Raw genomic sequence first — 72,089 nt, 5'->3', positions numbered from 1 at the left:
TGAGCACAACAAGGTGCTAATACCACCATTGAGAAAAAAAAAGAAACTAATCAAGATGTGCCAAAATACAAGTTACATATTAATTTACATGGTATCTCTTATAAATTTCATAAATCCTTCAAGGTCCGGAGGAATTTCCGTTGGTGGTGGCGAAAATGAAGCTTGCTCATCACCGCTTCCAGGCGAAGCATCATCCTCCACAAGTTCAGCTAGCATTTCTTCGTAAACTTCGTCTACCTCTGGTTGTGATTCAGCAAGTCCAAAATTTCTTCTTTCCGAACGGATCCAATCTCTGAAAAGTACTGATTTTTCCAAGCTCTCCCTCATAGACGCTCTATAATCACCGAGTTGAAGTCTTGCTTGACTGAAAGTGCTCTCTGATGCCACTGTTGAAGCTTGAATAGTTAAAATATCTCGGGCTATCCTTGAAAGAATCGGAAAGTATTTTTCTTTGTCCTTCCACCATTTCAAAATATTAAAGGAGCCGTCGGGATTCACTTCCTCATATCCCTGTAAAAAATAAACTTCAAGCTCATTTAGTTGTGAAAAATCACTAGTACTAGAACCTTGAGAACCCCTGAACCCTGCCCAAGTACTAAGTGCTCTTACTCCCGCAGTTCTTTTAGATGATTGAGAACTAGAAGAAGAAGGAGTTGGAATATTTGGTCTAGCATGATCTAATGCAACTTGATAAGCATTATAAATAGTTTGAACATTTATTTTAATTGAGGCTATTGCATTCGGAAGTTTAGACAACTCCTCATCTTCAAGTGCTAAACCATTATAAACAGTTTCATACCAAAATTGAGGACCTCCTAATTTCATAGTAGGATTTAACAATGCAGCAATACCATAAATAGGGGGAATAGGGAAAAAATATTTTTTAAACTTTTTTCTCATGGAATCAATAGCAAGTTGATAAATTTTTCCACCCTCTGAAAAATGATCAAACAAATTTGCAAGTTCTGCAATATAAACTAAACAGTTAGAAATAGTAGGATAATATTGCCCAGAAAATTTATTTGTAGCAATATAGAATTTTTCTAAAAAATCTACAAGCATTTTAACATTAGCCCAATCCGCATTTGTAAGGTGTTCATCATCATCACTTACATGAGCATTAAACGTTGAGTTTATGGGGTTTCTATATTCATATGCAACAACTAAACTTTCATACATGTAATTCCATCTAGTTGGACAAGGTTTAGGAACCTTTCTTTCTCTTAAGCCAAATTCATCGCATCTTTTAAAATATTCTCTAAGTCTACTTCTACAGTTTGAATAAAAAAGCCAATTAAGAGCCATTTTAACCTTTTCAATTTCAACATTTAAAATTCGCATAACATCACCCACAATTAAATGGTAAATATGATAAATACATCTAACGTGAAAAATGTTACTAAATACAGGACTTAGTATAGTGGTAAGCAAGGCTACAGCATTTGTGTTACTAGTAGCATTATCCATTGAAACTGACATTATTTTATCACTAATGTAAAAATATCTATAAATATCCGCAATCGTGCTAGAAATAAACTGCCCTGTGTGACGTGAATTAATTATTCTATAAGCAATAATGCACTTTTGCATTATCCAATACTCATCAATCCAATGACTGGTAACAGTAAGGTAATCACAGTCATTACCACTTCTACCAATATCAGTTGTAATAGCAAGACGACAATTTATATGAGTAAATAAATAGCGCAAATATTGTTCATATTCATGTTTATATTTATAAATATCACTCTTTACGGTTGTGCGAGGAAAACCTTTATAAGTAGGATTATAATTTTTTCTAATATAATGCACAAAGTGGGGGTTAGAAGAAAAATTATAGGGTAAGCACATAACAGTGACCATTTTTGCCAATTCTTCCCGATCTTTTTTGGATCATGATATAAAATACCACCGGTAACAATGTTAATTCCCGGTTGAAATTGATTTGACCCGGTACTAAGGTCAGCCTGACTAGGTGCACTTGTCCCCTCAACCAAAGCTTTCATACGAAAATATCTAGCTTTATCTTGAGGGTGTAGCAATATGTGTCTAATCAAACTTCCCGTCCTCCCCCCCTCCCCCGACTTCCAACATATTGAAAAACTAACTCTTTGCCACAAGTTTTACACTTAGCCCTATTTTTTTCTCTTAGTTGAGTAAAAAAATTGCCAAACAAGAGATGTTTCTACCCGTTTAGGAGGTTGTCTAGAAATAGTAGGGGCACTAATAGGAGGGTCAGACGGGGGATCATCTAGATTATTATTAGTTGGGTTAACTTCAGGAGCAGGACTAGTAGGTGTATCATCATCCGATTTTGTTTCATCAAAATCTATTTCTTCATCATCATTTTCATCAATAGTTGGATTATCATAAAGAGCATTCATATATTCATGGTTTAATTGTTCACCGGATGTAATATTATAGCAAAATTGACTCTCGGTAAATTATAATAAACTATTATCGCTATCAAGAATAGGAGGTGTAGGACGGGTAACATGTTTGGGTCGGGGAGTCGGGGGAAGTGGAGGAGGAATATATTGGCCACTAGATTCACCACTCTTCGATTTTCCCTTATTTTTACTAAACATATTTTTTAAGGAATAAGTCATCTTAATTAATCAAGCAAAGTAAATAAAACAAACAAAATTATAATATTAAAACTTAAGAGTTGGAACGAGTTTACCGAATTGACGAACAACTTGTTGGAAATTGATTATCGTTGAAGATTTCAATTCACCAACTTCACAATTGTTTCACAAATTGTAACAATAAAGTAAGCAATAGTAGCAATTATAGAAGTAAATTAGAGAGAGATTGTGATAGATTGATAATTTTGTAAGAAAAAATAAAATAATGATGGGGTATTTATAGTTGAAAATAGGGAAAAAGTGTAATTATAAAAAGTTTGGGATTAAAACAAAGTTGAGGGGTTAAATGGCTATTTCATAAATAGCCAACGGCTATTTTTGACAACCCAATGGCTATTTTTTTTTAAAAATAGCCGTTGGGCCCGCTAGGCTCGTTAAGGGTCCGGGCCGGTCCCGGGCCCTGGTGGGCCAAACGGATCCGGGCCTGACAGGCCCAAATCATAGGACCGGCCCACGAGACCGGACCAGGCCCGCTAAAACCGGACCAAACGGTCCTGGTCCGTTTAACCGTTTGGCCCGCGGTCCCGGGCCGGTCCCGGACCTGGACCGGCCCACTTGCCAGCATTAGTCTCTTCCCAGCAATTGGGAACTTTTAAAGGTTAATGTAATCCCTAATGATAACATCAAAATCTTTGTTGATATATTGTCCGCCTAGTGGAGCTTGAAAATGAACGGCTTGGTGTTGCTAAAGCTATATTTAGTGTCTACGTGACAAGCATATGGTAAAAAGATTTCAAGCTTCAAGCATAATAAAAAAAATCGGGAAAAGGGCCGAAAGGGCAAGGAGGCGGAAGATGAATCCTCCAAGAAAAGTTACATGCCAAATTCCAAGAGGGAAAATGGCATAACAAGAAAAACTTTAAAAGTGAGATGAAGTGCTTCTACAATTAGCACTAGTTCTTCTTGTATAAGATTTCTTTTCAGTGGCAATATTGTGAAAATTAATCTAGATATTTTTTTATGGTTCTGGACACCTTTAGGATGGTTTATTTGTGTTATAGTAATCATTCCACTTATGCACTGTTATATAAACTAATGCATCATGACATACTAGATCTGGTCACATATGGCAAGATTTAATGAAAAGATTGGCTAAAGAGAGATAATTTAGTTTCTTCTCCGGAACAGGCATGCCAACCTATGAAGATTTTCTTGTCGGAAAGAGTATACATAAACCATCCGGGAAGTCTAAGTGAATTGTCTTCCCGTTGCAATTAATCCATTTAGATGGTTGTGATCCAATGAATAAGAAGGCTAGGTTTGTTGTATTGTTTTTTCATTATGTTTGTCAATGATTTCACGCACCTTGGTTATGTCTATTTGATTTCTCATAAATCTGAAGCACTTGAATGCTTTAGAAGATACATGAATACATTTGAGAATTAATTAGAAGGCGTGAATATCTCTCAAGACAATTTGAAGAATTGTGTAATGAAAAAGACATCACTAGATAATTATCTATTCCTTACACACCTTAAAAACGGTGTAGTAGAAATGAGGAATATAACACTACTGGGTGTGATAAGGTGATGGCGTAGACAAATTTACCTATCTCCTTTTAGGAAGATGCGTTATTGACTACAGTCTACATATTGAACAAAATGTCTTCTAAATCAGTTTCTTCCACTCCTTATGAGCTATGGACTGGTCATAAATCAAACTGAAATGATTTACGACTTTGAGGTTGTGCTTCATATGTAAAAGATTCTTTTAGCAAATTTGATTAATTAGGTCCAAAAGGTAAGAAATGTATCTTTATAAGATATTCAGAACACTCCAACGGGTATGTGTGTATTAGTGAATTAGAGGATGGAAGTGTTAAAGAGATTGAATCACGAGATGTCACATTTCTGGAAAATGATTTTCCAAAGAAGGGTGAGATAAAGAATGGAGAGCCTATTTATGAAATGTTGAACTCAAATAGTCAACAAGTGACTTCTGAAAAAGATGATAATCAAATTTATCAAGATCTTATTCTTGATCCGAGTGGGAGTGGGAATTCTCAATCCCAAAATCCTTCTGATGAACCTGAATTTCAACTACGAAAGAGTGCCAGAAAAAATATACCCAAACGTACTTATGAGATTGGAAATTATATTTTTCTGGTATCTCCCACATAAATGGATTAGCCAAAGTCTGTGACTGGGGCTTTATAAAATCCTGTAAAAGATGAGTGGATGAAAGCAATGAAAGAAGAATTAGAGTCCATGAAAACCAATAAAGTATGGTATCTAGTTGACTTTCCGCCTGGGCATAGATCCATTAGGAACAAATGGGTTCTCAAAGTTAAACGCAAAGCGGATGGGTCAATAGAAAGATACAAGACACGATTGGTGGGAAAAGGCTTTACTCAAGAAGTTGGAATAGATTATGAGGAAATATTTTCACCAGTTATGAAGTTTACCTCAATTCGCTTACTTTTGACTATTGTTGCACGTTTGGATTTGGAATTACATCAAATGGAGGTGAAGACAACTTTTCTCAATAGAGAACTAAATGAAGAAATCTACATGGAACAATCTATAGGTTTCATCGTTAAAGGCCAAGAAAAGAAGGTCTGTAAATTGAAAAGATCTATTTATGGCCTGAAGCAATCTTCAAGACAATAGTATTTGAGATTTCACAAGGAATGATCTCGTATGATTTCACCATGATCAATGAAGACCATTGCATTTATGTGAAGAAGTCCAATGGGATGTTTGTGATTCTTTCTCTTTATGTGGACGATATTTTATTGGCCGAAAATAATTTGGAGTATTTAAAAATTATCAAGTCATGAATTTCAAAGTCATTTGACATGAAAAATATGGGTGAGGCAGACTATATCATTGGAGTAAAGATCCAAAGAGACCATTCCAAAAGTTATTGAGTCTATCTCATGAAACTTATATAAAGAAAATTTTGGAGCATTTTCGCATCAATATTAGCAAACTCATGGATACTCCTATAGTGAGAGGTGAAACTTAAAGCCTTGAAATGTGTGAAAAGACTGAAAATAAAAAAAAATACATGTCTCGAATTCTATATTCAAGTGTTGTCGGGAGCTTGATGTACGCTATGATGTATACCGAACATTTGTCATGCCATAGGTTTATTAGAAGGTATCAATCCAATCATGGAATAGGTCATAAGTGAAAAATGATGAGGATCTTCCGATACCTAAAGGAAATTGCAGATTATTCACTATATTATAGTGGAAATGATTTTCTCTTGAGAGAGTATACAAATGTGAGAGACACCATGACAAGTGAATAAATAATATTACAATACATACATGCACAAAAATGATAGATGATTTTCTTACAAAATCAATATCTAGAGATATATTTGAGAAATATGTTATGGCTCTAGGTTTTGTGAAAGATATGATAATGTTTATGTATTCTAAAATATTTTGATTAAAATAGTATTCTCATCAATGTAATATTATTGATATTATGTTCATATTTTGTATGCATGTGATGATATCCTTGTGAAGGATGTAAGTGTGTCGAACAAGTCGTAAGATCGGCTCTCTCACGCGGGCAATCACCTCTAACGTCAAGGAATATGCAGAGATGAGACCTATTAGAATCTTGATAAGTACAAGGTCATATATATTATTTGAATATAATGGTCGGTCTTGACTAAAATTCAGACTTATGGATTCCATGATCCTCAATGACTTGTTTTGTAAAGCCAGATGCGAGTTTCTCTAAAAAGAATTGAATTTAAGGATTATTAAAATGAGAAAATCGGGTTGGACTTCTAGAGATGTCTAGACTAAGATATGTACGGTGTTGAATGAGTAAAGGAGTAAGACATGCGCACCAATATAAGGAGGGAACACCATAACATGTGCTTCATACCACGTGTGCTAGCGACCAGTGGGATAATAGAAGAATGAATCATTGCTTCTTTATTGTGTGAGATCCCAAAAAGTTATATTAACTTTTATTGATGTGCCCTTTGACCTTTTACTGTTTCTTGAAGTGTCAATCAATGTTGCTACTTTAGCACGTCACTAATAGCCACGAGTGATTCGGCAATGCAGTGTATGTCTAGGAAAGCAGTTGTTTTGAAATAGATAGATTAGAGTAGAAAGGGAAGATAACTAAAATTAGTAATTTAACTTGTATTCACAAGGTCGACCATTATTATTACCATGAGGATATTAAGTATAATTGTGAATGCAATGTTATACATGAACTCGACTTCACTTCTTTCGAGGATGAGAGATTAGATAAGTAGCTATTGAAATAGCAAATGATGTATGGGATATTGCGAATAATAAGATCCTCATATTAGTAACAAATTCTTTCCGCATGTGATTGAATTTATACATAGAGTTTTTGTACAACTTTAGGAATAGCTCTTGATGATGCTCGCAAGTCGCACGCACTATTTGCTTGTATGAACTATGTGTGTAATTTACATGGTATCATTTTTTTTTGTTCAGTCCACCATGTGCGAAGGAGGAGATGTTGGTAATTCGGACTCGAGTCGTGGGTCACCATGTGGACTGACCCGATCCGTTTAGAAAGGGGATAAGATTGGAAGGTTACAGGGAAGTTACCCTGGCAGTTTAAACCAATACAACCACTATTAGTAGTGGGGTAATTAACGTATAGAAAGGGATGAAAAATCTGAAAAGTGCTCTCTCAATCTGCCCAAGAAGTAACGTACTTCTTCTCCTTCTTGAAGGAACTTCTCTTCTTCTTTCTTCTCCGGAAAAAAAAATACGCACACAGATAAAGAGGCATTTAGTTTGCGGAATACACTTTGTTTCCTAGTGATTCAAAGGTTGATTTGGGGCAATTCTTTTGGTGGTGAGTTCAACGGTTTCCGCTGCATCAATAAGGTACACAACTCGTTGTTCCCGCCCCTTATTTTTTATCTAACACATGAAAATGCATTTCTCCACCTGACTCTTTATTATAATTGCTCCATTATAAATTTCATTTTTTGCCATGTTAATAAAAAAGGATGCATTAAAAATGCCTTAAATTAGTTTGCAGTTAGATATTAACGTTATGAAAAGACATACATGGAAAATGATAGGTCTCAAAATTTTCAATGAAAGTGATGTATGATGTTGAATTGCATGTGATATTTTTGGTACTAAAATGATTATGGTTAGCATAGCAGGATTTAACCCTTTTTGGGGTTTGGGCGTTGCATCTTAGTAATTATATACGACGGACGTAGCTAGAATTTAAGGTACGAATTCGGTCAAATTCAGTAATTTTGATTTTAACTTTGTATTTGTGTAAAATATTAGTTTAATATCATAATATATATAATTTATTAATTTAAAATTTAATAACTTAAAAAAGTTAAGACTTTTGAACTCATAAACTTTAAATTACTATTATCGCTAATATGATATTCCACCCAAAAAAGGCAAAAAGGAAAAGAAAAGTTGCAAAAAGCTAAAAGGAAATTAATGAGAAAAAAAAAGAATGGGAAAAAAGGTATGATTTTTTTTTTTGGGTTCTTCGTTTCGATGCCCGCGTTAGGGTCTCGATTAATTTAAATTGCGTAATGTTCATTAAAAGAAAAGTGTTCCGGGACTAGAATCCGAGATAAGGATGAAGAGACCTTATCAATAATATATTTACTTTGTATGATGTGGTCCTATATATAAAGGCAATAATTAATAATATAATATTGACCGAAACCATTATCATTTACGTACGTAGCCATGCAAATAGCACTAACTTCCAAATACTAATTTTGGATACGATTTGTTCATAATTCAGAATTCTGAAACTATTTTATGTATATTAATTCTTTGACATTTCAGATAAGAAAAATGAGAAAAGTTATAATTTAGATTAATTAATTATATTATCTTATTCAAAGTTTAACGTTTCAATCGCGTCTAAACCAACAGCAACAGGTAATTAAATGTTAAATATACCTTTTAGTATTAAAACATGAAAGTAATTACATAAAATTACAACTTTAAATTTTGTCTCGATTTAAATTTTTAGAATTTAATTAAGAAGTGCCAACCAATACTTGACTATGAAAAAAATACTATGGTCAAAAGTGGACAACTCATTTATGTTACCTTTAGTAATCTAACAATTTGATAAGTGGGTCCCACAAGAAAAAAAAGGAAGAAGAAAAAGAGAAAAAGAAAACTAGATTGCTAGGTAATACCTTACTTTTACTTTTTCTTTTCTTTTTTAATTTTATTAAAAGAAAGAAGTGGCCTACAAACATTGTTTGTTGGTTGGGGAATGGTTTTCCAAACAGGAGACCTTAGATCGATTCCTCTCGTTAGCAGCCTCCTCATGCAGAGCTCGTCGTATCGAGTTTGCCTAATGCAGTTTACACTCATGTATAATTTGCGAGTTATTTCACAATGAGCAAGTTACTTAGTGCGCATACGAAAGATAGCGACGGTAAATTTACATGAGAATCTTTCCAAAAAAAAAAAAAAGAAGAGAAGTTTAGAGAGCTTACTTCCATTTTAATTAGTCGACAAATTAGTTGTTGATCAATCTGGACTAATTTGAGGTAAATTAATGAACCTTAAGTTCTTAAAATACAATAAAAGTGTATATTACAATATTTTTAATTCAAGTTGCTATTGCAGTTAATTAATACAACATTGTTCTTGATATAAAAGAATATAGTACAAAGACAACCTTTATTTAACTAATAAAAAGACAGGATTGTATAGGGAGGAGGTCGGCAATGACCGACAATACATTTATGAGTATTTCAGTATCTCCACATAATACTTACTGCTACTTATAATTAATGATCTAACGAGATAACACGAATCTAGAATTTAAAGTTTATAAATTTTTATAATGGATTCTAGTTAACACAAGAATAATAACTGCGTTCATAGTTAAATTAATAAATATTTGATAAATTTTTTAATATATACGAAGAAAGAGTTAACTAATATATATTTTTATGTTAATTTATTACTTAACCGTGTATATAAGTATATTTTGATATAAATATCTCTACAAGTAAATATTTATACCATCTGTTTATGTGACTTTGTGCTTATCATTTTCCTTTTTCTTTGTTTAGACTTAGGGAATAAATCTTTTTCCTGTAATGGCGATAAGACAGCTGCCAAAATTTAAAGAATCTACATAGAATTCAAGAAGTTTTCTGAAAAAGATCCAAAGAGACTTTCCCTTTTGATGATAGCTGTTATGAGTATGACAAATAGACAAAGCAAAGTATAATATAAAGTAAGAAACCAAATGACACAGATTTGTCGGTGCTCATATTTCCATTTTTGTGTTTTCTAAATCCTTTACTTTAAATATAGTGACTATATTATTCACTTAATTAACTTATCTAAAGATTAGAATAAACCATTAATAAATTAAAGAATATGATATTGTGGGTGTACGTCTTTCTTCATTGTCGTGTATAACCGTATTCTACGGTGGGATAAATAAAAGCTAGCGTTTGGCCATAGATTCCCAAATTTAGTCTGAAAAATCTTATTTGGGTGAAGTTTGGTTTGAAGATGAAAATGTGTTTGGACATCTGTTTTGGGTGAAATTTAGTTTGAAAAAACATGAAACATGACTTATACCCACAAGTTCTAAAAACAATCACAAATACCCAACAGTATCATTATCAATAACATTCATTATATTATCGTAAACTATAATCCTGAACATAAATAAATTTGATACAAAATTATCATTTTTATAATGAACTACATGATACACTATCAGATGACCGAGAAGACGAAGCAACATCGTTACAAAATAATAAATGGTGGACTCTTTTATAAAATACAAAAGTTTGGGGTAATTTTTAAAAAATATAATAGTGATATTTTGGCCCAAAACCAACTATTGAGCTGGTTTTGGGGTTTGGAATTTGGCCAAAATGTAGGCAAAATTTATGACCAAACATGTATTTGTCAAATAAAACTCAAGTTTATTTTGATAAAATTTATGACCAAACGGATCCTAAATTACTCAAAATTCTAGTTTAGGTTTCGGACATCGGGTAAGATACTAAAAAAAACTCTAATAATATTTTTTGAAGTTGGACTAATTAGTAAACAAGCATTCGAATTCATATAATGTCGAATGACACCTTGGTCTAAGGTGCTTCATTTTTGTGCCTAGTCATCTTCTCCCCATAGGCGAAAATATGTCAATGGACTGAGTCAATTTATTATATATGAGATAATCAAATACTAGAAAATAATTTTATTAAGGATGTATTTTGCTGTAAATTAAATTAATTAAGAATATATTTTGTCGGAAATAAAAGGAAAAACATTTTGCAGTATACCATACACACATATACTTAATTATATTGTCATTTTAAACAGAATTAAGTCCATGACATGTGGAAAACAATTATCTTTATCACGGGCAAGATTCAGATTGGATTCCCTTTTAAGGATATAAAAAACAAAAATAATGACAACTCCAAAAAGAAGTAAAGAAATGTACTGATTTGACTGTAATCCTTTTTCTATTTACAGAATAATCAATTAGAAATAGTTTTCCGTTAATTATCCATTTAACATTTACAGTATTTAACTTTTTTAGATATAAAGAAAATTTCTTGGCACCGACTTAGCTAAGTAGGAAAGTTCAGGAATAAAGAAAGCAACCCGCGTTACTGACCAAACTACTACTACTATATAAAATGCCCCAACTAAAAAAGTCAAAAATCATGTGCATATGTTTTTCGAATAAAATAAAAGATAATGAATCTTGAAAACTTCAAATAAACCATGAAAAATTGGGGAAAATTTTGTTCTCACTTCAACTACATTATAACAACAACAATAACAACAACAACAAACTCGGTTGTTTCCCACGAATGGGTCTGGAGAGGGTAAGATGTACGCAGTCTTACCCCTACCCCTGGAATGGCAGAGAGGTTGTTTCCGATAGACCCTCGGCTAGAGAACGACTGAAAAAGAAAAGGTAATTGCAACAAGTAGAAATAATATCAAGATGAAATAAGATCGAATCCAAGAATGCAGTAAAACTCTAGGTAGTAATAGCCATCTATGAATAAAAGATAACACACTAATACTAATGCTAGTGAACGGAGTAAGACAAAGAGAAACGCTCAACTACCTACTAACCTTCTACCCTAATCTTTGACCTCCACACCCTCCTGTGGTCCATGTCCTCAGTCAGCTCCAACTGCGTCATGTCCCGCCTAATAACCTCTCCCCAAGACTTCTTAGGCCTAACTCTACCCCTCTTGCTTCCCACTGAGGCTAACTACTGACACCTTCTAACTGGGGCTTCTATATTTCTCCTCTTAACATGCCCGAACCATCTCAACCTTGCCTCCCGCATCTTATCCTCCACAGGGGCCACTCCCACCTATTCCCGAATAACTTCATTCATAATCTTATCCAGCCGGGTATGCCCACACATCTACCTCAAAATCCTCATCACAGCTACTTTTAGCTTCTGGGTATGAGAGTTCTTTACCGGCCAACACTCTGCTCCATACACCATAGTCGGTCTAACTACAACCTTGTAGAACTTACCTTTAAGTCTCAGCGGCACATTCTTATCACACAAGACACTAGAAGCGAGCCTCCACTTCATCCATCCTGCTCTGATACTGTAACGACCCGACTTGTCGTTTTAAGAATTAACATCGTGTTCAGTGATTTAAGGTCTCGAGAAGTTTCACAATATATATTATGACCTGCGGGTGTGGTCGAGTTTGATTTTCGAAAGATTCGAAATTAAATTAAAAGAACAATTCTTATTTAGAAGCTTAAATGGAAAGAGTTGACTGGAGAGTTGACTTTTGAGAAAACAACCCCGGAATGAAATTTTGATGATATCAATAGCTTTGTATGGTGATTTCGGACTTGGTCGTATGTTCGGATTTGGATTTGGAAGTCCGTAGGACAATTCGACGCATTTTGGCGAAAGTTAGAAAATAGAAGATTTTTGAAAAGTACGACCGAAGGTTGAATTTTTGATAATGAGGACAAATTTCGATTCCGAAAATTGTAATAGCTCCATTACATCATTTATGACTTGTGTGCAAAATTTGAAGTCATTCCGGATTGATTTGATACGTTTCGGCGCAAAATATAGAAGTTGAAAGATTTGACAACTCATTATTCGATTCAATGCGCGATTAGTAATTTCGGTGTTGTTTGATGTAATTTGAAACCAGGAGTAGGTCCGTGTTGTGTTACGAGACTTATTGGTAAATTCAGACGAGGTCCCCAGTAGCTCGGATGAGTTTCGGACGAGGTTCAGATTGAATTTGGACTTGTTGAAAATGCTGGGATTTCTGCTATTTCTGGACAGCAGCTGTTGGAATCACACCTACGGAATTTTGGGCACAGGTGAGACCACACATAAGCGAGGGAGCCATCGCAAAAGCGACATGGACAAGGCTGGTGTTTGGTCGCAGAAGTGGAAGAAAATGCGCACATGCGATTGCGCAGAAGCGGGAATGAATCCGCATGTGCGAGGGGGGCAGCTGGCCAGTGCATTCGCAGAAGCGAGTTTTGGGTTGCAAAAGCAGCTCCGCAGATGCGACGACTCGTCCGCAGGTCCGAAACTGGGCAGAATGTTAAGGACCAAAAATAGTCATTTCACCATTTTCATTTTGGAGTTTTTTGGAGCTCGGATTTGGGTGATTCTAGAGGGATTTTTCACAAGCTTGGTTGGGATAAGTGTTATATATCCTAAAATAATTATATTTCATGAATCTATGGTTATATTCATCATTTAATTCGAGTTTAATGGAGGAAATTGGGATTTTTGTAAAAACTTTTCAAAAATGGGAATTTAAGATTTGGAGGTCGAGTTGTTATCGGAATTGGATAAAATTGGTATGGTTGAACTCGTATCGGAATGGATGTTCGGATTTCATGAAAATTATATCGGATTCCGAGAGGTGAGTCTCGCGTTGACTTTGGTTGACTTTTTAGAATAAAATTTTAAGTTGACGTTTTATTATCCGAAATTATTTTCGATGAGTTTTAATGAAGTTGTACAATTAATTTGGATAGATTTGAGCGGTCCGGAGGTCAATTCAATAAAGAAGGCAATTTTGGAATATCGGCATAACTTCATAAAGGTAAATGTCTTGCCTAACCTTGAGTGGGGCAATTACCCCTTATGCATCGAGTCTTAAGTGCCTATTGTGAAATGTAAAAAGTCGTGTACGCGAGGTGGCGAGTACGTACTCGGGCTATATGTGCAAAATTTATTGAGTTAAAGTCTTGGGCATATTGTGTAGTAAATTGAATAATTGTTGGCATTTATTTAATCATATGTTTTCCATGCCTCAATTCGCATTTATTGAATTTGTTTTTATATGACGATTTGATGTGAATGTTACATGTATATTTATGTGAATTCCGTGAGTTTGATGGTTTGATATTCTTGGAATTTAATTTCATTATGGATTTTCTCTCTGCAAATAATTAATTAAATGAGCTTAAGAAGAGGTGTTTATATAATTATTGAGAATTTGGATTAATGAAGGTGTTGCCCTATGCTGAGTAATTTCTATCTCTGTTGATTGTTTTTGAGGTCTTATACACATTGTGTGGAGCCTTCGGCTATTCGTTGTGAAATTAATTGATTTGTTATTGTAATGACCCGACCGTTCGTTTCGAGAGTTATAGCCCCGATTTCCCCATTTCTACTTCTTTCTGTGTTATTCAGCTATATTATGTTATATCGGGTTAGTTGGTTCGGGATCGGGGTGGTTTCAGAGTGAATTGAGACACTTAGTCTCTTAAGTAAAAGCTTAAGTTGAAAAAGTCAACCGGATGTTGACCTATGTGTAAACGATCTCGGATTTGAATTCCGATGGTTTTGTTAGCTTCGTTAGGTTATTTTGGACTTAGAAGTGCGTCCGAAATGTGATTTGGAGGTCCGTGGTAGAATTAGGCTTGAATTGGCGAAATTGGAAATTTGGTGATTTCAGTCGGCAGTGGAAAATTTGATATCGGGGTCGGAATGGAATTCCGAAAGTTGGAGTAGATTTGAAGTGTCATTTGTGACGTGTGTGCAAAATTTAAGGTCATTCGGACGTGGTTTGGTTGGTTTCGGCATCGGTTGCCGAATTTGAAAATTTAGGAGTTCTTAGGCTTGAATCCGAGGGTAATTTGGTGTTTGGATGTTATTTTGAGTGATTCGAAGGTTCGACTAAGTTTGTATGTTGATATAGGACTTGTTGGTATTTTTGATTGAGGTCCCGAGGGCCTCGAGATAATTTCGGAAGGTTAACGGGAAGTTTGAAGTTGGAAATAATGCAGCTGGTGCTGCTGTTCTGGTGTGGCCGCACCTGCGGGTTGGGAACCGCAGGTGCGGAATTTAGTCGCAGGTGCGGGGTTTGGAAGCCTGGGGTTTTATCGTAGAAGCGGATGAGGGGTCGCACCTGCGAGACCGCAGGTGCGTAGAGGTGATTACAGTTACGGGTTTTAGGACCTTACGTGACTTCCGTATATGCAGGCTTTTGGGCGCATAATCAGAGGCCGCAGGTGCGCTATCTGGACCGCAGATGCGGTTTTGCTGGGCAGAAAGGCATAAATTGAACCCTTCACGAATTTTTGGTCATTCTTCACAATTTCAACTCGGTTTTTAGAGCTTTTGGAGGGTTTTGAAGAGGGAATCAAGGGGATTTCATTCAGGTAAGTTACTTGAGTCTAATACTCGTATATATGGTAATTTTTTCGTTGTTTAATCATTGTAATTAGTAAAAATGAGGAGTTAGGGCTTGGAATCTTTGGAGAGTAGTTTAAGGATTTGAAAGACCAAACGATGTCAGATTTTGATGAATTTGGTATGGTTAGAATCGTGAGTGAATGAGCTTTCTAGTTTTGTGAATTTTTTCAGATTTCGAGACGTGGGCCCGGGTCGGGTTTGAGCCAATTTCGGATTTTGGTCTAATTTTGAAGCTTTTCTTGTGGAATTCACTCCATTAGCGTATATTGATGGTATTGTACTGATTGTGAATAAATTTGGAGCATTTGGAGGCGGAGTCCAGAGGCAAGAGCATTGCGGGGTAGAGATTTGACCGGTTTTGAGGTACGTAACGATTATAAATCTAGTCCTGAGGGTATGAAACCCCGGATTTTGTATCATTCTTCTATTTTGAGGTGACGCACATACTAGGTGACGGGTATGTGAACGTGCACCGTTGGGGATTTTTGATTGGTTCGTCCTGTAGTAACTGTAAAGTTGCATATTTTGTTGAAACCATATGATACTTATATGTTTTAGAAAGAATTTTTGTAAATTGGGCTGAATGCCACGTTTGGGCCTTGCGCCAACACTGTTTGAACCCTTAGGGGCTGTTTCTTACCATCCTCTCATTGTTTTCGATTGAAAATCTATACTCAGTCATGTTTATACTTGTTTACCACATAACTCAGTTTTATGACTATATTTTGATGCATATAAATGTTTTGGGTCGAATGCCCTGTTTTACTGAAATGCCCGAGTGGCTTAAGAGGTTTATGACTGAGTGAGGCCGAGGGCATGATTTGTGAGGATGAGTGTGGATCTGGGCTGCCCTCCTGTAGCATACTTTATTATTATGGCACGTGAGTTGTCCGTGCAACACGTGAGTTCTCCGTGCATATTATAGCGCTTGGGCTGAAGGAGCCCCTCCGGAGTCTGTACACCCCCCCAGTGAGTGCAGGTACCTACTGAGTGCGAGTGCCGAGTGCTACTAGGAGGCATGAGTGATTGTGAGGTATGCCCGAGTGGCAAGAGTGATTGTGAGGTATTCCTGAGTGGCACGAGTGACTGTGAGGTTTGCTCGAGGGGCTATATATGAGTGATATTTTCCCCGAGGGGCTATTTATGATTTTATCATTTTTGCTCACCTTTGCATTGAGCCTTTGTTTGAAAAACTGTTGGAAAAATATCTTGAAATGATTTTTACTGGAACCGGTTTAAACGAGATGATTTGATACAAACACTGATTTTTAAAGCATGTTGTACTTTACTGAGAGTTCATGATATGAACGTTATATGCTTTATCGCTTGTCACTACTGCTCAGTCTTTATTTATTATTGTTACTTACTGAGTTGGCATACTCACGTTACTCCCTGTACTTTGTGTGCAGATTCAGGTGTAGCTGGACACGGTAGCGGTTATTGAGTGTTCTGGTTGCAGATTTTTCTTGGGGATAGCAAGGTAGTTGTTTGGCGATCGCAGCCCCTACTCTTCTCCCTCTTATCTTCCTCTAGTCGTATTTAACTATTTTCCAGGCTGAGTTAGCCTTGATGTTGTTAGACAGATTGTAGTAGATGCTCATGACTAGTGATACCTCGATGTCGGGCTTTTCCTTCCGCACTTTTATTTTGATTTGAACTGCTTAAATGAAGGTTTTATGTTAAATAGTATTGAAATTATCTTTGAAATGAAAATATCGGTTGGTTTGGAAATGAGTTGGCTTGCCTAGTTCCACGATAGGCACCATCACGACAGATCAGGTTTTTGGGTCGTGACAGATTGGTATCAGAGCCTAGGTTACATAGGTCTCACGAGTCATGAGCGGGTTTAGTAGAGTCTTGCGGATCGATACAGAGACGTCTGTACTTATCTTCGAGAGGCTGCAAAACCTATAGGAAACTCCACATTCTTGAATTCTTGTCGTGCGAATCTGTTGATTCTAGTAACTAAACATTTGTTGTTTCATTCTCTCACAGATGGTGAGGACTCGTACTACCGGTCAGGAGGGCCAGCCACCAGTACCACTAACCAGGGCCGCGAGAGACCCAGGCCGCGGTAGAGGCCGTGGTAGGGGCAGAGGTGTAACCCGTACAGCAGTTGGGGCAGTACCTGCAGATCCACCGGTTGTCCCAGATCAGGACCAGGTTCCAGTTGTTGATGCACCAGCTCAGGCACCACCTGTGCCTATTGTGATTCCTGGACTTCAAGAGGCCCTAGCTCAGATTCTGACAACATGTACCGTCCTTGATTAGGCGGTCTCTATTTCGACGGCCGCAACCACTTCTCAGGCCAGGAGAGGCACTCAGACTCCCGTCGCTCGCACACCCGAGCAGGTTATTCAAGGACTTCAGACACCGGAGGCACCACCAGCCCAGCCGGTTACAGTTGCTCAGGATTATGTGGTTCCTGCTATGCTTGAGGATAATCAACGTAGGTTAGAGAGGTTTGGGAGACTCCAGCCACCACCTTTTAGTAGTACAGAGAGAGAGGATGCTCAGGACTTTTTGAATAGGTGTCAGAGGATACTCCGTACTGCTGATATTCTGGAGACTTGTGGGGTCTTACTCACTACCTTTCAGTTTTCTGGGGCTGCACTCAGATGATGTGAGACTTACGAGAGGCGTAGGCCTATTGGCGCATCACCCCTTACTTGGCAGCAGTTCTCCGTGGTCTTTTTGGAAAAGTTCGTGCCTCGATCCCGTAGAGAGGAGTTGCGCAGACAGTTTGAGCGGCTTCGCCAGGGTGATATGTCTATGACACAGTATGATATGTGATTCTCTGAGTTGGCCCGTCATGCGATCTGGTTGGTTCCCATGGACAGGGAAAGGATCATGAGGTTTATTGATGGTCTCACTTATCAGCTACAATTGCTCATGACCAGATAGAGGGTTTCGGGTGCTACTTTTGATGAGTTTGTCGACATTGCTCGGCAGATTGAGATGGTTCGCGGTCAGGAGAGGGCTGAAAAGGAGGCCAAGAGGCCTCGTGGTCAGGGTGGATTCAGTGGTGCTCCTTTTGGGGGTCAGTTCCAGCACGGTAGAGGTCGTCATTTCAGGCATGCTCAGTCAGCTCGGCCATTTCATCGGGGTGCATCATCTGGCCATGGTTCTCACAGTTCTTATCAGGGCCACTCATCAATTAGTGCCCTTCCAGTTCAGAGTTCATCCCGTGCCCCACCTGTTCAGGGCTATTCCATGCCAGGTTCTTCTACCAGTCATCCCGGTGCTAGGGGTTCCCTTCCGTTTCCGCCACCAGCACCAGGGAGTTGTTTTGAGTGTAGGGAGCTTGGGCATATGTAGAGGCAGTGTCCTCATCGTCATGGAGGTCTATCTCAGCAGAGGATTCAGCCTCCGACTACAGCACCAGTTACCTCACCACCCGCCCAGTCAGCTCGGGGTGGAGGTCAATCAGCTAGGGGTCGCCCTAGAGGGGGAGGCAGATCAAGGGGTGGTCAGGCCCGTTTCTATGCTCTCCCTGCTAGACTAGATGCTATAGCTTCAGATGCTGTGATTACAGGTATTGTCTCAGTTTGTCACAGAGATGCCTCAGTATTATTTGACCCTGGTTCCACGTATTCATATGTTTCCTCGTATTTCGCCCATTTTCTAGATATGCCCCGTGAGTCCTTAGTTTTATCTGTGCATGTATCTACTCCTATGGGCGATAATATTATTGTGGACCGCGTATGTCGGTCATGTGTGGTGACTATTGGGGGTCTGGAGACCCGAGTGGATCTATTGTTGCTCAGCATGGTTGTCTTTGATGTGATATTGGGTATGGATTGGTTATCTCCATATCATGCTGTTCTAGATTGTCACGCTAAGACGGTGACATTGACCATGCCGGGAATTTCGAGGGTTGAGTGGAGCGGTTCTGTAGATTATGTACCAAGTAGGGTGATTTCATGTTTGAAAGGCTCAGCGCATGGTTGAGAAGGGTTGCCTATCTTATTTGGCTTTTGTGAGGGATGTTAGTGCAGAGACTCCTGTCATTGATTCTGTTCCGGTGGTACGTGATTTTTCGGATGTATTTCCTGCAGACTTGCTGGTCATGCCACCTGACAGGGATATTGACTTTGGTATTGATTTGGTGCCGGGCACTCAACCCATTTCTATTCCACCATATCGTATGGCACCGGAGGAGTTGAAGGAATTGAAAGAACAACTTCAGGAACTCCTTGATAAGGGGTTTATTCGGCCTAGTGTGTCACCTTGGGGTGCATCGGCTCTATTTGTGAAAAAAAAGGATGGTTCCATGAGAATGTGTATTGATTACAGGCAGTTGAATAAGGTCACAGTCAAGAACAAGTATCCTTTGCCTCGTATTGATGATTTATTCGACCATCTTCAGGGAGCGAGGGTGTTCTCTAAGATTGATTTGAGGTCCGGTTATCATCAGCTGAAGATTCGGGATTCAGATATTCTTAAGACAGCTTTCAGGACCCGATATGGCCATTATGAGTTCTTGGTGATGTCTTTTGGGCTGACCAATGCCCCAGCAGCGTTCATGCATTTGATGAACAGTGTATTTCAGCCCTATTTGGACTCATTCGTTGTTATATTCATTGATGACATCCCGGTGTACTCTCGTAGCTAGGAGGAGCACGCTCAATATTTGAGGATTGTATTACAGAGATTGAGGAAGGAGAAACTTTATGCAAAGTTCTCCAAATGTGAGTTTTGGCTCAGTTCAGTAGCATTCTTGGGGCACGTGGTGTCCAGTGAGGGTATTCAGGTGGATTCAAAGAAGATAGAGGCGGTGCAGAGTTGGCCTAGACCGTCCTCAGCCACGAATATTAGGAGCTTTCTTGGTTTGGCGGGTTACTACTGTCTCTTTGTGGAGGGATTTTCATCTATTGCATCGCCCTTGACCAAATTGACCCAAAAGGGTGCTCCATTCAGGTGGTCGGATGAATGTGAGGAGAGCTTTCAGAAGCTCAAGACTGCTCTGACCACAACTCCAGTGTTAGTTCTGCCATCAGCTTCAGGTTCTTACACCGTGTATTGTGATGCATCGAGGATAGGCATTGGTTGTGTTTTGATGCAGGAGGGTAGGGTGATTGGCTATGCCTCGTGTCAGTTGAAGACCCATGAGAAGAACTATCCTATCCATGATCTTGAGTTAGTAGCCATAGGAAAATGGTACACATTTAGGTAGTTGTTGACCAACATCACTCCTAACATATATGAGGAATCAATACGAAGGGTTTAAAGGTGGGATTAGGAATAACGAAACCTTGGTGTGATCTTAGTGAGCGGTAAACTAGTGCCAGCTAGCATAGTTCAGAAGAATACATCTAGTAAATTGTTGTATCTGTTCAGAAGAGAGCTACGACACCTAAAGTACTCATAATCGGTAGAGAATATCTAGTCGAATTTATACGAGGCGTGGCGGGGAGGATTCCGACGATAGGGAAAATCGTAACCCTAGACCTTTCCAATCTTGTCTACAATATTTGCTTTGTTAATATTAAAATTACAGCTTTTAAATACTTTGTTTTTAGTTAGTAACAATCAACTCATTATTCAATATTTCTAAAGGTTGATTACTTGAATTCTTGCGAAATTAGTGGTTGTTATTAGTAGGTTAATTTCATGTGGGATTCGACTCCGGACTTGTAAACCGGATTATATTTTCAATGACCGCTAGACCTCTTAGGAGTCATAGTTGGGCGTGATCAATAACATTGCCAACTGTTACGTTTTATTTTAATTCCTATATAAAAGGAGAAGATGTTGCAGAATGGAGAACTTACGCAATGTAGTCTTCCACAAGGTTAATAAATAAGAAATGCAATTAATCCAAGTCTTAATTCGTTCCTGTTGCTGATTCTTAAGTGGTCCGGAAAGGGTCAAAAATTTATAACGAATAATATGGCCCTTAAAACTTAATTCTTTTCTATGAGTTATTGTGACATATGTTGTCACGTAGAATAGTTATAAAATTTATTCTAATTATTTCCTTGTTCCCATTTCAGAAATGGCTGGACGGTATTGGCTTGAAGTACGCCAAATGGGAGTGGTACTGAAAGTCGAACAAGGAGACAACGTAGAAGAATGCGTCGTCGAATGACCTATCTCAGTAACGATTCAGATTTTGAAATCGTCAAGAATGACGTTCATAGTTCGATACAAAACATCTTTAGGGATGATAAAACTTGGCGTAGGGAAGGGAGAAGAAAATATGAGGAATTTAAAAAGTTAAAGATTGTCACAACCCAATTCCAGGTTGTGATGGCGCCGAACACTGTTATTAGGCAAGCCAATATTGGTCAATTAGTGATTTTCATTTTAAATAAATTAATAAGTAGTTAAGAAAATCCAGAAGGTTACAATCTTTAACATAAATAAGTGGAAGCAACGATTACAAATCGAAATCATGTAAGCCAAAACCAAAAGTCACAAGTCTACTAGTATGTGTGCCAAGACCTGGTGTCACAAGTATGTGAGAAATCTAATAGAATATACAAAACAAATGCTAGCATATTGTTTGAAAGGAAATAGATAGAAAATAAAGCATAAGAGAGACTCCAGCTGCTGCAGAACGGCTTAAAAGGGTAGCTCACCTGGGAATCTCGAGCTGGGAAATCAATCTACGCGCCGGACTGGTGGCCAGATGCACCTGCCTCAAATCATGTACAATCAAGTACAGAAGTGTAGTGTGAGTACATAAAAATATGTACCCAGTAAGTATCTAGTCTAACCTCGAAGAAGTAGTGACGAGGGGTCGACTTCGACACCTACTAGGGCCAACAATATAGTAATGTGTGATTCTAAATAAGCACGATATACATAACTAACAATAAACTCAAAATAAGAAATAACTGAACAGTTCTTCCGTCATATTTAAGAACCCAAACCACTTCCTCCAGCCTTGAAACTTTGGCGTCATTATTTGTATGGGGTTCATTGTGAGATCTATACTGATCACCAGAGTCTGCAGTATCTATTAAAGCAGAAGGATCTTAATTTGCGTCAGCGGAGATGGTTGGAGCTTCTTAAGGACTATGATATCACTATTTTGTACCATCCGGGGAAGGCCAATGTGGTGGCCGATGCTTTGAGTCGCCGAGCAGAGAGTTTGGGGAGTTTAGCATATCTTCCAGCAACAGAGAGACCTTTGGCATTAGATGTTCAGACCTTAGCGGGCCAGCTTGTCAGATTGGATATTTTGGAGCCTAGTCGGGTATTAGCTTATATGGTATCCAAGTCTTCTCTTTATGACCGTATCAGGGAGCGTCAGTATGATGACCCCCACTTGCTCGTTCTTCAGGACAGGGTTCGGAGAGGTGATGCTAGGGATGTGACTATTGGTGATGATGGCATGCTGAGAATGCAGGGCCGGATATGTGTGCCTAATGTAGATGGGCTTCGAGAGTTGATTCTTTAGGAGGCCCACAACTCGCGGTATTCCATCCATCCGGGTGCCGTGAAGATGTACCAGTATTTGAGGCAACACTATTGGTGGAGGAGGATGAAGAAGGATATAGTTGGGTTTGTGGCTCGGTGTCTCAACTGTCAGCAGGTTAAGTATGAGCATCAGAGACCAGGTGGCTTGCTTCAGAGATTAGATATCCCAGAGTGGAAGTGGGAGCGGATCACTATGGGCTTTGTAGTTGGACTCCCACGAATTTCGAGGAAGTTCGACGCTATTTGGGTTATTGTGGATCGGCTGACCAAGTCCGCGCACTTCATCCCAGTTGGTACTACTTACTCTTCAAAGCGGTTGGCTGATATTTACATCCGAGAGATCGTTAGCCTGCATGGTGTCCCAATTTCTATCATTTCAGATAGGGGTACTCAGTTCACATCACAGTTTTGGAGGGTCGTGCAGTGAGAGTTGGGTACTCATGTTAAGTTGAGCACATCTTTTCACCCTCAGACGGACAGGCAGTCCGAGCGCACTATTCAGATATTGGAGGACATGTTGCGTGCTTGTGTCATTGACTTTGGGGGTTCATGGGACCAGTTTCTGCCACTCGTGGAGTTTTCATATAACAATAGTTATCAGTCGAGTATTCAGATGGCTCCGTACGAGGCTTTATATGGGAGGAGGTGTAGATCTCCGGTTGGATGGTTTGAGCCAGGTGAGGCTAGGCTCTTAGGTACAGAATTGGTCCAAGACGCATTAGATAAGGTGAAATTGATTCAGGAGCGGCTTCGCACGGCACAGTCTAGGCAGAAGAGCTACGCGGATAAGAAGATCCGTGATGTGTCTTTTATGGTTGGGGAGAAGTTTTTGCTGAAGGTATCACCCATGAAGGGTGTTATGAGGTTTGGGAAGAGGGGCAAGATGAGCCCCCGGTTCATTGGGCCTTTTGAGGTGCTTCAGAGGATTGGGGAGGTGGCTTATAAGCTTGCCTTGCCACCCAGCTTGTCGAGTGTGCATCCAGTGTTTCATGTTTTAATGCTTCGGAAGTATATTGGAGATCCGTCCCGTATTTTGGATTTCAGCAAGGTTCAGTTGGAGGGTGATATGACTTATGATGTGGAGCTGGTGGCTATTTTGGATCAGCAGGTTCGAAGGTTGAGGTCAAAGGATATAGCTTCAGTGAAGGTGCAATGGAGAGATCAGCCTGTGGAGGAGGCCACCTGGGAGACCGAGCGGGAGATGCGGAGCAGATAGCCACGCCTATTCGAGAGTCCAGGTATGTTTCTACATCCGTTCGAAGACGAACGGATGTTTAAGAGAGGGAGGATGTAACGACCCGACCGGTCGTTCCGAGTGTTATAGCCCTGTTTTCCCCATTTCTACTTCTTTCTATGTTATTCAGCTATCTTATGTTATATCGGGTTAGTTGGTTCGGGAACGGGGTGGTTTCAGAGTAAATTGAGACACTTAGTCTCTTAAGTAGAAACTTAAGTTAGAAAAGTCAACCGGATATTGACCTATGTGTAAACGATCTCGGATTTGAATTTTGATGGTTCTGTTAGCTCCGTTAGGTGATTTTGGACTTAGGAGTGCGTCCGGAATGTGATTTGGAGGTTCGTGGTAGAATTAGGCTTGAATTGGCGAAATTAGAAATTTGGCGATTTCGGTCGGCAGTGAAAAATTTGATATCGGGGTCGGAATGGAATTCCGGAAGTTGGAGTAGGTTCGTAGTGTCATCTATGACGTGTGTGCAAAATTTGAGGTCATTCGGACGTGGTTTGGTTGGTTTCGGCATCTTTTGTCGAATTTGGAAATTTAGAAGTTCTTAGGCTTGAATCCGAGGGTAATTTGGTGTTTGGATGTTGTTTTGAGTGATTCGAAGGTTCGAATAAGTTTGTATGTTGATATAGGACTTGTTGGTATTTTTGGTTGAGGTCCCGAGGGCCTCGGGATAATTTCGGAAGGTTAACGGGAAGTTTGAAGTTGAAAAAATGCAGCTGGTGCTGCTGTTCTGGTGTGGCCGCACCTACAGGTTGGGAACCGTAGGTGCGAGTTTTGCAGGTGCGGAATTTAGTCGCAGGTGCAGGGTTTGGAAGCCTGGAGTTTTATCGCCGAAGCGGATGAGGGGTCGCACCTGTGAAACCGCAGGTGCAAAGAGGTGATCGCAGGTGCGGGTTTTAGGACCTTAAGTGACTTCCGCAGATGCGGGCTTTTGGGCGCAGAAGCGTAGGCTGCATGTGCGCTATCTGGACCGCGGATGCGGTTTTGCAGGCAAAAAGGCATAAATTGAACCCTTCATGAATTTTTGGTCATTCTTCACAATTTCAACTCGGTTTTTGGAGCTTTTGGAGGGTTTTGAAGAGGGAATCAAGGGGATTTCATTCAGGTAAGTTACTTGAGCCTAATACTCGTATATATGGTGATTTTTTCGTTGTTTAATCATTGTAATTAGTAAAAATGAGGGGTTAGGGCTTGGAAATTTTTTAGAGTAATTTAAGGATTTGAAGGACCAAACGATGTCGGATTTTGATGAATTTGGTATGGTTAGACTTGTGAGTGAATGAGCTTTCTAGTTTTGTAAATTTTTTCGAATTTCGAGACGTGGGCCCGGGGGCCAGGTTTAAGCCAATTTTAGATTTTGGTCTAAATTTGAAGTTTTTCTTGTGGAATTCATTCCATTAGCGTATATTGATGGTATTGTATTGATTATGAATAGATTTGGAGTAGTAGGATGCCGAGTCCAGAGGCAAGAGCATTGCAGGATAGAGATTTGACCGGTTAGAGGTAAGTAACGATTGAAAATCTAGTCTTGAGGGTATGAAACCCCGGATTTTGTATCATTCTTCTATTTTGAGGTGACGCACATGCTAGGTGACGGGCGTCTGGGCATGCACCGATGGGGATTTGTAACTTGGTCCATCCCGTAGCAACTGTAAAGTTGCATATTTTGTTGAAACCATATGATACTTATATGTTTTAGAAAGGATTTCTGTAAATTGGGCTGAATGCCACGTTTGGGCCTTGCGTCAATGCTGTTTGGACCCTTAGGGTTGTTTCTTACTGTCCTCTTATTATTTTCGATTGAAAATCTATACTCAGTCATGTTTATACTTGTTTACCGCATAACTCAGTTTTATGACTCTATTTTGATGTATATAAATATTTTGGGCCGAATGCCCTGTTTTACTGAAATGCCTGAGTAGCTTGAGAGGTTTATGACTGAGTGAGGACGAGGGCCTGATTTGTGAGGATGAGTGTGGATCGGGGCTGCCCGCCTGTAGCATACTTTATTATTATGGCACGTGAGTTATCCGTGTAGCACGTGAGTTATCTGTGCAGATTATAGCGCTTGGGCTGAAGGAGCCCCTCCGAAGTCTGTACACACCCCCAGTGAGCGCAGGTACCTATTGAGTGCGAATGCCGAGTGTTGAGTGACTGGGAGGCATGAGTGATTGTGAGGTATTCCCGAATGGCAAGAGTCATTGTGAGGTATGCCCGAGTGGCACGAGTGACTATGAGGTTTTCCCAATGGGCTGTATATGAGTGATGTTTTGCCCGAGGGGTTGTTTATGATTTAATCATTTTTGCTCACCTTTGCATTGAGCCTTTGTTTGAAAAACTGTTGGAAAAATATCTTGAAATGATTTTTACTGGAACCGGGTTTAAACGAGATGATTTGATTCAAACACTGATTTTTAAAGCATGTTGTACTTTACTGAGATTTCATAATATGAACGTTATATGCTTTATTGCTCGTCACTACTGCTCAGTATTTATTTATTGTTGTTACTTACTGAGTTGGCGTACTCACGTTACTCCCTGCACCTTGTGTGTAGATTCAGGTGTAGCTGGACACGGTAGCGATTATTGAGTGTTCTGATTGCAGATTTTTCTTGGGGATAGCAAGGTAGTTGTTTGGCGAACGCAGCCCCTGCTCTTCTCCCTCTTATCTTTCTCTTGTCGTATTTAGCTATTTTCCAGGCTGAGTTAGCCTTGATGTTGTTAGACAGATTGTAGTAGATGCTCATGACTAGTGACACCCTGATGTCGGGCTTTTCCTTCCGCACTTTTATTTTGATTTGAACTCTTTAAATGAAGGTTTTATGTTAAATAGTATTGAAATTATCTTTGAAATGAAAATATCGGTTGGTTTGGAAATGAGTCGGCTTGCCTAGTTCCACGATAGGCGCCATCACGAAAGATCAGGTTTTGGGTCGTGACAGTTATGTCTTTGGAATTGGTTGTGGCCATTGGGTAAATTGTGATATGAATTGATTTTTGTTATGTTGCCGTGATAATATTCCGTGTAAATTGTTGTGTTGTGTAAGTTATTATTTTAAGGATATAAGGGTGGCAGTCCACTGTTGATATTATGTGGGCATAAGGGAGGCATTTCAGTGTTGTTATGTGTTTTGGGATATTGTCTGGGCGGAGCGATAAGGGTGGCTATAGGAGAGATAAGGGTGGCTATAGGAGCGATAAGGGTGGCTATTGATATTGTCGGGGCGGAGAGATAAGGGAGGCTATTATAGAGTGATAAGGGTGGCCATAGGAGAGATAAGGGTGGATATTGTCATGGATGATATGTGATGATGTGGAGCTATTGTGTTAGTAATTTTCATGTGATGTTGGGGTATTCCTTTTGTTTATTTTTATATCTTGTGCAACTTGTCTTGTTGTTTTGGTAAACTTGATAATAGCCTGATTTATGTTGAAATTATGAGCATGTGGCTATTGTCGGGCAGGTAATGTTATATGGGATCGGGTTGCACGCCGCAACGGATATGAAACATGGGCACGAGGTGCTGGGAAAAATATGATAGTTTTATTATTGGCATGTGAACTGTCCGTGCAGCTGTGATATAAAAAGTGGGCACGAGGTGCCGGAAAAATATGATGATTTAATTATGGGCACGAAATGCCGTGAAAATATGAAAGTGGGTTGAGACCCGTATTTACAAAAAATATGAAAAATGGTTGAGACCCGTATTTTTATGATTATGAAATGGGGTGTCACATGGTGACTTTTAATTGAAATAATTATATTCAAAATATTTATTTGGAAGGATTTTTATTCAAAAAGTATTATATGAAAGAATTGCATTTGAAAGATATTTGAGGAAATTATATTTGAAAGATATTTATTGAAAGAATTATATTTGAAAGATATTTATTTGAGGAAATTATATTTGAAAGAGAGTTATTTGGAAGAATTATATGTGAAAGACATTTATTTGAAGGACTTGATTTAATTGGGTGTACTTGTATTTATTATTTGTTGAGCGATATTAGTGGTGTTCTTGTAGCCCTGATGTGCATATCACTGGTTTGATTTGTGTTGCCCTTATTGTTATTTGTTTCCTTATTAGACTAGTGAGTGTCTTGACTGTACCTCGTCTCTACTCCACTGAAATTAGTCTTGACACTTACTGGGTACCGACCGTGGTGTACTCATACTACACTTCTATATATTTTTGTGCAGAGCCAGGTATTGGAGCTATCGGACTCGGATAGAGTTAGAGTGTGATCGTAAGGATTCAAGGTAGAGCTGCTTGGTCATCGCAGACCTTGAAGTCTTTCCATTTTATTGTACTGTTAATTATTAATCAAACAATATTGAGTATTCGATCTTTGAGATCATTTCATGTATTCAGTTAGAGTTCGTGACTCAGTATTACCAGTCTTGGGAGGTTGTTTGTAACTACTTCCGATGTTAGTTTCTACTAAAAATAAAATTGGCTTGAATTGTAATTATAATCGGCTTACTTAGTCTTAGAGACTAAGTGCCATCACGACGTCTGTGGTAGGATTTTGGGTTGTGACAAGTTGGTACCAGAGCCCTAGGTTCATATGTTCTACGAATTACGAACGAGTCTAGTAGAGTCTTGCGGATCGGTGTGGAGACGTCTGTACTTCTCTTCGAGAGACTACAAAACTGTTAGGAAATTTTCATTTCTTTCATTCTTGTCGTGCGAAAATTGTTGAATTTGGAATTTGAGCTTTTGCATCTCTATTATCTCACGAATGGTGAGGACGCGTGCTATCGGGTCAGCTGAGCAGACACCCACACATACTGCTAGGGCTGCAAGAGTTCGAGGCCTAGGTAGAGGCCGAGGAAGGGCACGTGCCGCGACTAGAGCACCTACTTTCTATGGCACAACTTCAGAGGATGCCCAAGGATTTCTAGAAAAGTGTCACCGTATTCCCCGCACCGTGGGTATTGTGGAAGTGAGCGGAGTAGCCTTTACTATATTTCAACTGTCAGGCGCAGCGTATCAGTGGTGGCAAGTTTATGAAGAATGTAGCCCAGCCGATGCAACACCGCCAACTTGGGCTCAATTTTCAGAAATGTTTTTGAAAGAGTTTGTTCCCCAGACACTAAGTGATGCATGGCGCATAGAGCTTGAACGGTTGCGTCAGGGCACTATGACAATGTTAGAATATTCTATCAGGTTCAGTGAGTTGGCCCGTCATGCACCTATCTTGGTACCTACAGTCAGAGAGCGGGTTCGCAGATTCATTAAGGGGTTCGATTATGATCTTAAAAGATGCATGGCTCGAGAGTTGCAAACTGATACTCCATTTCACAAGTAGTGGAGATTGCAACGACGATTGAGGGTGGTCTAGGAGAGGAAAGTGAGTCTAAGGAGGCCAAAAGGTCTCGAAGCTCTGGAGGATTCAGTGGATTTTACTCTTCAGCTATGACCCATTATGGCGGAGGCTCGAGCAGTCAGCCAGCTCAGTCCGCACATCAGATTACTCGGGGTGCTCCAGTAAGTTCTTATAGTGCACCACCAGCACGATATTCATACAGTGGTTATTCCAGTTATCCAGCATAGACTCAGTACGAGTAGCTGCGACCTTAGAGGGGTTGTTATGAGTGTGGTGATACTAGGCATATCATGAGAGATTGTCCCAGACTTAGGAGAGGTGGATTTCACCAGAACACTTAGGCTAAGGGGCCCGATGCAGTTACTACCCCACGTGCACAGCCAGTTAGGGATAGAGGACAGGCGGGTAGAGGGCGCCCTAGAGGGAGAGGCCCAGACCGTTGATATATTTGCTATGGTATGGCTGAGGCTAATACACCAAAGGGTGTCATTACATGTATGATCCTGATCTGTTATAAAGATATTTTCCCTTAATTTAATTCGGTTCTGAATATTGAGGTGAGTCTTCCTATTATGCTCCGCTTATGGGTGAGCTTCATAATTTTATGACCCATTTATATGTTTATCCCTATTGGGAGGGTTGATGATGTTAGCCCGTGTCTATCATTTTTATTTGTGTACACCATTGAGGACTATAAGTCCAAATGTGACTTTTTATTACTAACTACAATAGGTTTCGATGTGATTTCGGAATAATTGAATTCAATTTTATGAATTATATGTCCTACCGGGAAAAGGGTTCATTATGTGTTGAGAAAATTGTTTACCACATTTACTGAAAAGAAGAAAGAAAGGAAATTAAAAATTTCAGTTGGCACAATGTGGTGTTGTTGGGTATTCCTTATGTTTATTTTTATATCTTGTGCAACTTGTCTTGTTGTTTCGATAAACTTGATAATAGCCTGATTTATGTTGAAATTGTGAGCCTGTGGCTATTGCCGGGCCGGTAATGTTATATGGGATCGGGTTGTACGCCGGATATGAAACATGGGCACGAGGTGCCGGAAAAAATATGATGGTTTTATTATTGGCACACGAACTGTCCGTGCAGCTGTGATTTGAAAAGTGGGCACGAGGTGCCGGGAAAATATGATGATTTAATTATGGGCACGAAGTGACGTAGAAATATGAAAGTGGGTTGAGACCCGTATTTACGAAAAATATAAAAAATGGTTGAGACCCGTATTTTTATGATAATGAAATGGGATGTCACATGGTGACTTTTAATTGAAATAATTATATTCAAAATATTTATTTGGAAGGATTTTTATTCAAAAAGTATTATATGAAAGAATTGCGTTTGAAAGATATTTATTTGAGGAAATTATATTTGAAAGAGATTTATTGAAAGAATTATATTTGAAAGATATTTATTTGAGGAAATTATATTTGAAAGAGAGTTATTTGGAAGAATTATATGTGAAAGACATTTATTTGAAGGACTTGAATTAATTGGGTGTACTTGTATTTATTATTTGTTGAGCGATATTAATGGTGTTCTTATTGCCCTGCTGTGCATATCACTGGTTGATTTGTGTTGTTCTTAATGTTATTTGTTTCCTTATTAGACTAGTGAGTGTGTTGATTGTACCTCGTCTCTACTCCACGGAGATTAGTCTTGATACTTACTAGGTGCTGACCGTGGTGTACTCATACTACACTTCTGCATATTTTTATGCAGAGCCAGGTATTGGAGCTATCGGACTCAGACAGAGTTAGAGTGTGATCGTAAGGATTCAAGGTAGAGCTGCTTGGTCGTCGCAGTCCCTTGAAGTCTTTCTATTTTATTGTACTATTAATTATTAATCAAATAGTATTGAGTATTCGATCCTTGAGATCATTTCATGTATTCAGTTAGAGTTCGTGACTCAATATTACCAGTCTTGGGAGGTTATTTGTAACTATTTCCGTTGTTAGTTTCTATTTAAAAAAATTTGGCTTGAATTGTAATTATAATCGGCTTACTTAGTCTTAGAGACTAAGTGTTATCACGACGCCTGTGGTGAAATTTTGGGTCATGACAGATACGATGCATGACATCTTCATAAATCTCCCTGTTACCCTGTATTATAAATCCAAGATACTTGAAACTACCTCTCTTGAGGATGACTTGCGTATCAAGCCTCACCTTCATATCCCCTTCCTGGGTACCGTTGTTGAACTTGCACTCCATGTATCCGTCTTGGTCTTGCTCAACTTGAAACCTCTAGACTCTAGGGTCTGCCTCCAAACCTCCAGTCTCTCGTTAATACCACCCCGCGTCTTGTCAATTAAAACTATGTTATCAGCAAATAATATATACCATGGTACCTCACCTTGAATGTGTCTCGTCAATGCGTCCATCTCCAAGAAAAATATGAATGGACTAAGAGTTGATCCCTGGTGCAACCCCATCATAACCAAAAAGTGTTTTGAGTCTCCTCCCGCTGCCCTAACCTGAGTCTTAGCTTTATCACACATGTCCTTAATCACCCTAATGTAGGCTTCTAGAACCCCTTTAGCCTCCAAGTATCGCCAGAGCACCTCTCTTGGGACTTTGTCATATGCGTCAACTACATCATTTTATTATAATTAAGTGATAAATTATAGTAAAATATATATTAAGTATAAAACATTTACTATATCGTACTTAGGATCGGATCTAGTGCTTCGACAATATTTTAGCTCGAACTTATACAATGAGACCTCTCTATAAAACCATCATTATATAACAGGTATTCCCTATGAAAGCCAAATTTTTTACATAACTGATTTTTATGTTATTATATTATAATATATGTTCACTATAACAACACTTCTCTATCGTAACCTAAAAATATCGAAACAAAGGAGGTTGTTATAGAGAGGTTTGACTCTATTTTCTATGCGGAGTAAGTGGGCATTTGGACATAAGAATTGTAAAATTCCAAAATAGGGGAAAAAAATTTCAAGTAAAAATGGTATTTGAAATTTAGAGTTGTGTTTGGACATGAATATAATTTTGGGTTGTTTTTGAAGTTTTGTGAGTGATTTGAGTGAAAATTTTAAAAAATAACTTTTTGGAGTTTTTCAAATTTTTGAAAATTTCTAAAATGTATCTTCAAGTGAAAATTGAAACATTTATGAACAAATATTGACTTCGGAAAAAAGGTGATTTCTTTTGGAAAAAAGAAAAAATTTTCTTATGTCCAAACGTGCTCTAAGATTCTTATTTAAGAACTCTTGAAATCTTAAAAAGTATTAAATTTGATATACTCAGCAATTACAACTTTATATCTAAAATTGTATCACCATATACGGTCAACCTTCTCTATAACAATATCGTTTATTTCAATATTTTTTGATTTTTATAGTAAATGGTTGTTATACACCTATAACATCATTTGACATTTAAATATTTTGGCTGTTATTGATAAAATTATCCAAACATTAATTATTATTCCTTTTTAATGTTACATATAAAATATATAAAAATTATTCAAATTTAAAATCTCAAAATATATGCATATTTCACTAGTTAAATATTGAAGAAGGCTAATATATTATTAATAAATTCATAACTAAACATATAAAGATTTAAACTCTAAGGCAGATATTTTAAAGTTACCTAAAAAAATAAATTCTTTCAAGATTGATGGAAGAACTTTGTAATTGTAACTTGTTTCGTAGATTTTATTATCTTACTAGCGATATAACGCTTGAATTCGCGAAGATTATGTCCAAAGTTTAGCAAAAAGGTATCCAGGCTTTCCTTTGAAGACAATCTAAGAGCTTAACAATTAAATTTCTTTCTAATTTTTTTTTGGAATTTGTCCAATGAAAAAGATTCAATGTGAAAATCTTCAAATCTTATATCTTATACGAGATATAAACTTTGTTTAATGGACAAGATTGTGCGCATAATTTTGGAATTACTATTAGTAATCTTAAAGATTCTATATGACTGTTATAGATGAGTAATTTTACAAAGAGCGTTCTGCTATAGATATGATTATTACTGCTATAGGTAAAAAATTATTATATAGAGGTAAAATATATTTTAAAAAATAGGATCAGAGGAAACTTGACTTTTATAGTAAATGACTGTTATACAATGATGTTGTTATAGAGATGTCTCACAGTAGTGAAAAGAGAAGATAACATGCAATAATTGATTAGATCAATAAATAAAGATGTAATTACTAAAACATTTAATACTAAAATTTAGGCATCTAACTAGGGAAAACAATACAATGATAAGATCAAGGAATAATAATACTGTTAAACTTCAAATTTGCTAAATTAAAATGTTTTAATGTGTGTAAATATTTATCATTATCCATTTTAGAAGGCTTTTTTTAACGTATTAGAAGGGAGGAGAAAAGACCCAACATAGCCAATAATCGCGGGAGATCATTACTTCCACTCGACATCTACATCAAATTAATTAAGTTAAATTTAAGAGTTAAAATTAAAGCTAAAAATAATATATATTAATTTACTTCGACGCAAAGTTTAATTAAAATATGTCACTTGATACAATGGAAAGAGAGTGTTGGAACAACGAAAAGTTATCTTCGTATGGCCTATGAGTCACGTGTTCGAGCCGTAAAAATAGCCACTAATGCTTACCGTAGGGTAGATTGTCTATGTCACATCCCTTGAACTACGACTCCTACTCGGATCATGCCGATATGATTTGTGCATCGGACTGCCATTGTACAACTGTAATTTGGATGGAGACATCATAGGTTCTTTAAAGAGGCTAATTCTGTAAATACACTAAAAACCGTGTTAACACTGTGAAAAGAAAGGTTTAGCAAAATCAATCACAAATATTAAACCCCCTTAATGTGGTGGGACTCAGATATTTTTTCTATAATAAACACAAGGATCCAAGAAAAAGCAAAAAAAAAAAGGGTCCCAATCACTTAACATAAATAGCTCACTCAACCGTTTAACTTAAAAATAGTATATAATATAAGTATAACTTTGTATAATTAATATATAATTTATGTACTATTTAGAAAAAAGAAATAATAAATTTGGCAAGCTATTTATAAAGATTCTAATTTTTTTTGCTCGGGTACCTATACTATGATCCAACTAATTGAAATTCGCAATGATGCATATTGGTCTATTAAAAGGTTTTCCTTTTATTTTAAGGCTTAAAAACTTGTTTGGAGGATTGTTATGTATTGTTTCATAATATATCGTATAGTATTGTATTGCATTGTATTATATTTTACTGTATTATTTTAAAGTATATAATGATTGGATAGATTGTATTTGTTTGTCGTCGTTTCATGATGCCATGCACCAATAATATGAAGAATAAACTTAGAATATTATAAAGAAAAAGTAAGGTACGAGTTAAAATTGTTATATAAAATTTTAGGATTAAAAATAAAATAGAATTATTTAATAATAAATAAATACAATATGAGAGTAAAAATAAGGTGACGATGCGACCACACAAAATCGATCGTTTCATAATGTGGTACTTTTAATCGTTATATAACAACAAATTTAATAATATGATATAATAAAATTTAAGTAACAATCAAAATAAATATTATATTTAAAGTAATAATACGATACGTAAGAACCATCCAAACAAACTTAAAAGTCAAGTTTTTGATTAAGAATGAAAAGATTTTAATATTTAGCCATTCCATTATAATGCTAGGTGTTATATGCCTAAATTCATTTCATTTGGGGGTTCAATGGTAGAAATCATTCTCTTCTTACCTTTTACCTGACAAATAAATTTACCCAGATGAGTAATGTGAGAAAAAAAGCTCTGATATTTTTAATATTTTCTACAGAGAGAGAATAAAAGCCAAAAGGGACCATATGAAAAGGGAGTATAATAAATTAAAAGAGAAAGAAGACAGCTAGCGAGAGGCACAATTGCACAAGGCCAAGAATCTGAAAATAGGAAAATGACATATAAACAGTTTCTTTCTTAATAGGAGTAGTTATTTTCAATATTAATTTAAGGTTGATTTATATTTGCTCTATCTTTACATATACAGATGTGAAGATATACATACAGAGATATATCTCTTCTTCCTCCACATCTGGGGTTGCTCAAAAACACATTCTTGATCAAGATTCTTACTCAGAAGTGTAAGGGAAATTTTTGAGTATTTCAAGATTTCCTGATATAATTTTATCAGTTTCCTAACATACAGGTACTTTACTGTTACCTTTTTTTTTGGGTCTCTTTTTTTTGTGTGTGTGTGCGCGTGCATTCTTTCATCAGAAAGCTGATCAGTGAGTTTTTTTCTGTTTTTTTTTTGTCTCTGTGTTTGTGTGTGTGTGTGTGTGTGTGTGTTTTAGTGTTAATTTTTTTCATCAGAAAGCTGATTAGTGAGCTTTGTTCTGTTTTTTTTTTTGTGTGTGTGTGTGTGTGTGCGTTTTTCTCATCAGAAAGCTGATTAGTGAGCTTTTTTCTGTTTTTTTTGTGTGCGTCTCTGTGTGTTTTAGTGTTAATTTTTTTCATCAGAAAGCTGATTAGTGAGCTTTGTTCTGTTTTTTTTTGTGTGTGTGTGTGTGTGCATTTTTCTCATCAGAAAGCTGGTTAGTGAGCTTTGTTCTGTTTTTTTTGTGTGTGTGTGTGCATTTTTTTAATCAGATAGCTGATTAGTGAGCTTTATTCTGTTTTTATAGTGTGTGTGTGTGTGTGTGTGTGTGTGTGTGTGTGTGTTTTAGTGTTAATTTTTTTCATCAGAAAGCTGATTAGTGAGCTTTGTTCTGTTTTTTTTTTTTGTGTGTGTGTGTGTGTGTGCGTTTTTCTCATCAGAAAGCTGATTAGTGAGCTTTTTTCTGTTTTTTTTTTGTGTGCGTCTCTGTGTGTTTTAGTGTTAATTTTTTTCATCAGAAAGCTGATTAGTGAGCTTTGTTCTGTTTTTGTGTGTGTGTGTGTGTGCGCATTTTTCTCATCAGAAAGCTGGTTAGTGAGCTTTGTTCTGTTTTTTTTGTGTGTGTGTGTGCATTTTTTTAATCAGATAGCTGATTAGTGAGCTTTATTCTGTTTTTATAGTGTGTGTGTGCATTTTTTTTCATCAGAAAGCTGATTATTGGGTACTGTTCTGTTTCTGTGGTATTTTGGTTTTTATCATTTTTTGTGTCAGATCTTTTCAGATTCATTGCATTGAGTCTTTGCTGTCTCTTTCTCATTTATTACTGCTAATTTTGCTTGTCTTTCAGTATTGAGTTTTCTTTAGTTTTTTTCAACAAGATCTTGGCTCATTAGTTTTCTTGAATTAATATGACTTGTATAGTTCAAGATTTGATCTTTAGATGATTGAATTGTTTAGAAAGGTTGGACCTTTTTCTCACTATCAACTCAACTTCAAACATTTCCTGCTTCTACTGCATTGACTTTTATAGTGCAAGATTTGATCTTTGGATTAATGAATTGTTCATAAAGTTTGAATCTTTTTCTCACTTTCAGCTCATGTAGTGCAAGATTTGATCTTTAGATGAATGATTTGTTCATAAAGATTGAATCTTTTTCTCACTTTCAACACATATAGTTCAAAATTTGATCTTTAGATGTATGATTTGTTCATAAAGATTGAATCTTTTTCTCACTTTCAGCTCAACTTCAAGCACTTCATGCTCCTACTGCTTTTTTTTCTGTGTGTGTGTGTGTGTTCACTTTCGGCAAAACTTATTTGAGTAGTAAAAGTACAGCTGCTTCTTGGTCAACAATTGAAGTAAGGGCAATTTCAACTTATCTTTATTGTACTAGCTTTTACACTGTATTTTCCTTTCTTGTTTTCTTGTGTTTTTTTTCCTTGCATGGTACAAGTTAGGTGCAAATTTTGCCATATTTCGTACTTACATTACTGACTTTAGTGCCCAAGAGGGCCCTCATTTGGACAGCATAATTTGATAAAATTTTGGGCCCTATATCATGTGGAAATTTAAAGATAAAGTGAAGATGTAAATTCTAATATGCTCCCTACTCTCAATCTTAGCAGATCTAATTAAGAGTGGTAATTCTTAGCAAAAAAGAAAAAAAAAATTAAGAGTGGTAATAAATGCCTTCTTTGTAATTAGATCTGGGATTGCAATTCTTTGATAAATGAACCTTGTACCTAGTTTGTTATAGGTATTACTGCTGAATATGTGATTTTTCAGAATTCAATTGTTGTAGTACATTTTTAGTAGTGACTGTTGTATACTTTTTGGCTGACTTCTTCCCAAGTTAAGAATTTATGCTGCATCCTCCTTTGATTTGACATTATCGTTTCTCTTTTTAGTTAAAGCAAGATGCTGAGTATCATATTCTTGACCCCCCAAAAAATGATTGGTATATGTTTCTCTTCCCATTTGCTTGAGTATATATTCTTTCCATACCGTTCTTCTTGATGATCCACTTGAAAGAAACTATCACTTACGTGTTTTGCATCGAGATTTACTAATTGAAGAGGTGGGATGTTTTACGTGGTTGTTTTGCTCGTATGAAGGTAACTGATAAGGATTAGGAAACATGAAGCATAAAGATGGAAAACCATATCAATCAGATAAAAGTTCATGGAAAGTTCCCATGGCATTAACAGTTGTGGTATTGTGTGGGCTTTCTTTTTACCTCGGAGGAATTTTTTGCTCCGAAAAGGAGAGATATGTAGCTGAGGATGTTAGCAAAGTAGTTGAAACTCCCAGTGGAACTGCTACAAGAGCTGTTCAGATCAAAGCGATTTCCTTTCCCGAATGCGGTGCTGATTTTCAGGACTATACTCCATGCACAGATCCAAAGGTATTAATAATTTATAGTCTTCTTATCTTAACTTTAATCTTGGAGATATGATTTTGGTATTACCGTGTGGTCGGGGGCAGATTTGCTGCCCAAAATATCGTGCACGTGAGCCCATGGTCGCTCCACCAAATTACGTATTTTATGTCTATATTTCCTAGAATTGATCTAATATTATTGCTAGCCACCATGCTCCAAAAAAGGTTGTATGATGCACTTGGTTGAATGAGGAGTTATTTGCCCAAAGGAACATGGATCGATTCCCACATAATACTTTCTTTCTTCTCCTTTCTTTAGTGGTGCACCCATGTTCTAGAAATCCTAGATCTGCCTCTGCGTCTGATTTAGTCTATTGTGCTAATGATCTATTTTGATGATATCACAGAGATGGCACAAATATGGTAAACATCGGCTAAGTTTCTTGGAACGCCATTGCCCTCCTAGTTTTGAAAGGCAGGAATGCTTGGTTCCTCCACCAGATGGTTATAAATCGCCAATCAGATGGCCAAAGAGCCGAGATGAATGTTGGTATAGGTAATGCTTCATCTTTTTGAACTTTACTTGTCAATGCTTTGCTGGATTTGTTCATGATCGTTGAACCTTTACTGGTCGGATCTTGCTTCAGGAATGTTCCATATGATTGGATTAACAAACAAAAGTCCAATCAACATTGGCTTAAAAAAGAAGGGGAGAAGTTCCTTTTTCCTGGTGGTGGTACAATGTTTCCCAACGGAGTCGGTAGCTATGTTGATTTGATGCAAGATTTGATTCCACAGATGAAAGATGGGACAATTAGAACTGCCATTGATACTGGATGTGGGGTAAGCGGCTATGCTTTTAGTCTTTGCAGTGGAGCTTTTGTTTCAATATGTGTTGCCAAATATGAAATGAACAACTTCTCCGCCGATTTATGGTTTGTTTCATTGCAGTTTTTACTTGCATTTAGCCTCCAGCTGAAGTTTAAGTGATTGATTCATATCTATGCTTTGTATATGCTGAAGTTTTTTATTACTGATTTTGGTACATTATCACTGTTTGTAATATCTTGCTTCGACAAATTACTAGACAAGAAAAAAGAATTATAACATCAGATCTTTCTCCCAGGAAATTTAGTTGTAGCATGTGATACAGAATTCAAGTAAAACCTAATGCTCGTCTTCATCTTCCTATAGGTGGCAAGCTGGGGAGGCGATTTACTAGATCGTGGTATCTTAACAGTCTCTCTTGCCCCAAGGGACAATCACCAGGCCCAGGTTCAGTTTGCGCTGGAACGTGGAATTCCTGCAATTCTGGGCATCATTTCTACACAGCGTCTTCCTTTCCCTTCAAACTCTTTTGATATGGCTCATTGCTCAAGATGCCTAATTCCGTGGACCGAATTCGGTAAGGTGTATGATGTCTTCTTATCTTTGCATTGCATGGCTTTTCCAAATTCTTAAATAGGGATGTTTGCAAAATTCAGCATCTGCCCCTAGTTCATAGACAAAGCAAGCAAGATATTAGCGGTGATGCTTTTACTAATTTTACCTCATTATTATCAGGTGGAGTTTACCTTCTTGAGATACATCGCATACTCCGTCCTGGTGGTTTTTGGGTCCTCTCTGGCCCACCGGTGAACTATCAACATCGTTGGAGAGGATGGAATACCACCATTGAGGAGCAAAAATCAGATTACGATAAGTTGCAGGAATTGTTAACTTCAATGTGCTTCAAATTATTTAACAAGAAGGACGACATTGCAGTGTGGCAGAAGTTGTCTGACAGTAGCTGCTATAAGAAGCTCGATAATCCCGACAACTATCCAGCAAAATGTGACGATGGTACTGAACCTGATTCAGCGTGGTACACTCCTCTTCGGCCTTGTGTGGTTGTGCCAAATCCAGCTGCTAAGAAACTCAAGTTGGACGCCCTCGCCAAGTGGCCAGAGAGGTTGCATGTTGCTCCGGAACGTGTTTCTGATGTCCGTGGAGGTAGTGCTGGTGCCTTCAAACATGATGATGATAAATGGAAGGTTCGGGCGAAGCACTACAAGAAGTTGCTCCCCGCGATTGGGACCGATAAGATCAGAAATGTAATGGACATGAACACCTTGTATGGAGGTTTCGCTGCCACTGTGATTGATGCTCCAGTATGGGTCATGAATGTGGTTTCATCTTACGCTCCAAATACACTTCCTGTGGTCTACGATAGGGGTCTTATTGGAACAATTCATGACTGGTAACACTGATTTATATGCAAAATCTGAAGCTTAAATTACTGTAGTCGCTCTTTATATTTATGTTTCGTTAAGCTCTTTGTTTGTTGCTCCCTAGGTGTGAGGCTTTCTCAACATATCCTCGGACATATGATCTCCTTCATCTTGATGGTCTCTTCTCTGCTGAAAGTCATAGGTAAAGAAGCATTTACCTCATGTTCAAGTTTCGTGGCTTAATTGCATTTTATCCTGCATCATTACTGGAGCGAATCGTGCTTAACCCCCTTCCAACTAAAAGGCTAAGCATCTATTTTTGGCTAGCGAACTTGTTTTTTCCCCGTCATCAGTTATCTGTTTCGTACAAAAACAACTACGCCTCAGCCGCAAGGTGGTTGGGGTCGGCTGCATGAATCCTCAATATTTAGTACTCCGTACTTAAGGAGTTATATGTATTGTGCAGATGTGAAATGAAGTATGTTCTGCTGGAAATGGATCGTATTTTGCGACCCAACGGATACACAATAATCCGAGAATCCAGCTATTTTGTAGATGCTATTGCTACTATGGCGAAGGGAATGAGATGGAGTTGTCGTAAGGAGGAAACCGAATATGGCGTAGAGAAGGAGAAGGTATTGATTTGCCAAAAGAAGCTCTGGTATTCAAAGCAAAGTTCATGATATGAGAACAGCATATGATAAACAACTGCTGATAAAGTCTCTTTGGAGAGAAAAGTTATATATTTAAGATACCAGCCCATAGGAGATAAGTAAGTCCACACAGCTCATATATATTATATATATTTGTTTTAAAGATCATTACAAATTGAGATTTTGAATTGAAGTATTAATAGCCAAATAACCAATGCTAGTAGTTTAATGGCTTTGTCATACAATATATTCTTTGTAAGGCCCCTAAGTCTTTTGCTCTATGCGCCAGCTGGCTCTCGGGGATTTCTCAGTTATTAAAAAAAGGCACGTCCTCTTTGGTTGTATTCTATTTTTCTTTTCTTTTTTCAAATCCCTCTTAGAGCTGGCTGTGATGTATGTATCTGTTGAAAAGTGAAGACATTGCAGCTATTTGTGTACCTAATTAGATTTGTTCCTTTTTGAAAGTCTCTTTTCAATGGACTATCTAAGCTTAGTGTTTCTTGTTACACTGATTCTAACTCATGAAAAGTGACCAAATAATATATGTATCTTATGTGTTGTGCAAAAACAAAAGTTTTTAGGGCTCGTTTGGTACGAGGGATAAGGGATAATTAATCCCGGAATAAATTTGAGATGAGATGATCCTATGTTTAGTTGGGATAAAATTGCGGTAAAACTAGTTATCTGAGCATTGTAGTGTTATTTTTATCCCTATGAGAGGATGGGATAACAATCCCGGGACAATTAATCCTGGGATAACTTGTGTTCCAACCAAACGACCCCTTGGCCTCTAGGGCCCGGTTATAATAGCATCTTCTATCCTATCCCCACCTGGGCTGGAGGCAGAATTAGAGACAAGGGAATTTAAGGTTAAAAAAAAAGAGAGGCTAAAATATTATAGTGAAAGTCCAATCCATGAGACATTTTTTCTAACTCCCTTTGCTTCTATACTGGAAGTTTTCCTTATATAAATGAGAAAAAACAATCTATGCATATACATAAAAGTTTATTTTTAATATTTATTACTATACAACTTTTTGAAGGGGACCTTAGAGCAACGTAAAGTTATCTCTGTGTGACTTATAGGTTACGAGTTTGTCACTGATGCTTGCATCATGGTAGGCTGCCTACATCACACCTCTTGGGGCGCGAGTCCTTTTCTAGACCTTGTATGAATGCGGGATGCTTTGTGCACCGGACTGCCCTTTTTTTATATAACTTTCTGGCAAGTCGTGGAAGCAGCTGTTAATGCTTGCATTAGGGTAAATTGTCTATCACTTTTAGGATGCGGTCTTTTCCCGGATTCTGCATGAATACGGGATGCCTTATGCACCGGACTGCTAATAACTTTATGATGAAAGGGATTATTACCACTCCAAAGTTGAATTAGTTTGAACCTTGAGATGATAACATTGATGATGATATACTAGGGCTTTAACCTACTGATGATTGACAAATGAGACTTGCTTTAGTTGTTGGAGTTTGGAGTATTGTGGAAATTAAGTAGGAAAAAATCAATTTTGAGATCATTTATGGGTCAAATGTAAGCCACCAAACTCCCCAACCAACTCCTTAAGCTGCTTTAAAACAGAGGAATCGATATCTGAGTTTGTAATGGACCACAGAATGTGCAAAATCCTCCTCATGTTTGGATTTAGGCCATCTCCAACCACATCCATTTTCTTCTCCAAAATGGAGTAAACTCCAAATAGAGTAAAGTTGCTCCAACAATTATTTTATTTTTTACTCCAAAAAAGAATATTTCATTTTATATTCTTCTCTCTCTTCAATATTATATTATTATTTTTTATTTAAATTTTATTTTCTTATTTCGAGTCACCCCAAGAGCAAGATAAGGAGTTCTTGGAAAGAGGGAGTCGGGGGTCTATCGGAAACAGCCTCTCTATTCTAGGGTAGGGGTAAGGTCTGCGTACACACTACCCTCCCCAGACCCCACTAGTGAGATTATACTGGGTGGTTGTTGTATTTCTATTAAAGAAATTCTATTTTTTTTCTTTTTTACATATTCATCACATATAATTTAATACAAAAATTATTTTATACCATAAATTTTTAAATAATATAATTTGTAAGAAAATATTAATAGATTATATATATTAACGGATAATTCAAATAAAAGTGAAATTATCAGATACAAGATAATTAAATACATATTACGTTATGGCAAAATTCAGATTAAACATTACATAAATATTCAACTTCACCTCTAACCTCTAGTATGCTCTCATAAATGATCTATTAATGCATTACGAAGTGCAAAATGAACATCTTTGTCCATGACTCTTTTGTGTCGAGCTAAAAATTGTTCAAATTGGTGATTTTCATCTGCTACTATTTCTACCGTTTGAGGTGGATATTGTCACGACCCAAAATCTAACCATGGTCGTGATGACGCCTATCGTGTTACAAGGCAAGCCTATTTCCTAAAATATTACTAGTAAATCGATTATAAGAATTAATAAAATATTTCAACATTTAAATTTTTCATAAACTAAATCAACTCTAAATATAATATAGAAAAAATAAGGAAACGAGCCTCAAACATCCGGGTGTCACTAAGTCATGAGCATCTAAAACTATGAACTAAGATATATAAGTTGTCTAACTGTCCAAAAGAAGAAATGACAAGAGGAGTAACAAGGTCCTGCGGACGCTAGCAGCTACCTTGCAATCTCCACAGATAGCCAGCCTGAACTCAACGATCGCCGCGCTCTAACTCACCTGGATCTGCACATAAAGTGCAGGGTGTAGTATGAGTACAACTACCCCAGCAAGTAACAGAAATAACTAAGGAACTGAGCAGTAGTGACGAGCTAAGTAAAACAGTCCAATTATTTATTTTCACGATTTAAAAGTAAACAGAAATAAACAGATAAATTCCATAACTCAGTAAATGCCACAAAGAAGTTTAACAGATAAATGTAGCAACAACACAAATAAATACAACCTCACAATAGTGTCACCCCATCACTCGCACTCAGCACTCAACACTCAAAACACTCAACACCCTGCGCTCACTGAGGGTGTGTACAGACTCCGGAGGGACTCCCAAAGCCCAAGCACTAAGCACGGACAACTCACGTGCCATCATATCAATACCTGGATCTGCACGGTCAACTCATGTGCTACGCGGACAACTCACGCGCTATGGTATCAATACCTGGACCCGCATGGTCAACTCATGTGCTACGCGGACAACTCACGCGCTATGGTATTAATATCCTTACAACCAGCCCCTCGGCCTCACTCAATTATGTACCTCACTAGCCTCACCATCATCAACAATTAAGGGAACCCACATCAAGTATCACAACATACTAGCAAATAATAGAGACCGAGGCAAACATGTAGAATAATTTCTATGACTGAGTACAAATAATGTGAGCATGAATAAAGTCTAAGCATGATCTCTAATATGAAGGCAGACAAGTTCAACAACAAGTAACTACGTAAACACATATGATGGCCATGAGGCCTCACGGGACGGACCAAGTCTCAATCCCTCGAGGTATACACCCACACGCCCGTCACCTAGCGTGGGTATCACCTTTAAACAATCACACACTATCAAATTCTCCAGGTTTATACCCTCAAAGCCAGAGTTAAAACTATTACTTACCTTAACAACGTAAAATCCTACTCCGGGATGCCCTCGTCTCTAGACTCAGTCTCCGAAAGCTCCAAATCTAACCATAATCAGATTAATACCATCAACATAGGCTAACGAATCGAATTCCACAATAAAAACTATAAAATATGCCAAAAATCCGAAACCGGCCAAAATCCGGCCTTTGGGCCTACATCTCGAAATCAGTTAAAATGGCAGAATAATAAACTTCGTCCTCTCCCGAGTCTAACCATATAAAATTCATCAAAATCGGACTCCGTTTGGTCCCTCAAATCCTCATTTAAACTCTCCAAAACTCAAACTCTAACTCCCTCAATTTCACTTTGAAATTATCAATCAAATCCCAAAACGAAAATGGATTCATGAAATATAACCAAAACGGAGTAGAGAACACTTACCTCAATCCTTATGGTGAAAATCGCCCTTACAATCTCCCAAATCCGAGCTCCCCAATTCAAAATATGACCGAATGAACAAACTCTCGTTTTATATATTTTTTTGACAGCTATTCTGCCTCGTTTCTCGTTCCAAACGATCCTGAAACTCGCATTTTATGCCTCCAATGGATTCCTTGTGAAATTCTAGTCAAGTTAGGCTTTTGAATCACTTAATTTGACCTTATAATGAAGGAGATATGTTGGTTTTAATATTTGCAAATAGTGCAGATTTTTTAAATACACCGTCGGTGGCAATTTCATAATTAATCTGAAAAATCTGGCAACCTAATTCTTAGTAAAATGACCATAAAATTCTCATATATTGTCCAAATTCGACGATTCTTTTTACTACTGGTCCCTAATTACGATACAGATCTAATGCTTCAATCAAAAAAGAAATCGGAGCTCATTTGTTCAATATGATATCATTTATGCTTGAAGAAACGGCGTCGAAACATAAGAAAAACGAGTGCAACACAACCCAAACCTATCCGAAACTCACCCGAGACCCTCGGGACCTCAACCAATAATTCCAACAAGTCATATATCACTACTCGAACTTAGTTGAACCTTCGGAACACCCAAAACAACACCAAAACACCAAATCAACCTCGGATTCAAGCCTAAGAACTTCTAAACTTCCAACTTTCGCCAATTCAAGCTTAATTCTACCACGGACCTCCAAATTACATTCCGTACACACTCATGAGTCTAAAATTACCCAACGAAGCTAATCGAATCATAAAAATCCACATCCGAATTCGTTTACTCATAAGTCAACTTCCGGTTGACTTTTCTAACTTAACTTTCTAACTAAGAGACTAAGTGTTCATTTCACTCCAAAACTATTCCGGATCCAAACCTACCAACTCGATACAACTCAACACCGCTGAACAACACATAAAGAAGCAGGAATGAGAAAACATGGCTATAACTCTCGGAACGACTGGTCGAATCGTTACATCCTCCCCCTTTCATCTTGAATTAATGCATTAAGATCATGTTCATCCTCGATTATCATATTGTGCAGTATAATACATGTAGTTATTATATCATGTAGCAACATCTAATATTTTATATTCACCTTTCAACTTTAGCAACATCTAATATTTTATATTTGCTCCATTCATTTTTTGAGATGATTATATATTTTTGTACAATTATAGCTTATAATAAAATTAACTTAAAATTTACATAAAAATAATAAATGCACGAAAATTAATTTATCAAAATTATATGCCAAAATTAAGATGTAAAATTAATATTATAAAGATATTATATAAACATAATTAGATATATATATAAAGAGTTAAATAATAAAAATAATAATAAAGTAAGAATGAATAGTAATGGAGGAGATGCTCCAAATTTGGAGTAATACTATTCATCTCCCATTTTGGGGCCAAAATAGAGGAGCGTTGGCAAAATATGACTGCATTTTGAAGAAATGGGACCGTTAGAGATGCTCTTAATTACAGCCGATTCCAATCTATATATCTATATAATTGAGGGATATTGGCCCGGTGACGTGGCACTATCATAAATTAGGAATTCTATTTATCTTTTTTCTCAATCTTTTTGTTATTTTTTCTGATTTTTCCCATTTAAATGCTATTTTAAAAAGAGAAAGAAGGAAGTGAGTCTTTAAATGGCTGTGTCTGTTACTATATTAACTAACCCCTTTCAATTTGACACAACATTTAGTTTAATAACTTTTTGTTTTATAAAAAAAATGCTTATCATTTTAAATCTCAATTGCCTGCCCATTCCAGATTCCTATTCTTTGCGTGAGAAATATAAACATATTCCTTAACCATTCTGCCAAATATTCTTAATTAAAAGTTTTATACTACTGCGCAAACTTCTTCCTCCTGCTAGATTGTCTTTTGTATTAGAAGAAATCAAGGAATTCAACTTTTAATTCTTGAGTACTACAGGCATTGTATTATGATGAATCATAGACAAAACCTCAAGGAAGGTATTGAACTATCCCCAAGTGATGCGGCGATTATGATGCTCGAGTTTGGGACAATTCAAAGTAGTTCATTTTGCAGGATATCTTGTATATTTGCTGCAATCTTCAATGTGGGATATGTGAGATGATACTCAAGTATCGATCCAAAAAAGGTAACGATTTTAATCTTGATATGATAATAGTCATCACGTTAAAGCAATTAGTGAAAAAAAAGCGACAATAAAACCGGTTCAATTTCATTACACTACTCACTCTTTAATTTCCTACCCTTTGTGTTTTATGAAACTTAGTATCTGTAAAATTTAATGTTAGAGTAAATATTTACTATGTGTGATCTCAAATATATATCATATTTGTGTGCATGAAGTAATCTATAGTTATTTTCAAGTGTGAAATATATGATATGAAGTATTTCATTTAACAAAAAAAGAGGGGAGATTCTATAACGATGCCTGGCAAGAGATTGGCTAAGTCAATTATTGCTTGGAGAGATATTGGGACGGTTGAGAACATCAACGTTAGGTTTTGAAACTCCGATCGACTACTATTAGAGTTAAAGTTTTCCTATCTTACCTACTATAACTTAACTTCTCTAAGAAATAGGCTAAATGTATTTATAAAGTAGTAATCTGTATTGCATAATTTAAACTTCATGCATGATAGTAATATCATATGGTTAGTGGTTATATTTGTTACTTCTGTTACCAAAAGAAATTTATCGATTGATATATGCATATAACTTGAATAATTATATACATGAAAATATGTTAAATATTGTTTTTTAACATTGAAAGACACGTCTTAGGCTTATACTAATATTTAAAAATATTCTTGAAATAATAGAAAAAAGTGATGTTTACATTTAGACATTATTTAAAGATTAGTGACATTTTATCATGAATTTTATGTGTCGTGAGAGAAGCATAATATATTAATATTTTGTGCATTATGCTTGAAAAAAATAATACTTTGAGTTTTGGTTATTTCTCTAGACTTGGGATTAATATATTTATATTCAATTAAGAATATGGGATACCTTTTATCTCCTATGTCAATATTTTTTGCAAGCAATATGAAGTATTTTTCTATTTTCAAAGAAGTCGTTAAAATTATAGAGTTACCACTAATAAGTTACTTCCAAGAAATCAAATTTTTATTCAATTGGTAAGCAATTCGAACATGACAAACAATCACGTGCTTGTGAAAAAGTGTGGAAAGTACTAATATGTAATATTTTTTGATAAATCAATGGAAGGTCAAATACTTGGACATTTCAGTGGAACAGAGGAAAAAATTATATTATGAAGAAGTTAATTGAGGGCAGGACCAAAAATTAGTACTTAGATATACCCATTTTGTAATGGTTCTTCATTTGGATGGTAAAAGGAATAAAACCGAGAAAAACTTATCCACATGAATGATTGTTTTAGCATATCCTTATATTTAATTTTTTTATATGTATATCTTGCACTATATATTTATTCTTTGATTTGATTTTTAATCCCTTTCAACAACACTTACAAAGTGTGTGTATATATATATAAATATATATATATATATATAAGATCGCGCGAAGCGCGCGTAAATTAACTAGTTTGTTTGTAATTGAGGGCGTAATATTTGTTAGCTTATATTCACTATACAAACAAAATAGTCTTGCCTGACGTTCCTGTTCGAAAATTTCCTTCGGAACAAATACAACCGAAGAGAAAAGCTAAATTCACATGCAAAAAATTGTGATCCATTAATTATTTATTACTCCATATATATCAATTTATGTCATGTAGTTCGAATTTAGAAGGTCAAATTTTTTTTTGCCGCGATTCTCATATATTAAGAGCAGTGGTCTTATTAAGGGGATTTAAAGATCAAAATTTAAAGAATACAAACACACGAGGGTTGTTGAGTTGTGTCAAGAGAATTCAATAATATATATATATAAAGATTATATTCATTTTGTATCTGTTTGTGAGCGGCTGGTTGTGGAGGGCACGAGAAAAGATAGAGGGCGGCCTAAGAAGTATTGGGGAGAGGTGATCAGGAAGGATATGGCGAGACTCCAGATTTCCGAGGACATGACACTTGATAGGAAGATGTGGAGGTCGAGTATTAGGGTTGTAGGTTAGGAGGTAGTTGAGTCTTGCCTTACTTCGTACCATTGTGAGACTAGCTAGGTAGGGTTTTTGTCTAAGATAGCTAGTGGCAATGTTGTGTCTTACTATTTTGCTTTTCAGTGCATGGCCTATTTACTAGCTACTGCTTTGCTTTGCATATTTTTTTCTGGATTTCATAGTGTTTCTATTTTTTCTATGATTGCTGTGGTGATACTAATATTGTCTCCTTTTGTCCTTTTATCTTTTTGTTTTCTTGAGCCGAGGGTCTTTTGGAAATAGTTTCTCTATCCTTCGGGGTAGAGATAAGATTTGCGTACACACCACTCTCCCCAAACCTCATTAGTGAAATTTTAGTGCGTTTGTTGTTGTTGTTGTTTGTATTCATTTTGTATCTATTCCTGTACTAAGAGTTGTTGACAGCTCTTAAGTCAGCATTTGGCTAACGTGAGTGGTGCGTGTATAGCTTTTCTAATAAGTGGGCCCCATTTGAATCTTCTTCTCAAAGCTCACTCTATTTCCCAAATGTGAATTTAGAGGGGCTTTTCTAATAAGTGGGGCCATTTGAATTTTCTTCTAAACCTCACTCAATTTCTCAAATGTGAGTTTGCAGGGTCACTTTATTGCAGAGAGTTTCTTTTTACAAAAATGACAAAATCATTTCAAATTAAAATTGTAGCAGCGTATTATTTTTGTTAAAAAAATATTGCATTGGTTAACTAAACTTTCTACTAACTAAAATTTGGAAAATAAAAAATATAAGACGAATTAAAGATGTGGAAAAGATGAAATGTTAGATGAAACTAATTAAAACTAATTAGCAATGCATAGGAAGATATCATTGGAGTATTTTATTTGTCCAGATTAAATATAGATGATACCGTGAGCAAACAAGATGAAAAATAATAATGTGCAAAGAAAAGAGAACTTATTTCCTTTTAAAAGAGTTTTTTAATAAACTTTCCTGAAATGGTAACTTATGCAAGCAAAGCGGGTACGTGTGCGTTGAAATTGCAACTTTTATTATATTTTTTGGATGATTGTTATTCAACGTTTTATGATGTATATCTTATTCTATTGTATGTACTATACTTTATTGTTTTGATGATTACAATGTTTGGATAAATTATATCGTTTCTCATCGTTTTATAACATTACACACCAACAGTTTGAAGGATGTATTTATAATATTATAAAGAAAAAGTATGATGCGAGATAGACTTATTATTAAAATAGGTTAAAATATAAAATATAAATATTAAAAATTATTAAGGATGAAATGAGAAGAAAAATAAGTTAACGACGCGAGCACACCAATTTGATTACATAAAATAAAATATTTCATCCTTAAGTAATGATCAATTTAGCAATACAAAATAATAGTAAGTAACAATTAAAATAAATAATATATTTAAAGTAACAATACGATAAAATACAATAGGTAACAATTATCCAAACATGTTGTGATGAAATACCTGTAAAATATTGTAACTTGTTGTTTTGAAGCTATTAAACTTTTATAATTTCTATGTAAAATGTATATTGTATACGGAAAATGGCCTAAACTACCCACATAGGCGGACCCATATAGTAAGGTCAAATGAGCAAGAATCGGGGACTAATCCCAAAATCATTAAGATGCTCGAAGAACTGACAAAACGAATAGAATCAGGAGAAAGGAGGATCGAGGCAAACGACAAAAAAATGGAAACATATAACTCTAGGGTTTATCAGATCCCGGGGGAACCACCGATATTGAAGGGTTTAGATTCCAAAAAATTCATACAAAAGCCTTTCTCCCCTAGCGCGGCTCCTAAACCAATCCCAACGAAGTTTCGCATGCCCGAGATTCCTAAATATAATGGAACGACCAACCCTAACGAGTATGTCACCTCTTACATATGTGTCATCAAAGGGAACGATCTAGAGGACGATGAGATCAAATATGTATTATTGAAAAAATTCGGTGAAACCCTGTCAAAGAGAGCAATGATATGGTATCATAATTTACCGTCCATCTCTATTGATTCTTTTGTTATACTTGCAGATTCTTTCGTAAAAGCACATGCTGGGTCCATAAAGGTCGAGGCCAGGAAGTCGGACCTATTCAAGGTAAGACAAAAGGATAACGAGATGCTAAGAGAATTCGTATCTCGTTTACAAATGGAGCGAATGGATCTACCACCAGTCACAAATAATTGGGTTGTTCAAGCTTTCACTCAAGGTCTAAACGAACGAAGCTCGATGGCTTCACGGCGGCTGAAGCATAACATGATTGAGTATCCAGCTATTACTTGGGCCGATGTGCATAATCGATATCAATCCATAATAAGAGTCGAAGACGACCAGTTGAGTTCTGGGCCCGATATTAAAAGGGATATCCACCAAGAACTGAGGTCAAACAAGGATCGATACCGGCCGTATAACGGGGATCGTAGGGGTAGCGAACCTTCACGCAACTACGTACGAGGCAAAAAGAGAATCGATCAGGGCCAAGGGTCTTGGGGGCTGCTGAACATGAATGGGTTCGACAGGCATACCGGACCTAAGGAAACACCTTGGCTATCGGAGTATAACTTCAGCATCGATGCATCCGCTATCGTATCAGCTATCGGACGCATCGATCCTGCCCAGAGGAATCCCAATCAAATGTGGGAATATCATGGCACTCATGGCCACAGAACGGAAGATTGCAGGCAACTAAGAGAAAAGGTAGCTCGGTTATTCAACAAAGGGCACCTTTGAGAATTTTTAAGTGACAGGGCCAAAAACTATTTCAAAAATAGGAATTTCAATAGACAAAATGAACAAGAGGAGCCACAACACATCATCCACATGTCAATGGTGGGATCAATACCCCCCAGGGGCCGGTGTTTAAACGCACTAAGACGTCGATTGTAAGAGAAAAGCGATCCCTGACTCAGGATTACACCCTTGAAGGAACCTTGTCCTTTAATAACGAAAACGCGGAAGGAATCATGCAACCACATAACGATGCACTGGTAATATCTGTACTTATAAATAAAACTCAAGTTAAACGTGTGTTAATTGATCCAGGTAGTTCGACCAACATCATTCGATCGAGGGACTTAGAGCAACTCGGTCTACAGGACCAGGTCGTTCCCGTAACCTTGGTACTAAACAGATTCAAAATGGCATGTGAAACTACTAAGGGCTAAATAATCTTGCTAGTTAAGGTGGTCGGAACTATCCAAGAAACGAAGTTCCACATGATAGAAGGCGATATTTTTCATACAATGCCCTATTCGGAAGGCCGTGGATCCATAATGTGAGGGTTGTACCCTCGACCCTCAACCAGGGTTTGAAGTTCCCAACATCGGAGGGAATCAAAACGGTCTACGGGGAGCAACCGACCGCAAAAGAAATGTTTGTCGTCGATGAAGTGATTTCGATGTCATCATTATCACTAGCAAAAGGATCGGATTCGAAGGAGGAACGTAATACCAAATAGCAATTACAAACATCAGCTTCAACGCAATTAGAGAATCAGAAGACTGACGGAGATGATGAACACAGGATCCGTCGATCTTTTGTGGTTCCCGATGATTCCGACGCCACCCAATCAACAATCGAAGAACTGGATCAAGTCATACTAATCGAATATCTGCCTGAACGAAAGGTATACCTGGGCACGGGTTTAGATCCCAAGCTCAGGAGAAAGCTTATTCAATTTCTTATACCTAACATAAACTGTTTCGCTTAGTCCCATCTTGACATAACGGGGATCCCACCAGGAATCACCACTCATAAGCTAAGCTTGGACCCAAAATTTCACCCGGTAAAACAAAAAAAGAAGCCTCAGTCCGAGGTCAAACACGCCTTCATCAAAGACGAGGTAACCAAACTTCTTAAAATAGGGTCCATTCGGGAAGTAAAGTACCCCGAATAGCTAGCAAATGTGGTGGTAGTCCCTAAAAAGGGGAACAAACTTAGAATGTGTATAGATTATAAAGACCTGAATAAAGCATGCCCTAAGGACTCTTTTCCTTTGCCTAATATCAATCGTATAATCGATGCCACGACTGGCCACGAGACTCTCAGTTTTCTCGATGCCAATTTCGGGTACAACCAAATACATATGAACCCGGAGGATCAGGAAAATAACTCATTTATCACTAAGTACGAGACCTACTGTTATAATGTAATGCCATTCTGCCTAAAAATACTGGTGCAACTTACCAACGCCTAATAAACAGAATGTTCGAAAAGCAAATAGGAAAATCAATGGAGGTTTATATTGATGACATGTTAGTTAAATCCCTGCGAGCAGAGGACCATTTGAAGCATTTGCAGGAAACTTTATGTCACGACCCAAATTATCCCTCCGTAAGGTGTCGTGATGACACCTAGTCTTTACAACTAGGTAAGCCTAATATTGCAAAAAATATAAAGAAACACAATATTTTAAAGATAAACAATATATTATAAATAGCTAAGAATAGTACCACTCGGCATATACAAAATAATTTTCCAAGACTCGGAATATCACTAAGTCACAAGCTGCTATAATCTATGTAGCTCTATACAAAAGTCTGAAGATAATAAAGAAAGTCTCTAGGCGAGGGAGTAGAAGGGGACTCAGAAGATCTGCGGATGCAAGCAGTAGTACCTTGAAGTCTCCTAAAATCAGCAAAACGTACTTACCCCGAGGCTGATAGCTCGCACCTGGATCTGCACACGAAAACATGTGTAGGGAAGGGCATGAGTACACCACAATGGTACCCAGTAAGTGCCAAGCCTAACCTCGGTCGAGTAGTGACGAGTTCAGGTCAAGGCCCTACCAGAGTAAATATAATAAATTAAATAGTAAAAGATATAAGTAAAATGTATGGTGACACAGTTAAAGAGATTTTTGAAAATTTAACAGTTAAGGGAGCCCTCGGCTCAGAACAAAGTAAACACAATGGGAAATCTCCCGAGATACCGTCCCGTAGTTCCGAATGAATATGCAGTACATGGGGGATCTCCTGGAATACGTCCGTAGTCCCAAAGTAAATATACAGTGTTGGGGGATCTCCCGGAATACGTCTGTAGTCCCAAAGTAAATATGCAATGCTAGGGGATCTCCCGGAAGATCCCGGAATACGTCTGTAGTCCCAAAGTAAATATGCAGTACTGGGGAATCTCCCGGAATACGTCTGTAGTCCCAATTTAAATATGCAACGCAAGATGACATGGGAGGTATGGCATCGAGTTATACAGTTTATACTGGACACAGATAAGGGAATGGAGATTTAACTAAGCATGGCGCACAGAATGTCAAATAGGCAGTTAAAACACGTAAGCATGTTCTTCTAGTCTAAAATAAATAATTAAGCATATTAGTGCAATTTAATAAGAGAAGCAATTTATGATTTAAAAAGGATAAATAGGATTTTTGCAATAACTGCCCGTGTACGTACTCGTCACTTCACGTACACGGCGCCCACACACCAAATAATATCAAGACATCATAAGGGAAAAGTCTCCAACACAAGGTTAGGCAAGTCACTTACCTCGAACCGCTCAAATCACCTCGATAACACGTTCTTGCCACGAGTATCCGACTCCAAATGGCCCGAATCTATTCAAATAAATTGCACAATATAAATATAACTACGAGTAACTAATTTAGCTAATTAATTCGAAGCTAAAGCGTGAAATTAGGAAAAACGCCCAAAAAATCACCCCGGGCCCATGTCTCGGAATCGGTTAAAAGTTGCAAATTACGAACACACATTCACTCACGAGTTTACTCGTACCAAAATTGCTCGAGTCCGATACCAAAATCTCGATCAAAACCCCAAAATTCGGCCTAAGAATCTTTCTCAATTTTTTCACCCCAAATCCGAAATGAAATGATGAAATTAACCATAGATTAGTGGAATATAACCATAAAGGAGTTAGGAATCATTACCCAAAAACTTCCTCCGAAAATCTCTCCAAATTTTGCCTTCTACCGAGCTCTCAATCAAATATTTATGTTATGAACTCAACCCTCGTTTTTGAACCTTAAATTCTGCCCAGGTGCGTTCTTCTTCGCGAACGCGACATCACGATCGCGAACGCGATGAACAATCTTCCACTGGCCCAAAATTTCTTCTTCGCGAACGTGAGGGGACTCTCGCAAACGTGTACCTTCCACTGACACACCTTTCGCTAACGCGGAAACCTCTTCGCGAACGCGTAGGCTTAATGCCCGAAGCTTCCTCTGCCCCATTCCTCTACGCGAACGCGAGGACCATATCGCGAACACGTAGGCTTAAGGTCCCACACCTTCGCGAACGCGGGAACAACTTCGCTGGCTTTCCCAAATGCTCTACGCGATCGCGAGGCACCTCTCGCGAATGTGATGAAGGATGTTTCTGCAATAAAACACCAGAAATCTGCCACTTCTCTAAGTCCAAATATGACTCGTTGAACATCCGAAACACACCCGAGGCCCCCGGGACCTCGACCAAACATACCAACCAATCCTAAAACACCATACGAACTTAGTCGAGCTCTCAAATCATATCAAACAATGCTAAAATCACGAATCACCCTCCAATTCAAACTTAAAGAACTTAAAACTTCAGAATTCTACAACCGATGCCGAAACCTATAAAATCACGTCCGATTGACATTAATTTTTGCGCACAAGTCATAATCAACATTACGGACCTACTCCAACTTCCGGAATCGGAAAACGACCCCGATATCAAAAATTCCACTACTGGCCCAAAACTCCAAAAATTCGACTTTCGCCATTTCAAGCCTAAATGAGCTACGAACCTCCAAAACACAATCCGGACACGCTCCTAAACCCAAAATCACCTAATGGAGCTAACGGAACAGACGGAATTCCATTTCGAAGTCGTCTTCACACAGTTCCGACTACGGTCCAAATCCTAAGGCTTAAGCTCTCATTTAGGGACTAAGTGTCCCAAAACACTCCGAAACTCAAAACCAAACATCCCGGCAAGTCAAAATAGCATAAATAGATTTGAGGAAAGCAGTTAATAGGGTTTTGGGGCTCTAACTCTCAAAACGACCGGCCGGGTCGTTACATCCTCTCTCTCTTAAAACAATCGTTCATCCTCGAATGAGTATAAAGACATACCTGAAACTGTGAAAGGATAAGGGTACTGGCTGCGCATATCCTGCTCGGTCTCCCAAGTCATCTCCTCGACCATCTGACCCCTCTACTGGTCCTATACTGAAGCAATATTCTTTGACCTGAGCTTTCTAACCTGCCTGTCCAAAATGGCTACTGGCTCCTCAACATAAGATAGATCTTTGTCCAACTGGACTGAGCTGAAATCCAATACATGAGTAGGATCACCGTGATACTTCCGGAGCATAGACACGTGGAATACCGGGTGAACACCTGCTAGACTGGGAGGCAAGGCAAGCTCATAAGCAACCTCCCCAACTCGCCGCAATATCTCAAAAGGACCAATGAACCTCGGGCTCAACTTTCCTTTCTTCCCGAACCTCATGAAACACTTCATAGGCGATACCCGAAGCAAGACCCGCTCACCAACCATAAATGCCAAATCACAAACCTTACGGTCTGCATAACTCTTCTGCCTGGACTGGGCTGTGCGAAGTCTCTCCTGAATCACCTTCACCTTATCCAGGGCATCCTGGACCAAATCTGTACCCAACAATCGGGCCTCACCCGGCTCAAACCATCCCACTGGGGACCGGCACCACCTACCATACAAAGCCTCATACGGTGCCATCTGAATGCTTGACTGGTAACTGTTGTTGTAAGAGAACTCTGCAAGTGGAAAGTATTGGTCCCATGACCCTCCGAACTCCATCACACAGGAACAGAGCATATCCTCAAGAATCTGAATCGTGCGCTCGAACTGCCCATCCGTCTGAGGGTGAAAGGATGTGCTCAACTCCACCCTAGTACCTAATTCCTGTTGTACGGCTCTCCAAAACCGTGATGTGAACTGTGTACCTCTGTCTGAAATGATGGATACTAGAATACCATGAAGGCGGACAATCTCACTGATATAAATCTCAGCCAACCTCTCAGAAGAATAAGTGGTCAACACTGGAATAAAATGAGCTGACTTGGTTAGCCGATCCACGATCACCCAAATAGCATCAAACCTTCTCAAAGTCCGTGGAAGTCCAACTACAAAGTCCATGGTGATCCGCTCCCACTTCCACTCTGGGATCTCTAACCTCTGAAGTAATCCACCCGGCCTCTGGTGCTCATATTTGACCTGCTGACAGTTGAGACACTTGGCCACAAACTCAACTATATCCTTCTTCATCCTCCTCCACCAGTAGTGCTATCTCAAATCCTGGTACATCTTCGCAGCGCCGGGATGAATAGAGTACCGCAAGCTGTGGACCTCTTCGAGAATCAACTCTCGAAGCCCATCTACATTGGGCACACATATCTGGCCCTGCATCCCCATCACACCGTCATCACCAATAGTCACATCTCTGGCATCACCTCACCGAACCCTGTCCTAAAGAACTAGAAGATGAGGATCACCATACTTGCGTTCCCTGATACGGCCATAAAGAGAAGACTGAGTAACCACACAAGCTAATACCCGGCTAGGCTCTGAAATATCCAATCTCACGAACTGGTTATCTAAGGCCTGAACATCCAAGTCTAAGGGCCTCTCAGCTGCCGGAAGATATGCCAAACTCCCCAAACTCTCTGCCCGGCGACTCAAGGCGTCGGCCACTACATTGGCCTTCCCCAGGTGGTATAATATAGTGATATCATAGTCTTTAAGTAGCTCCAACCACCTCCGCTGATGCAAATTAAGGTGCTTCTGCCTGGACAAGTAGTGCAAACTCCGGTGGTCAGTGTAAATCTCACAGGGAACACCGTACAAATAATGACGCCAGATCTTCAGGGCGTGAACAATAGTTGCTAACTCGAGATCATGAACTGGATAATTCTTCTTATGCACCTTCAACTGTCTAGACGCGTAGGCAATCACCCTACCGTCCTGCATCAATACCGCTCCAAGAACAATCCTCGAGGCATCACAATAGACAGTGTAGGACCCCGAACTTGTAGGCAATACTAATACTAGGGCTGTAGTCAAAGCTGCTGTCTTGAGCTTCTGAAAGCTCTGGTCACACTCCTCGGTCCACCTGAATGGAGCACCCTTCTAGGTCAGCCTGGTCATAGATGCTGCAATGGATGAAAATCCCTCCACAAAGCGACGGTAATACCTTGCCAAATCAAGGAAACTGCGGATCTCCATAGCTAATGACGGTCTAGGACAACTCTGCATTGCCTCCACCTTCTTCGGATCTACCTTGATCCCATCACAAGACACTATGTGGCCCAAGAATGCCACTGAATCAAGCCAGAATTCACACTTAGAAAATTTTGCATACACCCTCTTCTCCCTCAAAGTCTGAAGCATGGTCCTCAGGTGCTGCTCATGATCTTTCAGAGACCGGGAATATACCAGGATGTCATCAATAAACACAATGACGAAGGAATCAAGATAAGGCTGGAATACATTGTGTATCAAATGCATAAAGGCTGATGGGGCATTGGTCAGCCCAAATGACATGACAAGAAACTCATAGTGACCATATCTGGTCCTGAAAGCGATCTTTGGGATATCCGGCTCCCGAATCTTCAACTGATGATAGCCAGAACGCAAGTCAATCTTGGAAAACACCCTGGCACCCTGTAAATGATCAAATAAATCATCAATGCGAGGCAAAGGATACCTGTTCTTCACTGTAACCTTGTTCAGTTGTCGATAATCAATACACATACGCATAGAACCATCCTTCTTCTTCACAAATAAGACCGGAGCACCCCAAGGTGATACACTGGGCCTGATGAAACCCTTATCAAGCAACTCATGCAACTGCTCCTTCAACTCCTTCAACTCAAGAGGAGCCATACGGTAAGGAGGAATAGATATGGGCTGAGTGTCCGGCAACAAATCAATGTCGAAATCAATATCTCTATCGGGTGGCATGCCTGGAAGATCAGCTGGAAACACATCTGGAAAGTCCCTCACTATTAAAACTGACTCAACTGTAGGGTTATCAATACTGACATCTCTCACATAGGCCAAATACGCATCACACCCCTTCTCAACCATTCGCTGAGCCTTAAGAAATGAAATGACCCTGCGGGGAGTATACTCTAAGGTACCTCTCTACTCTAATCTCGGCAAGCCTGGCATAGCCAGCGTCATGGCCTTAACGTGACAATCAAGAATAGCATAATGAGGCGACAACCAGTCCATGCCCAAGATAATATCAAAATCTACCATACTGAGTAATAACAAATCGGCTCTGGTCTCAAAACCACTAAGAGCAATCAAACACGACCGATAGATGCGGTCCACAACGAGAGAATCTCCCATAGGAGTAGATACATAAACAGGGGAACTCAAAGAATCCTGAGATATCCCCAAATGTGGAGCAAAATAAGAAGACGCATATGAATACGTAGAGCCTGGGTCAAATAATACTGATGCATCCTTATGACAGACAGGGATGATACATGTGATGACTGAATCTGAAGCAACGGCCTCTGAACGGGCTGGAAGGGCATAGTACCTGGCCTGGCCTCCCCTCTAGGGCGACCTCGACCTCCTTGACCTCCACCTCGAGCTGGTTGAGGAGGTGGGGTAGTAGCTGGTGCTGGAAGAATGGCCGGAGGACCCGGTGGAGCACATGGAGGCTGATAAGTCTGTGGAGGTACACCACTTCTGGCTCTAGGGTAATCTCTAACCAGGTGACGAGTATCACCACACTCAAAATAACCTCTCGGAGGACGCGACGGCTAAGACTGACTCGGATCTGGCCAGCTGGACTGGCCGGTAATAGCACCTTGAGTAGGAGGCATACTGGATACTGGCGGTGCATAATAGGGCTCCTGAGGTCTAGGAGGAGCTGGAACACTGCTGGCTGCTGGAAGAGCTAAATGAACAGGGCGATTCACAAAACCCCTACCATAGCGTGCTGCTGGTGCACGAGCTCTTGAATAATGACCAGTCTCTCGAGACCTCTTGGCCTCTCTCTCCTCTCTGTCCTAGGTAAACATGCCCTCCACCCTCCTGGCAATGCTCACTGCCTGCTGATAAGTGATGTCCATCTCCAACTCCCTGGCCATACTAGTCCGAATACTTGGGTGGAGTCCCTCAATGAAGCAACGAACCCTCTCTCTGACTGTATCAACCAGAGCCGGTGCATGGTGAGCTAACTCATTGAAACAGACTGCATACTCCGACACAGTCATAGCACCCTGACGCAACTGCTCAAACTCTGCACGCCAAGCATCCCTGAGGCTCTGAGGAACATACTCACGCAAGAACATCTCTGAAAACTGAGTCCAAGTGAGTGAGGCTGCCTCGTCCGGACTACTCAGCTCATAGGCACGCTACCACTGATATGATGCTCCCCTCAGCTGGAAAGCGGTGAAAGAAACCCCACTCGTCTCCACAATGCCCATAGTGCGTAGAATACGATGACACTCCTCAAGAAAACCCAGAGCATCATCTGAAGCTAGTCCGCTGAAAATAGGTGGGTGGTACTTCTTGTACCTCTCAAGTCTGAGTTGCTCTGCCTCAGAAGCAACTACCCTGATCTCATGCTGAATCGGAGCCACTAGGGGCATAGGAATATTCTCTGGGGCCTGATCAATCTGGACCCTCTGCTCAGGAGTGCGGGCTGTGGGAGTCTGTGCCCCTCCCCCGGCCTGAGATGTAACTGGAGCTATCGAAAATAGTCCAGCCTGAGCCAGAGTGCTGAACATGCTCAAGAACTGAGCTAAAGTCTCATGGAGGGTTGGAGTAGCAATAGGGATCTCCGGTGCTGGCCCTCCAGCTGGAGCTACTGGAGCTCCTCTGACGCAGCTCTCGCAGGTGCTCGGGCTGCACCGCGTGGTTGTCCTTTACCCCGACCCCGGCCTCTGGCGGCTCTGACGCCTGATCGTCGGTCCTCCCAGTACGAGTCCTCACCATATATGAGAAATAATAGAATAGAATCTTAGAATTTCTGATGTCAATAACTCACACGACAAGGAAATCAAGAAATATGATTGTTCTTAACAGTTACATGGCCTCCCGAAGATAAGTACGGACGTCTTCGCACCGATCCGTGAGATTCTAATAAACCGGCTTGTGACTCGCGACTCCTATGAACCTAGTGCTCTGATACCAACTTGTCACGGCCCAAATTATCCCTCTGTAAGGTGTCGTGATGACACCTAGTCTTTACGACTAGGTAAGCCTAATATTGCGAAAAATATAAAGAAACACAACATTTTAAAGATAAACAACATATTATAAATAGCCAAGAGTAGTACCACTCGGCATATACAAAATAATTTCCCAAGACCCGGAATATCACTAAGTCACAAGCTGCTATAATCTATGTAGCTCTATACAAAAGTCTGAAGATAATAAAGAAAGTCTCTAGGCGAGGGAGTAGAAGGGGACTCAGAAGATATGCGGATGCAAGCAGTAGTACCTTGAAGTCTCCTAAAATCAGCAACACGTACTAACCCCGAGGTTGATAGCTCGCACCTGGATCTGCACACGAAAACATGTGCAGGGAAGGGCATGAGTACACCATAATGGTACCCAGTAAGTGCCAAGCCTAACCTCGGTCGAGTAGTGACGAGGTCAGGTCAAGGCCCTACCGGAGTAAATATAATAAATTAAATAGTAAAATATACAAGTAAAATTTATGGTGACACAGTTAAAGAGATTTTCAAAAATTTAACAGTTAAGGGAGCCCTCGGCTCAGAACAAAGTAAACACAATGAGGAATCTCCCGGGATACCGTCCCGTAGTTTCGAATGAATATGCAGTACATGGGGAATCTCTTGGAATATGTCCGTAGTCCCAAAGTAAATATACAGTGCTGGGGGATCTCCCGGAATATGTCCGTAGTCCCAAAGTAAATATGCAATGCTGGGGGATCTCCCGGAATACCTCCGTAGTCCCAAAGTAAATATGCAGTGCTGGGGGATTTCCCGGAATACGTCTGTAGTCCCAAAGTAAATATGTAGTGCTGGGGGATCTCCCGGAATACGTCTGTAGTCCCAATTTAAATATGCAACGCAAGATGAAATGGCAGGTATGACATCGAGTTATACAGTTTATACTGAACACAGATAAGGGAATAGGGATTTAACTAAGCATGGCGCACAGAATGTCAAATAGGCAGTTAAAACACGTAAGCATGCTCTTCTAGTCTACACTAAACAATTAAGCATATTAGTGCAATTTAATAAGAGAAGCAATTTATGATTTAAAAAGGATAAACATGATTTTTGCAATAATAGCCCGTGTATGTACTCGTCACCTCATGTACACGGCACCCACACACCAAATAATATCAAGACATCATAAGGGGAAAGTCCCCAACACAAGGTTAGGCAAGCCACTTACCTCGAACCGCTCAACTCACCTCGATAACACGTTCTTGCCACGAGTATCCGACTCCAAAGGGCCCGAATCTATTCAAATAAATTGCACAATGTAAATATAACTACGAATAACTAATTTAGCTAATTAATTCAAAGCTAAAGCGTGAAATTAGGAAAAACGCCCAAAAAGTCACCCCGGGGCCATGTCTCGGAATCGGGTAAAAGTCGCAAAATACAAACACACATTCACTCACGAGTTTACTCGTACCAAAATTGCTCAAATCTGATACCAACATCTCGATCAAAACCCCAAAATTCGGCCTAAGAATCTTTCTCAATTTTTTCATCCCAAATCCAAAATTAAATGATGAAATCAACCATAAATTAGTGGAATATAACTATAAAGGAGTTAGGAATCATTACCTAAAAACTTCCTCCGAAAATCTCTCCAAATTTTGCTTTTTTCCAAGCTCTCAATCAAATTTTTGTGTTATGAACTCAACCCTCGTTTTTTAACCTTAAATTCTGCCCAGGTGCGTTCTTCTTCGCGAACGCGTACGCGAGGGGACTCTCGCAAATGCGTACCTTCCACTGACGGACCCTTCGCGAACGCGGGAACCTCTTCGCGAACGCGTAGGCTTAATGCCTGAAGCTTCCTCTACCCCGTTCCTCTACGCGAACGCGAGGACCATATCGCGAACGTGTAGGGTTAAGGTCTCACACCTTCGCGAACGCGAAGAACAACTCCGCTGCCTTTCCCAGATGCTCTATGCGATTGCGAGGCACCTCTCGCGAACGCGATAAAGCATTTTTCTGCAATAAAACACGAGAAATCTGCCACTTCTCTAAGTCCAAAGATGACTCGTTGAGCATCCGAAACACACCCGAGGCCCCCGGGACCTCGACCAAATATACCAACCAATCCTAAAACACCATACGAACTTAGTCGAGCTCTCAAATCACATCAAACAACACTAAAATCACGAATCACGCTCCAATTCAAACTTAAAGAACTTGAAACTTCAAAATTCTACAATCGATATCGAAATCTATCAAATCACGTCCGATTGACCTCAAATTTTGCGCACAAGTCATAATCAACATTACGGACCTACTCCAACTTCCGGAATCGGGAAACAACCCCGATATCAAAAATTCCACTACCGGCCCAAAACTCTAAAAATTCAACTTTCGCCATTTCAAGCCTTAATGAGCTACGAACCTCCAAAACTCAATCTGGACACGCTACTAAACCCAAAATCACCTAACGAAGCTAACGGAACCGACGAAATTCCATTCCGGAGTCGTCTTCACATAGTTCCGACTACGGTCCAAATCCTAAGGCTTAAGCTCTCATTTAGGGACTAAGTGTCCTAAAACACTCTGAAACTCAAAACCAAACATCCCGGCAAGTCATAATAGCATAAATAGATTTGGGGAAAGCAGTTAATAGGGGTTCAGGGCTCTAGCTCTCAAAATGACCGGCCGGGTTGTTACACTTTCGACATACTAAGTGAGTACAACATGAAGCTCAATCCCGAAAAATGTACTTTCGGGGTTGGCTCAGGCAAGTTTCTCGGTTTCATGGTGTCCAATCGAGGAATCGAGATTAACCCCGATAAAATCAAAGCAATCGAGGACATCACAGTGGTAGATCATATGAAGGTTGTGCAAAGGATAACTGGATGGATAGTCGCCCTAGGACGATTCATTTTGAGATCCTCGAATATGAGCCACCGATTTTTCTCTTTGCTTAAAATGAAAAGCAATTTTTCATGGACTCCGGAATGTCATAAGTCTTTGGAAGAACTAAAACGGTATCTATCGAGCCCTCCATTGCTTCATACCCTGAAGGCAGACGAACAACTTTACTTGTATCTAGCCATCTCGGAGGTAGCGGTAAGTGGAGACCTAATTCGAGAAGAACGAGGTGCGCAATTCCCTATTTACTATGTCAGTCGAGTTCTAGGCGAGGCCGAAACTAGATATCCACACTTAGAAAACTTAGTGCTTGCTTTAATAAGTGCCTCTAGGAAATTAAAAACATATTTTCAGTATCATCCGATACATGTTGTATCAACTTATCCTCTGCGAAATATTTTACACAAACCTGAGATTTCAGGTCGATTGGCCAAATAGGCCATAGAGATCGGCGGGTACGACATCGAGTATCAACCTCGAACCGCTATCAAATCTCAAATATTAGCGGACTTCGTGGCTGACTTTACGCCGGCCTTCGTACCCGAGATTGAAAAGGAATTACTGATAAAATCGGGTACCTCTTCGGGAATCTGGACCCTCTTTACGGACGGTGCCTCGAACGCAAAGGGGTCCGGACTGGGAATCGTACTAAAATCTCCCACATGTAGTATAGTTAGACAGTCTATTAAAACTACAAAATTGATTGACAATGAGGCCGAGTATGAGGCCATGATTGCAGGTCTCGAACTAGCTAGAAGTTTGGGAGCCGAGGTTGTGGAGGCCAAATGTGATTCCCTCCTCGTGGTAAATCAAGTCTATGGGATTTTTGAAGGCCGGGAAGATCGAATGCTGAGGTACTTGGATAAATTACAAGTGACTCTACATCGATTTAAGGTATGGACTTTGCAACATATACTTCGAGAGCAGAACAATGAGGTCAACGCTCTTGCAAACTTAGGGTCGTCGGTCGAGGATGACGAACTCAACTCGGGGACTGTCGTGCAACTCATGAAATCGGTAATCGAAGAAGGTCATGCCGAGGTAAACTCCACAAGTCTAACCTGGGATTGGAGAAACAAAGATATAGAGTACTTCAAGAACGGGAAACTTCCATCGGATCCAAAGGAATCAAGAGCTCTACGCACAAAAGTTGCACGGTTCAACTTGTCCAATGATGGAATGTTGTTTAGAAGGACGTTCGATGGCCTACTTGCAATATGTTTGGGACCAGGAGATACCGACTACATCCTATGTGAGATTCACGAGGGCACTTGTGGGAATCATTCCGGTGCCGATTCATTAGTCTACAAAATAATCAGAGCAGGATATTATTGGATCGATATGGATAAAGATGCAAGGGAGTTCGTTCGAAAATGCGACAAATATCAAAGACATGCACCCATGATTCATCAACCCGGGGAACTTCTCCACTCGGTCCTAGCTCCTTGGACTTTCATGAAATGGGGAATGGACATCGTCGTGGGCCCCCTCCCATCGGCCCCAGGTAAGGCTCAGTTTATTTTGTTTATGACTGATTATTTCTCTAAATGGGTTGAAGCATAGGCTTTCGAGAAAGTGAGAGAAAAGGAAGTAATAGACTTCATTTGGGACCACATCATATGTCGGTTCGGGATGCCATCCGAGATTATAAGTGACAATGGAAAGAAAGTTCATCGGCAGCAAAGTAACTAAATTTCTCAAAGACCACAAAATCAAAAGGATCCTATCAACACCTTATCATCCCAGCGGGAACGGACATGCCGAATCGACCAACAAAACCATCAGGTCCTATGGGCATACCGCACAACATCGAAATCTAGTACCGGAGCAACACCGTTCTCGTTGGTTTACGGCACAGAAGCTCTTATCCTGGTAGAGGTCGGAGAACCTAGCATCAGGTTTCGATATGCAACTAATGAGTCGAATAATGAGACAATGAACACGAGCCTAGAATTATTGGACGAAAAACGAGAAACAACTCTCGTCCAATTAGCCGCCCAAAAATAGCGGATCGAAAGGTATTATAATCGAAGAACCAATCTTCGATATTTTAAAATCGTGGACCTAGTGCTAAGGAAAGTCACCCTCAACACCCGAAATCCAAATGAAGGGAAATTGAGTCTGAACTAGGAAGGACCGTATCAGGTCCTCAAAATCATCGGAAAAGGATCCTACAAGCTCGGTGTAATAAACGAAAAACAACTACCAAGCAATTGGAACGTGTCGCATCTAAAACGATACTACTGTTAAGGTACGACCCTTCTATATTCATTTATATTTCGAAATTAACCCTTGCAGGTGTTCGATCAGAAACAAGGATGGATTATCCAACTCGGAGCCTTTAGGCCTGAAAGTACGCGTTGCACTCTTTATTTCTTAGATCGATTTTGTCCCAAATGGGTTTTTCGGTAAGGTTTTTAATGAGGCAACCATTGATCGTGCTACCTTAGAACAATTCAACAGCATCCGAGGCCTCTTTACAATCAACCTTGGATACTGGGGGCATTATCCTCGAATATATAAAGTTCGATCATCAAGTTCGATGCAAGGAAGTTACTATATGACAACAGGGTTTCGATAGGAAAACTTGTAAGAGCCAAATGGTCAAAATGAACCATGCTCGTGTAGTTTGCTCGATACCTGGTACAAAACATGAACACAAGTATAATGATAGAAATTTCTTCTTTACCGATATTTTATATCTCAGAATCCATCCTTTACTTCGTGATCTATTATGCAAACAGGCTTAAGGGCCGATCATTACCCCATAAATTCGGGACTGCCAACAAAAAAATCAACGAATTCAAGCCCCACTAAGCCTACGGGCTACATTACTTCGAGTTCGAGCAAACACTCACTCGACTATTAAGCCTAAGGGCCACTCTTACTAAGCATGCGGGCTACATTACTTCAATTTCGAGCAATCACTCACTCGACCATAAATCCTACGGGCTATTCTTACTTCGAATTCGAGAAAATACTCACTCGACTATTAAACCTAAGGGCTACTCTTACTAAGCATGCGGACTAAATTACTTCGAGTTCGAACAATCAATCACTCGACCATTAAGCCTACGGGCTACTCTTACTTCGAGTTCGAGCAATCACTCACTCGACTACTAAGCCAAAGGGCGAGTCCGAGCAATCACTCACTCGACCATAAAGACCACGGGCTACATCACTTCGAGTTCAAGTAACACTCAACTATAAAGCCTAAGGGCTACCCCAACTCGATTTTGAGCAACCATTCTCACCCGGGGACTATCTACGAAGCCCAAGGGCTATCTTATTTCGAGTTCGAGTAAACACTCACTCGACTACTAATCCTACGGTCTACATTGCTTCGAGTTCGAATAAGCAATCACTCGACTATTAAGCCTAAGGGATACTCTTACTAAGACTACGGGCTACATTACTTCGAGTTTGAGAAATCACTCACTCGACCATTAAGCCTATGGGCTACTCTTACTTCGAGTTCGAGCAAACACTCACTCTACTAGTAAGCCTAAGGGATACTCATACTAAGCATGCGGGCTACATTACTTCGAGTTCGAGAAATCACTCACTCGACCATTAATCCTGCGGGCTACTCTTACTTCGAGTTCGAGCAATCACTCACTCGACTACTAAGCCTAAGGACTAATCTTATTTCGAGTTCGAGCAATCACTCACTCGGCCATAAATCCCACGGGCTACATCACTTCGAGTTCGAGCAACACTCGACTATAAAGCCTAAGGGCTACCCCAACTCGAGTTCGAGCAACCATTCTCACCCGGGGACTATCTACGAAGCCCAATGGCTATCTTATTTCAAGTTCGAGTAAACACTCACTCGACTACTAAGACTATGGGCTACATTGCTTCGATTTTGAATAAGCAATCGCTTGACTATTAAGCCTAAGGGCTACTCTTACTAAGCCTACGGGCTACATTACTTCGAGTTCGAGAAATCACTCACTCGACCATTAAGCCTAGGGGCTACTCTTACTTCGAGTTCGAGCAAACACTCACTCTACTATTAAGCCTAAGGGACACTCTTACTATGCTTGTGGGCTACATTACTTCGAGTTCGAGAAATCACTCACTCGACCATTAAGCCTGCGGGCTACTCTTACTTCGAGTTCGAGAAACCATTCTCACTCGGGGACTATCTACAAAACCCAATGGCTATCTTATTTCGAGTTCGAGTAAACACTCACTCAACTACTAAGCCTACAGGCTACATTACTTCGAGTTCGAATAAGCAATCGCTCGACTATTAAGCCTATGGGCTAATCTTACTTCGAGCTCGAGCTGACACTCACTCGGTTATAAAGACTACAAGGTCCGACTTCGATCAAACTGCCTAAGGCCTCGAACTTATGAAAACGTTCATAAGGCATGAATGAAACAAAATCTTCACAAGGCAGAGAATAAAATAGAGATAAGTAGGGAAAGGAAAAAATCTTTATATATATAAAAGAGTATTTACAACGTCCGATCAGGACCCTACACAAAAAGATCAAAAATAAAAAAGCCCTGAGGTTCCTGATTATCTCCGGGAGCAGTCTCTTCTCCATCGAACTCCTCCCCGCTCTCAGACCCGCTCTTGCTTTCATTATCATCATAATTATCGGAAGCCAGAGCTCTAGCATCGGCTTCAAGCTCTTTAGTCTTTTTTATCTCTTCAGTAAGATCATAACCTCGAGCATGGATTTTCTCGAGGGTTTCCCTACGAGATTGGCATTTAGCATGTTCAACAACCCAATATGCTCGAGTTTGAGCGGTCTCGGCTGCCTCTCTCGCTTGTACTTGAGCGGCTTCGGCATCGGCCGGATAGACGACCACGAATGTGTCCGCCTCGGCCTTTGCTTTTTCAGCTTCAGATTTGGCCTTGGCAAGTTCGGAAGCCAACCGAGCCTCGAGCTCCTCTATTTTTCTTGCTTGAACCGAGCTCCTCTCCCTCATGCCCTGAAGTTGACTTTCGGCCGATGATAATTGGGCTCGAGCAGCCTCTTTCTCTGCAGCAAGGCGGTCCATACTTTCTTTCCACCCCAAGATCTCCGCCTTTATTATATCGACCTCTTCACGGAGCTGCCCGATCATCTCGAGCTTCTGTTGCAGCTGTGAGATCGAAATATTAGCCTCCAATCCTGAATCGAACCCATGAGTTTTTAAGATTTTCATTACCTGCTCGGTCAGATCGGTCTGATCCTGATGAGCCTCGGTCAACTCGACTCGGAGGTCCTTGGTCTCCTGTTCTCTTTGCTCACAAAGAAGTCTGAGGGCATTTCTCTCCCCCGTAAGTGTTCGGAGGTCGGCCTCGTACCGACTCAGCTCAGCTCGGGACCGAGAACATGCTTCCCGAGGAAGTGCAGAGGCCTACACAGATAGAAAAAAAAAGTTAGAAGAGGAGAACAAACACAGATAATACCAACCAAATTGAGAGTTAAGGCTTACCCGATTCAGAGCTCACTGTACTTCGTCAAAAAGGCATGATGCCTCACCAAAGTCCTTCCTCGAGACTTCCAAATCGCTCAGGACGGTAGCATTTTCGACCCCAGTAAAATAATCATGAAAGGGATCTTCCCTTCCGTGGCCTCCTTTGATAGAAATGGTCTTCAAGGCCCGAGCCTCTCGAATCATTTCCTCGAAAAATGATGACTCGAGGACTTTGACCAATTCTCTTCCCGAGACTCCCTCACCACAAAATAGAATTTTTGCGGCTTTCATCGATTCATTAGCCTTTGGAGCCTCGGCATCTTTTTTCACTCGGGCAACCAGTATGAACCCATCGTTTTCTTCTTCATCTTCCTCTTTATCCCTCAGACGCCGAACTGACTCTTCGGTCAAAGGGATGGTGTTCTTCCTCGGATTACGAGCCATCTTTATCTTAAGTGTTGGATCCTAGGAGGTAGAGGCCTTTTTTCTTTTGTTATCCTTCTCCGATTTTGGAACCGGGGACGAAGTCTCTTCCTCGCCAGACGAAGACCTCATGAACGCATCTTTGCCCAGGCCTACACACAAGAGAATTAGTTAAGTATAAGAAAGTCATTCCGTTCGAATCATCAAAGGCATGGGTAAGAGGCTTACCATGATTTTTAGCCTCCCATTGGCCCTTTGACAAATCGCGCCACGAGTGCTCGGCATATGTGGAGGTTGAAGCCAGGTCCCGTACCCAACTCTTAAGGTTGAGAATAGCACCGGGCATCCAAGCAACCGCTACATCACAGAAAAGAATATCGGTAAGAAACAAAGGAGCAAAACAATGGGAGCTGATAGTAGAATCATACTTATGATTCATGTTCCATTCCTCGGGAAATGGCATCTTTTCGATCGGGATTAGGTTCGAAGTCATTACTCGAACGAACCTGCCCATCCAGCCCCGGTCTTTGTCCTCGTCTATGCTCGAGAACATCACTTTGGTATCCCAGTGCTGGAGTTTTATTAACCCACCTCGATAGAGGCGGGGGCTATACAACCTAATGAGGTGGTCGAGGGTGAAAAGCATCTCCTAAACTTTGTTCACAAAGAAGCGGATCAAAATAACGATCCGCCAAAAAGAAGGATGGATTTGGCCCAGGGTTACTCGATATTGGCGGCAAAAATTGATGACAACAGGGTCGAGGGGGCCCAATGTGAAAGGGTAAGTATACAACTTAAAAACCTTTTCACATGTGTAGTAATACTTTCTTCGGGAGCCGGGATTATCACTTTTTTGTCCTCCCAATTGCAATCTTTCCTTAACTATTTAAGATGGCTCTCGGTTATCGAGCACATATACCTCGATACTGGCTTGCATCGACCGGGAACTGGCGAAGCTTTGTCAATCTTAAAATCGAAGGTAAGAACACACCCCCTGGGAACACACTCCTCAGGTCGTGGCTCCACCGGCGTTTTGTCGTCGGCGGTCCACGAAGAAGAAGCTTTTTCTTTTTGAAGAATGATTTTTGACGTTTTTGCCATTGGTATTTGAAGATGTAAGATAGAAGGAGATGACGAAGGTTTGGTGTTTTAAAGAGAGATTTTGCAGTAAGAATCACAGATTTACAGATGAAGAACTCAGAAGACGCAAGAAAGAACTTAGAAGATTTGAAAATTGAAGATGTAAAAGTAAAAAATGATAAAAAGAGGAGCTATTTATAGGGTTGGCAATGACGGTTCAAGATTTGGCCAACCATCGTCTGACATGCATTTAATGCCTTGGTTATTGAATCGACGGGACATCTACCAGGTACGTGATGGTCGGGCTCGATGCACACGTCAGTGTATATCGAGTCATACCGCTTGAAAATCATGTCGTTTCTTGCCACATTCTTACCGAGAAACGAGGGGACTATCCATATATGGTCAAAACCGGTTTCGACTTTCGTATGGTTAGTCAAGATTAGAACATAATGGATCGAAGGTCATCTTCGTAATATCGGGTATGAGACCCGAAGCCAGGTTACCAAGCTCGAGCTCCGGGGACCGATTAAGTACCGAGCTCGAAGTCAATACAAAGCTCGATTCCAAATCGAACTATGATGTGAGGCGGTGTTGTCGAGCTTAAAAGCTAGATACTGACCAATACTGTGTCAAAGTCAATACCGGGCCCCGAGCCAATATCGACCTCGAGCCAATATCGAGCTCTAAACCTGGAAATCGACCAATACCAAGTCCGATCAAGATTGAGCCAAGATACAAGAGTCGTTATAGTCGCACTAAGGGAGAGAATCTCGTCGAAAATTAGGGAAAATCTAATTTATCATGGGATCTCCACTATGTATTTTAAATTATATCTAAAGTAGGATCCCTCTACTATAAGAGTGAATATATAGATTGTAATATACAACTTCACGATCATGCATGTTTCATTCCAAGCTGATGCTTCACTGTAATTTGCATCTTTGTTTAACACGCATAGAGCCACATTCGGT

General features: G+C 39.2%; 2 protein-coding genes across 3 annotated transcripts; one reads left to right on the top strand and one right to left on the bottom strand.

Moving 5' to 3' along the window:
• Positions 1-35,179: 35,179 nt before the first annotated feature.
• On the top strand, positions 35,180-41,382 carry LOC104111880 (probable methyltransferase PMT20). 2 transcript variants are annotated; one of them, XM_009621676.4, is made up of 9 exons: positions 35,238-35,526; positions 37,606-37,655; positions 37,813-38,102; positions 38,485-38,633; positions 38,725-38,920; positions 39,272-39,482; positions 39,641-40,316; positions 40,412-40,489; positions 40,754-41,382. In XM_009621676.4, the coding sequence occupies exons 3-9, from the start codon at positions 37,836-37,838 to the stop codon at positions 40,968-40,970; spliced, it is 1,794 nt and encodes a 597-aa protein (XP_009619971.1). In that variant the 5' UTR covers positions 35,238-35,526; positions 37,606-37,655; positions 37,813-37,835; the 3' UTR covers positions 40,971-41,382. The 2 variants fall into 2 exon arrangements, with proteins under 2 accessions (XP_009619970.1, XP_009619971.1); XM_009621675.4 differs by lacking the exon at positions 37,606-37,655 and having other exon boundaries at positions 35,180-35,526.
• Positions 41,383-68,679: 27,297 nt separating this feature from the next.
• Positions 68,680-70,056, bottom strand: LOC138902261 (uncharacterized). The gene is made up of 2 exons (XM_070190105.1): positions 69,652-70,056; positions 68,680-69,552 (listed from the first exon to the last, which is right to left on the bottom strand). The coding sequence occupies exons 1-2, from the start codon at positions 70,054-70,056 to the stop codon at positions 68,680-68,682; spliced, it is 1,278 nt and encodes a 425-aa protein (XP_070046206.1).
• Positions 70,057-72,089: the final 2,033 nt, after the last annotated feature.

This window comes from Nicotiana tomentosiformis, chromosome 12 (assembly GCF_000390325.3).
Source record: "Nicotiana tomentosiformis chromosome 12, ASM39032v3, whole genome shotgun sequence".
Lineage (NCBI taxonomy): Eukaryota > Viridiplantae > Streptophyta > Magnoliopsida > Solanales > Solanaceae > Nicotiana > Nicotiana tomentosiformis.
This window is presented reverse-complemented; position numbering and strand designations above follow the sequence as displayed.

Bases quoted from the DNA above. Each gene is read 5' to 3' on its own strand.
- LOC138902261 (XM_070190105.1), bottom strand. From the start codon at position 70,056: ATGGCTCGTAATCCGAGGAAGAACACCATCCCTTTGACCGAAGAGTCA. The intron at 69,553-69,651 runs GTACAGTGAGCT...CTATCTGTGTAG, and splicing joins CATCATGCCTTTTTGACGAA to GCCTCTGCACTTCCTCGGGA.
- LOC104111880 (XM_009621675.4), top strand. From the start codon at position 37,836: ATGAAGCATAAAGATGGAAAACCATATCAATCAGATAAAAGTTCATGG. The intron at 39,483-39,640 runs GTAAGGTGTATG...CATTATTATCAG, and splicing joins AATTCCGTGGACCGAATTCG to GTGGAGTTTACCTTCTTGAG. The intron at 40,490-40,753 runs GTAAAGAAGCAT...TGTATTGTGCAG, and splicing joins TTCTCTGCTGAAAGTCATAG to ATGTGAAATGAAGTATGTTC.